This window comes from Arachis hypogaea, chromosome 18 (assembly GCF_003086295.3).
Source record: "Arachis hypogaea cultivar Tifrunner chromosome 18, arahy.Tifrunner.gnm2.J5K5, whole genome shotgun sequence".
Classification (NCBI taxonomy): domain Eukaryota; kingdom Viridiplantae; phylum Streptophyta; class Magnoliopsida; order Fabales; family Fabaceae; genus Arachis; species Arachis hypogaea.
This window is the reverse complement of record NC_092053.1, coordinates 119,150,819-119,222,907: the sequence shown is the minus strand read 5'-3', so window position 1 is coordinate 119,222,907 and position 72,089 is coordinate 119,150,819. Positions and strand designations below refer to the sequence as shown.

At 34.0% G+C, this 72,089-nt stretch overlaps 1 protein-coding gene, 6 long non-coding RNA genes and 1 other non-coding gene across 16 annotated transcripts; 4 read left to right on the top strand and 4 right to left on the bottom strand.

Annotated features, from left to right (window-relative positions):
- Positions 1–25,037: 25,037 nt before the first annotated feature.
- Positions 25,038–27,875, bottom strand: LOC112773166 (uncharacterized). Its single transcript, XR_003187828.3, has 5 exons — positions 27,517–27,875; positions 27,394–27,425; positions 26,580–26,757; positions 25,943–26,018; positions 25,038–25,285 (listed from the first exon to the last, which is right to left on the bottom strand). It is a non-coding gene; the product is annotated as an uncharacterized lncRNA (long non-coding RNA).
- Positions 27,876–31,706: 3,831 nt separating this feature from the next.
- LOC112771480 (uncharacterized) lies at positions 31,707–34,685 on the top strand. 3 transcript variants are annotated; one of them, XR_011875884.1, is made up of 4 exons: positions 31,739–32,104; positions 32,309–32,556; positions 33,614–33,690; positions 33,801–34,685. It is a non-coding gene; the product is annotated as an uncharacterized lncRNA (long non-coding RNA). The 3 variants fall into 3 exon arrangements; XR_011875885.1 differs by lacking the exon at positions 33,614–33,690 and having other exon boundaries at positions 31,744–32,104; XR_003815599.2 differs by lacking the exons at positions 33,614–33,690; positions 33,801–34,685 and having other exon boundaries at positions 31,707–32,104; positions 32,309–32,866.
- On the bottom strand, positions 33,399–34,530 carry LOC140181157 (uncharacterized). Its single transcript, XR_011875886.1, has 2 exons — positions 34,367–34,530; positions 33,399–34,075 (listed from the first exon to the last, which is right to left on the bottom strand). It is a non-coding gene; the product is annotated as an uncharacterized lncRNA (long non-coding RNA).
- Positions 34,686–35,265: 580 nt separating the features above from the next.
- LOC112769424 (uncharacterized) lies at positions 35,266–39,643 on the bottom strand. 5 transcript variants are annotated; one of them, XR_011875882.1, is made up of 9 exons: positions 39,114–39,643; positions 38,361–38,679; positions 38,082–38,274; positions 37,886–37,975; positions 37,634–37,809; positions 37,382–37,506; positions 36,925–37,048; positions 36,062–36,175; positions 35,375–35,905 (listed from the first exon to the last, which is right to left on the bottom strand). It is a non-coding gene; the product is annotated as an uncharacterized lncRNA (long non-coding RNA). The 5 variants fall into 5 exon arrangements; XR_011875880.1 differs by having other exon boundaries at positions 35,615–35,934; XR_011875879.1 differs by lacking the exon at positions 36,925–37,048 and having other exon boundaries at positions 35,266–35,934.
- On the top strand, positions 39,439–40,224 carry LOC112769426 (uncharacterized). Its single transcript, XR_003186538.3, has 3 exons — positions 39,439–39,608; positions 39,806–39,916; positions 40,051–40,224. It is a non-coding gene; the product is annotated as an uncharacterized lncRNA (long non-coding RNA).
- An 805-nt stretch (positions 40,225–41,029) lies between these two features.
- LOC140181158 (uncharacterized) lies at positions 41,030–41,820 on the top strand. The gene is made up of 3 exons (XR_011875887.1): positions 41,030–41,168; positions 41,457–41,528; positions 41,679–41,820. It is a non-coding gene; the product is annotated as an uncharacterized lncRNA (long non-coding RNA).
- A 6,289-nt stretch (positions 41,821–48,109) lies between these two features.
- On the top strand, positions 48,110–54,984 carry LOC112773196 (naringenin 8-dimethylallyltransferase 2, chloroplastic-like). Of its 3 annotated transcripts, none has more exons than XR_011875878.1 (13): positions 48,110–48,273; positions 48,631–48,681; positions 48,969–49,240; positions 49,361–49,444; positions 50,037–50,111; positions 50,245–50,328; positions 51,108–51,197; positions 52,194–52,295; positions 52,449–52,541; positions 52,656–52,727; positions 53,030–53,125; positions 54,127–54,453; positions 54,716–54,984. XR_011875878.1 is itself a non-coding variant. In XM_025818260.2 (13 exons), exons 1-13 carry the CDS (start codon positions 48,225–48,227, stop codon positions 54,755–54,757), a joined length of 1,215 nt encoding a protein of 404 aa, XP_025674045.1. In that variant the 5' UTR covers positions 48,110–48,224; the 3' UTR covers positions 54,758–54,984. The 3 variants fall into 3 exon arrangements, 2 of the variants coding, with proteins under 2 accessions (XP_025674045.1, XP_025674046.1); XM_025818260.2 differs by having other exon boundaries at positions 54,349–54,453; XM_025818261.2 differs by lacking the exon at positions 54,127–54,453.
- Positions 54,985–68,772: 13,788 nt separating this feature from the next.
- Positions 68,773–68,880, bottom strand: LOC112774122 (small nucleolar RNA R71). The gene has a single exon (XR_003188625.1). It is a non-coding gene; the product is annotated as a small nucleolar RNA R71 (small nucleolar RNA).
- Positions 68,881–72,089: the final 3,209 nt, after the last annotated feature.

Below are 72,089 nucleotides of genomic sequence, written 5' to 3'. Positions count from 1 at the left end.
CACTCTATCTCAACTCCCACAACCTAACACTGCACCTGACCTGGCTTCCATGCTTGTAGAAGTATTACAGGAGACCCGAGCTTCCCTCAAGAATATGAAAACGCAATTGAGCCAGACCAAACAGCAGATATTTGAACAGATAAGAGAAGAATGCTAGGGAATTTTCACTCTTCCCAGTAATATAATGCCTACCTCAAGAGAGGAGTGCAAGACCATCACTTTGATAAGTGATCAAGTGGCAGGTTCAGAAGCACAAATTACTGAGAAGCAGATTGACAGTAAAACACAGGATGAAAAAGAGACACCAGAGAGTGAAATTACAGCAACCCAGGACACCACCATGGAAGTAAAACGCCCAGGAGGGGCAGAGGGGAAGTTAAACACCCAAGAGGGGGCAGAGGGGAAATTGAATGCCCAAGAGGGATCAGAGGGGAAGTTGAACGCCCAAGAGGGAGTGGAGTGGACGTTGAACGCCTAGAGAAATGGGCAATAGACATCAATTCAAAAGGCGTTCCCCTCAGGAACCCTGACAACTCTTTTCTAGTCACTCTGGACACTCATCCTGCATTACCCAAAGCCCCAGAGTACAGAGCCAAATTGCCATACTCTCAGAAACTTCATAGGCCTCCTAACACTCTTCTCAGTGACACAGAGGTGAATCCAAGAGGAGAGTGTGAGGCCCTTATCATGACCAAGGAGGCTGAGCCTAAGGTGGTACACACTGTTGAGGAACTAAATGAAGAAAAGGCTCAAGAAGCGGCTGGAAGCACACTATTACATGCTCCTCTTGTGGGAGGAGAGCCTGAAGTGTCACATCCTCAAGAAGAGTGATAGAAGACCAAGGATGAGCAGCTGTCTCAGTTCTTGGAAATCTTTAAGAAGCTACATATCAATATTTCTTTTACTGAGGTGCTAGAAAAGATGCCTCCCTATATGGCCTTCATGAAAAGCCTATTCTATAAGAAGAAGGCCTTGAAGGGAAATAAAACTGTGATCTTGACCAAGGAGTCCAGTGCACTGGTCCAAAGAAATCTACCAAAGAAGATGCCTAATCCTGGAAGCTTTATGATTTTCTGTACTATAGAGACTATCACTTTTGAAAAGGCACTCTGTGACCTTGGTTCAAGCATCAATTTGATGCATCTGTCAGTAATGAGAAAGTTGGGGATCCAAGAAGTATAGCCAACAAGGATCACCCTATAATTGGCTGACAAGTCTTTGAGGCAAACACATGGGGTAGTGGAGAACGTACTGGTAAAGGTTGGAGAGCTCTTCCTCCTTGCAGACTTTGTGATACTTGACATGGGGGAGGATGCGAATGACTCCATCATTCTAGGAAGACCATTCCTAGCCACTGGAAGAGCCCTTATAGATGTTGAGAGAGGCGAATTGGTGCTAAGGTTACATGAGGACTACATGATTTTCAAAGTTTATAAACCTTCTCCACCCCCTGACATAGGAGGTACTTGCATGCAGAATACAATGCTGAAGCCTCCTCCCTTGGTTGGAACCAATTTGATTCTCCCTAACACCAAACCTAAGTTTGTTGGTTAGTGTGCACTATCCACCAAAGAGGAAAGTCCCAAGAAGAAGATGCATAGGGGATGGAAAAATAAAAAGATCCCTACTAAAGGCTTCTCACCAGGAATGAGGGTGGTATTCACTGCATGCCCAATCCTATCTCATACTGTGAACATGATTTTGTCTCCTGAGCATATTCAATTGAACCATGAGAGCACAGGAAAGAAGCTCCCAGGGTGGGGGTGAGGACCTAAGCCTCTGTGACTATCTTCTTCCTTGAAGGAGCTGACCGTCAAGCTAGTGACGGTAAAGAAGCGCTTGTTGGGAGGAAACCCAACCATAAGTGTCCTTAAGTTTATTTCTGTTTTATTTCAGTTTGATTTTCATTTTTATTTTCCATTGATCTCCTTAGTTTTCCTAGGTTAATATTGTTTGTGATCATGTACAACGCTTAGAATAGGGACAGAAGAACTCAGAATGGAAGAACAGAGCGCCCTGGAGTAAGAAGGCTCTGGCACTAAACTCTAGGTTGGGCATTTAGCGCTAGCAAGGAGGCAAGCAGTCCTGGCGTTTAATGCCAACAAGGGACCAAGTTTTCTTTGCTTGGGGACAAGCAAACTTTTTAAGTTTGGTGTTGCAGAGCAAGCTCTGGGTTCATATTATCATCAATGGCACCAAAGGAAGGTGAATCATCTTCATGGAGAGCAGCAGCCACCATAATTGAGGTGGTTAAGTTTTATTAAGCCTTCCTTTATCTTATTTCCTTTTTTCCATTCTAGCTTTTGCATGATCACTCTTAGGATTTCTTTGCTTTAGTAGTTTATTTTCGAAATTTTTATAGTTAGAAGATTTCTCATGTATTTCCCCACTAAGCTTAAAAGAAAAATATTTTGAAAAGGAAGTAGTAAAATGCATAAGGTCTAGAGTTATATTATGAGTTATTCTATTTACTTTGGTGTGGTGGCCTTATCTCTATTTTTTTAATGTATAAATTAACTGTGCATAATTGATGTTGAAGTTGAGAACGTTGGTTCTTGAGGAATAGGAATTTAGAGAAGTATTATTGATTCTCTGAAAAAATAAAAAGATTGATTCTTGAAGCAAAAGAAAAGCAAAAAAAAGATTGAAAAAAATAAAAAAGGATCCAAGGCTTTGAGCATCAATGGTTAGGAGGGTCAAAATTGGCCTAAAAAGCTCAAAAGAGTTGCTATCCCTAACTATATGCTTGTTGTGTAAAAGTGTCAAGAAAATTTTGAGACTGAGCATTTAAAGTCATGATCCAATGCTATAAAGAGTACACTTAAGACTCTGAGCACCACTGTCTAGGAAATTAAGCAAAGCTAAATTCAAATCCAAAGGTTTCCCCCAGTTAAGTGCTTGTGGTGTTTATGTATCAGGTGGTAATACTTGAAAACAAAACATTTAGAGTTACGACTAGGCTCAAAGGTGCAAAGCACCAAAAAGAAGCTGTGTTCAAGAATCAAGAAAAAGCTTAAAGAGGAGAATCAATAATATCATCTGGATTCTAGTTCCAAAGGATGCCAATATTTCTGAGCTTCAAAGGAAAGTGAGATGCCAAAGCAATTCAGAAAAATAAAGAACTAATAGCCCCATTCAGTAATTAGAACTGAGCTTCATTGACAACTCTAAAACCTGATATATTTTCTCTTCTATTTAGTCCTATCTTGTTTTTGGTTGCTTGAGGACAAGCAACAGTTTAAGTTTGGTGTTGTGATGCGTGAGCATCTTATACCCTTTTTCATAGTATTTTCTAGTTGTTTTTAGTTATATTTTATTAAGTTTTAGTATGTTTTAGTGCAAAATTCATCTTCGGATACTACTTTGAGTTTTTGTGTTATTTTGATGATTTTAGGTGAAATTCGGGCAAGTTTGGCAGAATCTTGTTCAGAGACGAAGAAAGGATAGTAGATGCTGTCAATCGTGACCTCCGTGCATTCCAACAAGCATATCTTAAGCTATAGAGGTCCAATTGATGCGGTCTCAATGGCGTTAGAAAGCTAACTTCCAACTCTTTCCAAAGATATATGATTGTCTATACTTCTTTTCTAGAATTACTGCCAAAACTGGCGTTAAAAATCTACACCTGGAGTTTAACGCCCAAAAAGGAGGAAGCCCAGCGTTGAACGCCCAAAACTGGCGTTCAACGCCAACCAGGGAGCAGGGACCATCGTTGAATGCCCAAAATCCATGTTGAATGCCAGACATCAGCCTAAACACTCACCAAGTGGACCCGAAAGTGGATTTTAGCACTTCTTAGGTTATCTTATCCCATCCTTGTAAGTTTTAAATTTAAATTAACATCTTTTAGATCTAGATTTGATTTTTGTTTTGATTTAGTTTTGAATTTGAATTCTAGGATTAGTCTTGGAGGTTTTTACTATAAATGGGAGACTTCCTTCCTCTTGAGGAACACGCCCCCAGGAGGGGAGACACATTACTTTACATCTTCTGCTCTGTTTTCTCTGTAAAGTATGAGTAACTAAACCTCCTTGTTAAAGTTAGGAGCTCTGTTTATTCCTATGGATTATATTATTACTCTTCTCTTTTAATTAATGTTTGATTCAATTCTAAGGTGTTGTTTTCGTTCTTAATCTCATGAATCTGGGTGGAACGAGAGTATGACCCTTATTCTACATGAGCTCTTGTGATTCTCGAGAGAGCTATCTCGCTTGAGCTACAGCTTGAAAACACTCCTCCTAAACTTCTAATTTCATGAACTAATCGGATATGTGACATGAAATCCTGTTAACTTTAGGTAATTGAGGTTTTTGTGGCGCTAAACTGGTTTTCTAAACTTTACCCTCTGATCTGAATTGAATGACCATGAGAGTGGCTTTTGATGAGGATTAGAGGAGATTAATTCACTACGAGAGTAGGCTTTAATCACTTATGGTTTGCCATGGAATAAATCACTCATTGTTAAATTAGTTCGTAAGAAGTATTAACCCGGAAAGATAAGCATCTCTGATACCTTAATTGCTTCTATATATTGTCTCTATATCAATCTTTAATTGCTTTTCTTTACTTTCTTGTTTTATGCGAATTCAACAACAACAACTCTCTTTTCTATTTGCCTGACTAAGTCCTGCAAGACAACTATTGCTTGCTCAATCCAACAATCCTCGTGGGATCGACCCTCACTCACTTGAGGTATTACTTGGACGATCTGGTGCACTAGCCGGTGAAGTTGTGCAAGTTCTAATTTTGCGCACCAAGCATCAATGGTGAGGAGGGTCAAAATTGGACTAAAAAGCTCAAAAGAGTTGCTATCCCTAACTATATATTTGTGCTGTGAAGGTGTCAAGAAAATCTTGAGGCTAAACATTTAAAGTTGTGATCCAATGCTATAAAGAGTACGCTTAAGACTCTGAACACCACTATCTAAAAATTTCAGCAAAGCTAAATTCGAATGCAAAGGATTCTCCCAATTAAGTGCTTGTGGTGTTTATGTATCAAGTAATAATACTTTAACACAAAACACTTAGAGCTACGACTTGAAAACACTCATCCCAAATCGATGACTGACTCGGTTTAAAATTTTAATAGTTGAAATAAGTGAATCAGTTAAACTTTATAAAATTGGTGTAAATGGTAGCTCGAACCTCGAACCAAACCAATCAACACGGGTAAACGATCGCGCTGTCCACCACATACCTGCATAGCGACTACCGCACGAAAAGAGCATCCCAGTGCTAAAATAGACTTCAAAGTTCAAACTTCAAAGACTCAGTCCCTGCCACTAAGTCCCGTTAAAAGTAATGTCTTCGTATCCTATTTCATTTGTATATTACATGTTCGATTAATAGTTATTTAATGTTATTTTTTTTGTACTCTCTCTTTCTCAAATTAATAACTTTTTAATTTTGAACAATTACTAAATACATATTAAATTTTATTAAATATTTACAAAAAAATAAAAAATAAAAATATCCGTATTCATACTATATTTTTTTTCTTTTTACGATTATATATATAATATTTTTTAACAAATACTTAAAATATATAATAGATATAAATTAAATAATAAATTATTAAAATCCAAAATAATAGTAAAATTTAATAAAAATAAAATAAAATACCTCTTATAAAAAGAATAAAATATAAATTAATTTTATTAAATCTAAATCAATTAGTTTAGCTAATAACTTAACAATTAAATCAATAACTCAATAATTTAATATCAGATCAATTACCAGTTGGATTATAATAAGCTATGATACACGGACACTGACACGGACACGGGACACGATACGATACGGGGTCGACACACAAATTTTAAAATTTTATAAGACACGGAGACACGCATACATATAAAATATCAAGTATTTTTTAGATAAATTGTAATGATATTTTAAAATTTTATTGATATTAAAATATAAATTAATTTTTTAATTATTTTTAATATCATATTTTAATTATATCAAGTATTTAAAATATTTTTTGTTTTTATAAATAATAATATATACTATATCTAAATTTATTTAAAGAATATATGTTAAGAATAAGACTAGACATGCTGACACATGATGGTATTTAGGTGTGTCCAAGCATGTCTGATAAAGAATTTTTTATGTTATATTAAGACACAGTTTGGACACAGCAGACACACGTATCAGACGAGTGTAGGTGAGTGTCGTGTTCGAAATGCGTCCGACACACGAATACGACAACTCAGCGAAGTGTCCGTGCTTCATAGATAATAAGGATGGTCAAAATCCATATCAAAATACTATCCTATAACCCCCTAATACCAGACTTGGTCAGTTCATACACTACAACATTGTGGGTCTATGGCCACGGTTTTTTTGGTCACGGTAAAAAACCGTTTTAGGGTGACCCAAAAAAAAAAAACGTTATAGTCACGGTTTTTTAAAAAATGGTGGCCTAAAAGGGTTTATGGTCACGGTTTTGAGGGGTGACCTAAAGGGGTCTATGGTCACGATTTTTTATAGTGACCAAAAAGGGTCTATGGTCACAGTTTTGGGCGGTGGCCTAAAAGGGTCTATGATCACGGTTTTGGGCGTGACCTAAAGGGTCTATGGTCACGGTTTTTTACAGTGACCAAAAAGGGGCTATGGTCTCGATTGTTCAAAAAAGAGTGACCTAAAAGGGTCTATAGTCACGGTTTTGGGGGTGACCTAAAAGGGTCTATGGTCACGGTTTTTCAGAAGGATGACCTAAAAGGGTCTATGGTCACGGTTTTAGGGGTTGACCTAAAGGAGTCTATGGTCACGGTTTTGGGGGGGTGACCTAAAGGAGTCTATGGTCACGGTTTTAGGGGGTGACTTAAAGGCGTCTATGGTCACAGTTTTTTATAGTGACAAAAAAGAGTCTATGGTCACGGTTTTTCAAAAGGGTGACTTAAAAGGGTCTATAGTCACGGTTTTGGAGTGACCTAAAAGAATCTATAGTCACAGTTTTGGGGGGTGACCTAAAAGGGTCTATGGTCACAGTTTTAATTATTTGAGTTTTAATTAATTAATATTTTTATGTTTTTTTTATAATTTAAATATTTTATCTTTTTAAAATTTAAAAATTTTAATAATTAAAAACTAATAATAATTGTATATAATTTACTTTAAATATTAAAATTTTAAATCTAATTTTATAAATAAAAAATTAAATTGAATACTATTAATTTTAAATTAAAAAATAATTTAGAACTTAATAATATAAAAAATAATTTAATAACTTAATAACGGATGAAAAACTAACCCATCATCAGTGACCACTTATAATGCCAAATTCGTTTTAATTATAGTTTAAGTTTTAGCCATGGTACAGTATAAGATAATTGGAACAATATAAAAATTAATTTTGTACACTAAACGGCGCCGTTTCATTCACTAAGGTAACCCAGTAACCCTAATCCCATAGTTATCAAACCCGGCTCGACCCGGCCGGTTCGACCGGAAACCAAGTCACTCGGTCACCTGACCGGGTCGAGCCACCAGTTGAACCGTTCATGCAACAGACCCAGTCGAATCCGGTTCGACTCGACGGGTTTTGTGCAAATCTGGTAACTTGGCTGGTTAATCCAACCCGGTCCGAGTCATGTTTATTATAATTTTTTTCCCCTGAAACGGCGTCGTTTCAGCCCCCACCCCCACTCCCTCTTTGAACCCTAAGCCTCGCATTTGAGACTGAATGAAAACCACCCCCAAGCCAGCTTCGTGCCCTCGTCTCTCTGTCTCTGCTCTCTCGAGCTCGGCGTCGACAGTGGGCAGCCCCTCACCCTCACCTCATCACTCTCTCAAGTTCGGTACTGGCAGTTCGTCACTCTCTCGGCGTCAGTTCGTCACTCTTAGTTCGTCAATTTGTCACTCCCTTGACGTCGTCGGTTCGTCATTCCCTCGGCGTCATCGGTTCGTCACTCCCTCGGCGTCACTATGGGTCTCTCACCTCGTCGCTCTCTCGGTCTGTCACCGTGAGTCGGTGACCCTGCGTTTGCTTCGTCAGAACCAGTGAAGCAGCATTTGCTCCCTCGGGTGGTGGTGGTGGTCGTCTTCTCAACTAGGTGAGCTCCAGTTTTCAACCCTGTTTTTTCTCTAGTTCAATGTTAATTTCGGTGAATTTGGTGGTTGTTGAATGTGGTTGTTATTGTTTCATTTAGTTTTTGGAGTTGTTGTTGGCTTGTTGCTGTTATTTTTCTGCTTTGATGCTAATTTTGGTGAACCTAAGCAAATTTTAGAGTTGTTGCTATTCTTTCTGTTTGTTTGTTGAATGTTGATTTTTTAGAGTTGTTGTTGCTGTTGATTTCTCTGGATCGATGTTAATTTCAGTGAATCTGAGCAAATTTTAGAGTTGTTGCTGTTCTTTCTGTTTGTTGAATGTTGATTTCTTAGAGTTGTTGTTGCTGTTCTTTCTGTTCTTTCTTTGGTTTAATGCAAATTTTAATTATCCAACACTAACTTGTTTGGAAAATACTGAACAAACTAAGTGATTACACTGAAAGAATATTTATCAGTTTAGAAGGGGATTTTTTTTGTGATGTTTAGAAGGAGATTGTACACATTATTTTCATTACTTGATTGTTTCATCATTTGCAATTTTCATTACCTTAATGATTATAACCATAACCATCAATGCTTCACACTTTTCTTTAATAGGAAGGCTTGTATGTTGCTGATGTGAATTTCTTTTGGCAGGAAGGACTGCTTTAGTTGCACTGGTTGCATTCATGCCAACCAACCCAAATGGTGCATTGGGCTCATTAGACTACAAGAAAGAAGAGAGGCGCACATTGGCAATTAAATTCCGTTATGCAGCTCCAAGGTTTGGGACTCCTGAGCAGCAAAAACTGATAGATGAGGTAGAACAATTCTTATTGTTTTCTCCCTAGTGCAGTGTTCTGTAATATTAGGCATATTTTGGAGATTAAGGAGAGACTTTACAACTATCACAAAGAGGTTAGTGATTATAAATTATTGCACTGAGATTAATAAAAATTGTTATTGGATTGTTATTGCATTGTTATTATAAGGTGATGATCTTAATGAAGCAAATCTGCAGTAAGTTTTGGTGGATTTTGATGATTATTGGTATTTTATGGCAAGATGTCTTATACTCTTATTAACCCTCTACCACAACTAATTTTATTTTTGAACGTATAGGTGCAATGTCTTATACTCTTATTAACCCTCTACCACATGTACATTGGTTGTTAGTGGTTACATATTGTGTGTAGTTAACTTATCTCATTCATAAGTCGTAAGCATGATTGAAATAATTTTTTTGGTGCTGTAATTTCAATTGTTTTGAATAGAAATAATTTTTTTCAAGTACACATGATTGAAAAAGTAACTAAATCAGCAGCAAATTCTTTTTTGTTGATTTTCGGTCTTATATCATTTTTGGTAATATAAATTTCAGTTTTTGTAGAATTGATTTTATATTAAATAAAGAGAATAAGCGCAAAAAAGGTACATTAAACTAATAAGAGTTAACTTAATATGAGGAATTTAGTATAATAAGAGTTAACTTAATAAAAGTCAACTTCATCTATACGTTGACTTGTTCTGTTTATGTATTCCAATTACAGTAAAACAGGACATTTTTGTAGCAAATGGAGCTGGCTTTCTTTCACAATTGCTTCAGTGCCATATGTTCCTAATTTGCAATAAACAAGCTTTTCCTTCACAGGTTAGCTTAACTTCTCTGTTTCCTTTTAATTTTCCTTTTTATTTTTATGTTGTTATGAAACTAAGGTTGGGTTTGGAACCGTTTGTATGTTATTATGAGTGGCTTTTGGCTTTCTTCTGGACTTTTTGTGTTAAATGGAAAAAAGGAACCTTGTGCTTTGAATACTAATATGTGAATTAGTTATTTTAGTATGGGTTTTATATTTGTTTTACCATTTTCGTCACTCCCACCATCCTTCAACTGTTGATATGGTAATTCATTTCAAACTCTCTTTGTTTTTCTTTTATATTAGGTCTTATTCTTGTGATACTTCATCTAGAGTTTAAAATGTGTGTGAATCTGCATCAGCATACAAGACAAAAAAGAATACATAAGAATTATTACTTTATATATTATGACCATGAAAGAAAAGAAAACTGTACTTGAATTTATGGTTTAATAACGAATTTTGTGTTTTGAGTTTTTATTTTTTCAAATACTAATTTAGAGTAATTCTTAGCTTAAAGGATATCTAAACTTTCAAAAGAATTATAAAATTTTACAAGAATTTTTTTTTTAATTTTTAAATACTTGTCTAAACTTTCAAAAGATTTTAATTTTTAGTATATGTGTAATGTATATATGTTTTGATGATATGTTTTTTTTCCCTAAAGTTGAAGAAAAATAAATGTAAATGTTTATGTCTAATGTGACTTTGCTTTGCATGTTAATGAAGTAGGTGCTGAGCTTTCATGTGGTAAAGTGGTTGAAACAAAAGTTACCGAGTGTTGAGAAGGAAGAATAGTAATACCAGAAACAATCTATCCTGGCAGAGTCTAAATTGTATTGCTGTCACGTTTGTAGAACAATTCTGTTAATAGTTTCTACTTATTGTTAGTGTGTATATCACTGTATAAAATTGAGATTGAGACAAATGTATTCACTCAACTATATTGATATGTTAGTTGGTTACTTTAATCACAACTTATCTTAATTGTTGATTATCATTTTTCATTTTTAGATTTATTTTGTAATTATCATCATTTTGGGATGTGATTATGGTTTAAAAAAATTAAATCTCATAAGACAAAATAGGCTATGGTCATGGTGAAGATAAAGCTATGGTCACGGTTTTAAGGTGGGGTGACCATAGAGGCTATGGTCATGGTTTTTTACCGTGATCATATAGGCTATGGTCACGGTTTTAAAGAGGGGTGACCATAGAGGCTATGGTCATGGTAAAAACCGTGACCATAGATAAGGCTATGGTCACGATTTTAAGGAGGGGTGACCATAGAGGTTATAGTCACGGTGAAAACCGTGACCTTAGATAAAGTTGTGGTCACGGTTTAAGGAGGGGTGACCATAGAGCTATGGCCACAGTGAAAACCGTAACCATAGATAAGGCTATGGTCACGGTTTTAAAGAGGAGTGACCATAGAGGCTATGGTCACAGTTTTAAAGAGGGGTGACCATAGAGACTATGGTCACGGTGAAAACAGTGACCATAGATAAAGCTATGGTCACGGTTTAAGGAGGGGTGACCATAGAGCTATGGCCACAGTGAAAATCGTGACCATAGATAAGGCTATGGTCACAGTTTTGAGGAGGGGTGACCATAGATAAGGCTATGGTCACGGTTTTTATGCGTGACCATAGATTAACCTATGGTCACGGTGAAAAAACGTGGCCTAAAGTGTCAGAATTTGAAAATTGTAACCGTGGCCATAGAAACCGTGACCATAGACCTATGACCACGAGAGAATAGGCCACGGTAAAAAATCATGACCATAGATCTATGGTCACCCTTTTTACTAGTTATGGTCACGGTTTTTTTTGTAGTGATTATATAGCTACAAATACTGTAGTACGTACACCACCGCCCAATCACCACACAATTTTTAGTCAAAATATGAGTTAATAGTCAAAATCGTCCTTAAAATATATCCCGATATCCATTTTGGTCCTCGAAAGACAAAATTAATCGAAATCGTCTCCGAAAGATACATGACTCACGTTAGTCCTTCCATCAGTTGGATGATGACGCGTCACGTTAAGTGCCACGTGGCATGATGACGTGGTGGGTTAATGCCACGTGTCATAAGATGATTGGTTGACCTGTCAGATCAGTGACACCTGGCATGCCACGTGTCAGATCAGTGACACACGGCACGCCACGTGTCACTTGACATGTAAAAAAGTTATTTATAATCAAAATAGTCCTTAAAAGTTCAGACGTAAGTCATTTTCATCCCTAAAATTTTAAAAATTAATCAAATTAGTCCTTATATAATTTTTTTATTTTTCTTGATAATATTAAATTTGAAATATTTTTTGATACTACTAATTTTAATAGTGTAATTGACAAACAAGATAATTAGTAATTGTATCTTTTCTTCTTAAAAAGTTTTTCAATAAAATTATAATTTTTCTCAAAATCTTTCTTATTTTTTTCTATTCTAAAACTTTTTTTTTACATTATTACTTTTAGTATATATATATATTCTAAAAAGTTTTTCTTACATTATTATAGTGGTATAACTTTGTTTAGGTTAACAAATACATACATTTCAATTTTTAGTATATATATATATTCCAGAAAAATGTAATAATGTAAGAAAAAGGTTTTAGAATAGAAATGAATAAGAGAGATTTTGAGAAGAATTATAATTTTATTAAAAAAAGTTTTAAGAAGAAAAGATACAATTACTAATCGGCGTATGCGTCGATTTTAAAATAAAACCAAAAGGTTTTAGAATAGAAATGAATAAGAGAGATTTTGAGAAGAATTATAATTTTATTAAAAAAAGTTTTAAGAAGAAAAGATACAATTACTAATCGGCGTATGCGTCGATTTTAAAATAAAATCATTTTCGCCTTCTGGTACGCTGATAATGTGACGATAATAGGAAAAAAATTAATGCATCATATAAATATCGACGACCTGGCTGTTGATTTTAATATTTTATTTTTAATTATTTTTTTAGTAATATCGACAGCAAGCCGTCGAAAATTATCGACGGCAGAAATAACCATCGATTTTTTGCGTCGAAAAAAACGTTTTTTCTTGTGAAAATTAGTAGTATCAAAAAATATTTCAAATTTAATATTATCAAGAAAAAATAAAAAAAAAATCATATAAGGACTAATTTGATTAATTTTTAAAATTTTAGGGATGAAAATTATTTATGTCTGAATTTTCAAGGACTATTTTGAATATAAATAACTTTTTTATATGTCAAATAACACGTGGCGTGCCACGTGTCACTGATCTGACACGTCAACCAATCATCTTGTAACACGTGGCATTAATCCACCACGTCATCATTCAACTGACGGAAGGACTAACGTGACCAAATCGTGTATCTTTTGAGGACGATTTCGATTAATTTTATCTTTCGAAAATCAAAATAAAGATCGGAGTGTTTTTCGACGATTTTGACTATTAACTCATATATTATCACCGTCCCTGTCTCACTTAACACTCTTGCCTTCCAATTTCCAAATTTGTACTTTTCAGAGTGAAATTGTGGTAGTTGGACAATAAGCCACTGAATAGATACTAGTCGTCGAATTCATTGAGGAAAACTCGATCTCGAATCTCATCTTCAAACTCAGATACAAGACTATTATGCGACGCTTTTATGGACTAATACGTAAAATGAAAAATTCGTCAATAACTAGTTAGATCCACCTGTATAATTTATTTGCTTAAAGCATTAAAGTTACATTAAAGACACTATAAGTATGTTCATTCAATTCTTAAACTACAATATCATGATCATCATTTGTACCAAATGTCGTACATAATTAAACATTAATAACTTTTGTTCCGATTAAAAACCATTAATAACCTACTATAAACGATAGCTCTTAGTCATATACGTTTAATTTGAAAATTTTACATCACGTTATCGTTTGTTTTTAACTACAACTAAAATTTTATACCCATAATTTCAATGTAATCCCTCCTTTTTTTTTTATTAATAGTTCATTTTTTAATAAATATTGTATTTTTTCCACAAATAATTGTTTAAGTTAATAACTTCATGTATTATTAATCACCATTTTTAAATTTATGCATCTTATTAACATACTCTAAGTGAAAGAGAGAATAAGTGGATAACTAATTATTTTTTTTTAAAAAATAACAAATGTACACATAAAAAATTATGTAGAGGACAAAATTAGCCACCAATGATTTAGTGAGTCAAATACATACTTAAAATATATCTTCTACTTTTATTAAGAGAAATTAACACGTGTTACATTTTCTTTCATCTTAACACCGTACAATCAATGATGTGGCTATTTAGAAAATTAGGTGAAAATTAAATCAATATATTTAGGGTCAATTTAAATTGATTTTTACAAAAAAATATTTATTTTTTATTTTTTTTAAAAAAATCTTTTTTTAACAGACAACAATTATTTTATATTTAAATATGTTTTTTAAGGAGTTTTCAAGTATTAAAATCGTCTTTTATTTATATTTTTTTAAATGTAATGTATTATTAGTTTTAAAAAAAAAGTATATAATTTATTTTTTTAATAAATTTTTTTAAAAGACGTATCTAAATAAATTTTAAAATAAATAAAAATATTTTTTTTACTCAAAAAAATCAATTCAAACTAACACTTAATTTAAAATTAAAATGAAAAAAAGTATTTGTCTCTCGTCTTCTTTGCAAAACCTGAAATTGCAAACTTATCAAACTCTAATAGAAAAAATAGCTACAACTCAACCAAAAAAGAGCCTAATATTCCAAAGTTGTGTCAGTACTTGATGTAGCTCTTCTTTTTTATTGACGAATAAAAATAAGAAGCAATTTGATTACAATAATTACAAGTAACTTTATGCAGTAGTGATCGAATCTGAGATGGATCGAAATAGAATCTAATTTTTGAAGATTGATTCTTCAATGTCCTTTATAAAAAGTACACTATTGTTCTGCTTTGCTTTGTCATTCTAATGTGAGTTTTGTATTTTTATCTGTGACTTTTTTTTTTTTTTGCTATTTCTCTAAATTGCTCAGAAGATTTACTTTAGGTGTGAATATTTTTCCTTTTTTTTTTTCTTCCTTCTCTTCCATCATCTTCATCATCATGATCATCATCATTATAGCATCATCGTCTTCTTATACGTATCGTCGTTATTGTTATTGTTATCATTTATTGTAGAAATTTTGTCATATTAATGACGTTGCTTGATCTAAAATTTGTCATAGAATTTTTGTCATAGAATTTTCTCAATTTTTGTACTTGCAGCAAATTTTGGAATAAAACTAAGACATTTATGTGTATTGTTTAAGAATTTTCAGTGGATTTGTAAATTTTGCATAGTTCAATTCTCTTCCTCTTCCTCCTCCTCGTCTTCTGCTGCTTCTTCTTTTTTTTTTATCATCATCACCATCTTCTTCTTCTTTATCCTTATTCATTTTTTCTTTCTTGTTTTATCTTCTCAAGTTTCTTCTTGTTTATTCTTTCTTAACAATTAAAAACAAAAAAATCAAACAAAGAAGAAGAAGAAACACATAATACTGCAAAATTACTTGGAAGAGGATGAACTTACATTCATTCAACTAAAAGAAAGAAAGAAATAAAAAAAAAAGAAGAAGAAAAAAAATGCAGCATTAGAGAAAATATTTTTGTGTAGTTGTAGAAAATTTTGGAGTAAAACTAAGATATTTAGGTGTATTGTTTAAGAATATTTGGTGGATTTGTACTGATAAATTCTGCGTAATTCAAAGCTCTTCCTCTTCCTCCTCCTCATCTTCTGCTACTTCTTCTTCTTCTTCTTTCTTTGTATCATCATCACCATATTCTTCTTCTTTTTTCTTATTCATCTTTCATTTCTTGTTTTACCTTCTCAAGTTTCTTCTTATTTTACTCTTTCTTAATAAGAATAAAAATAAAAAAATCAAACAAAGGATAAGAAGAAACACATAATGCTGCAAAGTTACTTAGAAGAGGATGAACTTACATTCATTCAACTAAAAGAGAAAAGAAAGAAATAAGAAAAAACAAAAGAAGAAAAAAATGCAGCATTAGAGAAAATATTTTTGTGTACTTGCAACAAATTTCGGGAAAAACTAAGACATTTAGGTGTATTGTTTAAGAATTTTCGGTAGATTTGTACCAATAAATTCTGCATAATTCAAAACTCTTCCTCTTCCTCCTCCTCATCTTCTGCTGCTTCTTCTTCTTCTTCTTTTTTTTATCATCATCACCATCTTCATCTTCTTCTTTCTAATTCATCTTTCATTTTCTGTTTTACCTTCTCAAGTTTCTTCTTGTTTTATACTTTCTTAATAAGAATAAAAACAAAAAAAATCAAACAAAGAAGAAGAAGAAACACATAATGCTGCAAAATTACTTGGAAGAGGATAAACCTACATTCATTCAACTAAAAGAAAGAAAGAAATAAGGAAAAAAAAAGAAGAAAAAAATGCAGCATTAGAGAAAATATTTTTGTGTAGTTGCAGTGAATTTTGGGATAAAACTAAGACATTTAGGTGTATTGTTTAAGAATTTTCGGTTAAATTGTACTGATAAATTCTACACAATTCAAAACTCTTCCTCTTTTTCCTCCTCATCTTCTGCTGCTTCTTATTCATCTGTTCCTTCTTGTTTCACCTTCTCAAAAAAATACATAGTATTGCGAAATCAATAAAAAGAGGGGGAGGAAAAAAGTGCAGCAACAATAGCAGTAATAAAAAGAACGATGAAGAAGATGAAACACGCGAAGAAGAAGAAGGAACGCGAAGAAAAATGTGAAAGAACGCAAACAAGAAGGAGAATAAAGAGGAGGAGGATGAACGCACGATACAAACGTTGGAGGAGAAACGTCATGATTTTCATGCGCGCGTTATGAAAGTGGATTTTGTTGGGTTAGGGTTAACTTGTATAAACTTATATGCCAAAAAGACTTGTATGTGTAGCGGGTCTGTATTTATAAATATAAATGTTGAGTTCAGAGGATGTAAGACCCAGAACTTTTGAAGAATCTTATTATGAGTTGATTTCAAATTTATTTATTATTAGAGATTTTACTTTCAGGAATTATTTCATTGAGAATAATTAAATCAAGTTTTGATAATTAAAATGAAGATTTTACTTAATTTCATAATTATTGAGTTATTTTCTATATTTAAATTATAACGTTAGTAGTTATGAAATAATAAGAATTTTATATGATTTGGACTAAATAATTAATATTTTAAAATATTAATACTGCTGTTTTGGAAAATAAAGAAATTAATTATTTTGTCTCTAATTATTGGATTTGAACATTTTATTGAAAATAATTTGTGAAATTGATGAACAAATAGTATTTTTATACATTATTATTGTTGGATTAAAATTTATTTCTAATTACTATATTATCTCTATTTTTATTTGAAATTACAAAACTACCCTTAAACCTAATTTTACCTAAACCCTAATTTCCAAATTGGAAAAACCCTAACCCTGAAACCCTAACCCGGTGACCCTTTCCCCAAACCCAGCAGCCACCACCCCAACCCCATTAGCAACACAAACACACGCACACAATTAAACAAAAGGAGAGAAAGAAACAAAGAAAGAAAGGGATAAAGGGAAGGGGGTACCGCGGAAGGAGAGTGAGGGAAGAGGAAAGAAGGCGGCGTGGTGGGCGTCATTGCCACCGTTGCCGCCACTGCTGACAAGGAGATAGGAGATCTATGAGGGCCGAGGAAGGAGAAGGAGGAGAAGGTCGCGTTGCCGCCACCGTCGCACTGTGCCGCGTGTTCCGCGCCATTGTCGCCGCCGTTACCGTCGCGGAGGAGGAAGCCTAGAGGAGAGACAGAGACCGCGTGACTCTGAGGGAGGAAGGCGCGGCCAGTGATGCGAGGAGCGCGACCCACTGCACGAAGCTGCGCCGCCGTGTGCTGTCACTGCCGCCGAGCTCCTATGGCGGTGCCAAGTTCCTATGGCCACCGCCGGCAAGATCCGAACAGAGAGAAGCTTGAGGAGAGAGAGAGATCGAAGGGAGGGGTTTCTGTCTGTGCGGCCATGCCTCCACCACCGCAGACCCTCCACTGCCTCTCACTGCCACTCATGTCCTCCGCCGCCGTTGCTTGCTATTCGAAGCTGCTGCATCGCCACTGCTAGAGGTCTGCCACCGATCCAATCTGAGGGAGAGGAAATGCGAACGGAAGAAAAGATAGGGAGCCATCGCCGCTGCTGCTGAACCACGGGCACTACTACCGAGACTCTGCCGCCGGAGAATGCTACTGCTGTCGTCAATGGCTGCTGCCGGTTAGGATTTTAAGTTTGGTTTCTGTTCTTTTGGATTTTGAAAAGATTATTGAAGCTGTGTGATTGTTACAGTCGCCATCACCAGAGATTTTGGTTGCCGCTATCGCTCGAGGTAGTGGTCGTATTTGCTGCCAGGTCAACTCAGAGTTTCGGCTGTTTCGTTTTGTCATTATAATAAGTACCTCTGTCTTGGAACCCTCGCGTTAGTTTTCAGTTATGTATTATTAAGGTTTTGCGATGTTAATGTTTAGGATTTAGTTATCGAGGCCGCATGTTGCGATTTAAGGTTTCATATGCTGTTGCAAAAGTAACTGGAGCTATGGATTGAAGTTGTTGTTGATTTCCAGTTGAGTGAAAAGGTTCTGTTGACGCATTTGGATTATGGTTTCAACTTGTCGAGGTAGGGGCCTTTTCAGAAAAGCATCTTTTATAAATTGGAATTATTATAAATGGATATTATGTGGTAAAAATGTATACTTGAATGATTGTATAAGTCTTATGTAATGTTGGTTATTTTGGATGATTATGAATGCTTGGTTGATTCGATTATTATTTGGTTCTGTGAAACGGACGGTTTTGAAGTGTTTCTTTAAAGTCACTTCTTTAAAGCTTTGAAATCAAGTTTAATCCATTGAAAATTGACTTGAGTTTGATTTGTTTTTCTTGAAATATGAAAATGGAATATATCTTTGGATTCGGTTGGATTTTGAGCTGATTTGGTTTTGAACCCTTTAAGGAGGGTTTTGGATTGGTTTGGATGGGACCCGAAAAGGGTGGCAGAGTCCATGTTTTAGGGGAGGTGCTGCCGAAATTTCTGCGAAAATCCAATATTCTACTTGAAATTTTATTTGGAGAGTTATGAGTCTAAAACTTGTACTATTTTACTTGAACAATTTATAAAGGTGGAGAATTGTGTTTCAAAACGAATTATTGGAAAGAGAACTATGATTCAGCCTTGTTGCTTAAGAAAAGTATTTTACCTTTGGGTGCAAGACATTTAGAAGGAGCTTGTGTCTTAAGCTGTTTTAAAGATGAAAAGGTTTATGTCTTTGAAATTAACTTGAGGAGTTCAATTTGAGGAATTTCAGTGGTTTTGAAAGAACTTGAATCTTGACTGATAAACCTTATTTTTACGACGTTTTGGGAAAAGTTTAAAGTATCCTTTAAAGTTCTGGTTTTGAAAAACTAAAGTGAGTTTCGAGCCGTTGGAAACGTTTCAGATTTTTAGCATGAGATTGAAATTAGTTTTAGTTAAAGCAAAAGAAAGGATTTTGAAAATGTGGTTGGAGTAACTGATTACACGACTTGGTTTGACTTAAATTCTATTCTTATTTCTATTTATTCAAATCAAGAAAATTAGGATTTTACAGATTTTAAACGAATTTGAGGGAATGAAATGTTATTCTCCCCTGAAGACTTGAGACTCTGTCGAGGAACTTTTGTTACAAAATCCTGTTTTTGGATGGATGATTTTAAATATTTTAGAAGAGATATTTAATTTGCCATGGTTTTTGGAAGTTTTGGAAAGAGGATGTCGAGGGTGGCTTTGTTTTAAAAAGGGAACCTGCTTTGAGTAAAAGTGGTTTTCGAGCCTGAAATGAATTGAGGAATGGGAATTGTAAAGCCAAGGCTGAAAAGAATTGATTTTTGATTTCAAAGAAAAGTGAATTGAGAAAAAGTTATTTATGACTTGAATGATGATTCTATGAGTTTGATAATGTCGGATGGTGGAAGTGCCATTATGTTATGAGCCAAAATGGCTGTATATGATAATGAATTATGGCTGATTGTGGAATATGTTATGAGTCAGATGGCTGAATATGAATATGAATGGTTATTGAATTGATAAAGTAATTGTTGCACTTCCAATTATCTGAGATACGAGTATCCCTGGGTAGAAGCAGTGGCTAGCCACCACGTGCTCCAGGTTGAGACTCGATACTCTGCTGACCCTATGTCGTAAGTGTGGCCGGACATTGTGAAAGTTTCGGATGAGCTCACCCCCATGAATATATACTAGTGAGGGTGTTGGATGTGAATTATGATTATGATTGTGAATAACTCAAGTTGGGGATACACGACCGAGGGACAGTCCAATGGTTAGCTACCAGGACTTGTCGGGTTGGCTTTATAACCGACAGATGAGACTCATCAGCCACTAAGACAGGTATTCATCATATGCATCTATCTGACATTGTTTGAGTGTCTATATTGTACTTGGTTTGTCTTTGTGATTAATTGTGGTTAACTACTAATTGTTCTACTTGAAGTAATTGTTTGTTTGTGCTTGAACTTTTCTACTTGTGTTTGCGACTGGAATTTTTTTGGACCGTGGTGATTGGTTGTTGTTTGGACTGTTTGGGCCTAGGGCCGTGGTTGATCATGAGATGGGCCGAAGGCCATGTTTGGTTGATGTTTCTGGTTTAAAAAAAAAGTATGAAAAACTAGTCTGGTTCAGCATAGATAAACATTTTGAAAGGCTTTTGAATTTTTAAGAAATGAACAGTTTCCTCTTTCAAAAAAGATTTCAGATATTTTTTTATAGTAAACCTTTGCTTTGAAAGAATGCATAAGGCAGTTATTAATCACTGTAACGATTTTTATCTCGCGTATCCTATTATAGTAATTCTGCAACCCTATAGTGAGAACCCTTTCGAGGATGATGTTCTCACTCCCCTACAGGTCTTTTCTTTTTCAGGTTATGGACGACGAAATTTGGAAGAGCTTGTTTCTTTTCTGTTAGACGATATTTCTGTATTGTTTTAGTATTTATGTTTTCCTCGCCTTTAACTTTACAAGTTTTGTAAGAGGGATAGGATTTTGATATGAGATGCTTGTAAATTAATATGTATGTATATGTATATATATGTATTTCCTGTGAGTATGGTAATTTATATTGTGAGTATGAATGTATGTTTTTGAAAAAATTCGGTCTAAGTTTTAAACAGGCTCATATTTTAGTATTAAATATTATAAGAGTCGTTGTAATACCCGAGCTATCAGAGTGGCGCAGCTGGAAGTGTGACATTTTGATAGTTAGGTGTTACAGAGAATATTTGATTGAGATATAATTGATTGAGTACATTAATTTTATATTCCAAGTGTTGTAGGAAAGATTTGATAGGTTTTGCTTTTCAGTAAGCATATAAGCATTCATTGTGATATATTATTACCAAAATAAGAAAGTAACAAAAAGGAAAAATTCCATGAGATAATATTTGGAAGATTCACTCTGGAAGATTGTCTTTCATTATATAGTTGGCAATCCTCCAAGGATGAATTCAAGGAAAAGGAAGCAATCAATTAGCAATCCATAATATATGTAAAACAACAATTGATTAAGAGAATTTTTCTTAGAATCATGTCACAGCTATTGAATTTGAAATCGCTATAAGAAAAACATTGAGTAACGTCAGATTTACTATTGAATTTAGCATGGCAGAGTAGCAGCAAATTTACCGTCGGTAACGGCGTCGAATTCGTAAAGTTATATAATTATCGATGGATTTAAGTTTCTAATGGTAACTTCGCCAATAATATTTGGAGGGAAACAAAAATATATTGACGTGTCTTTTAGCGTTGGATTTACTGCCCAAAAAATCTGACGGTAAATTAACTTAGTGAAACGATGCATTTTGGTGATCCGCAATGGTTTACCGTCAGATTTTTCCAACAATAAATCCGACAGTAACTAGGACGTGAATTAAAAGCGCCAACCCTCTTTTCCTCATTTAAATTTCACTCTCTCTCTCTCTCACTTCTTCCACTCTCTCCATCACCACCATCTATGCCACCGCCAATACCAACACCATCACAACCCCCTCTCCGACGACGTCAACTGATGAGTCCATATTTGATGATAATTTGTGGCTTGAATTAGATGGATTTCATCACATAAACTCACACTTATTCACCAAAATAGCATACGTTTGTGTTTTATCCCTGAATTGAACCTAAATGTGAAAATATACATTTTTGTGCTTAAATTGAGCAATTTTAATTCCACTTCTATCCCATTCGATGCCGTGATATGTTTGTTGAGTGATTTCAGGTTCTAGAGGCAAGAATGTCTAGGCAAAAGTAGAAGGAAGCATACAAAAAGGGAGAACACATGAAGAAAACAAAGGAGAAGCACACATTGAAGTGTGCGTACGCACAACCTTCTGTGCGTACGCACAACCTTCTGTGCATACGCACAAGTGGTGAAATCAGCAAGTGTGCATACACACACACATCTGTGCGTACGCACAAGTTCTTGCGCGTGACTTCATTAATGAAGCACGTGGCTCACAATTTTGGGGCTCTCTTGGCCCAATTTTTGGAGTTGCTGAAGCCTTTTGGAATGCTATATCAATGGAAAATGAACATACATCAAAGGAGGACTTTGGAGAGCTCACTTTTAGATAGAAAAAATACATTAGGAGTAGGAGTAGTGTAGTGTAGAAAATTCTCTCTTAGGGTTTACTTAATTTTCATTGTAGCATTTTATAGTTTCAATTTTGGTCTTGGATTTTGCTCATCTTTATTGTAAGTACTCCTTAATCTTCTCTTTAATTACACTACTCTTGTTACATTTTCTTATAGTTGAAGTTACTTTGTTAATATTTTCAATTTTGATTTCTTGAAATTTCGGTTGGTGAATTTAATGTTTTATGTTTTCTATTTGCTTGATTGAATGTTTATTGTTGAGTTTGTGAATAGTTTGGTTATAGTTTTTTTTTTTCCTTTGAAATTTCTTATGTTTTGCTTTTATGCCCACAAGGTGTTTGTGAAAATGTCACTTGGTAATTTTGAGTAGATTTTCACACCTTGACTTGGGAAATGAGTTCCTAGGATACTAGAGTCATAATGTCCGACATTTAGTGGTAATTCTTAAGTAGTTAGTTGGCTCTTGTTTCCATTAACGCTAACTTTTTACTAAGTAATTAGTAAGTTAGCTAGGACTTATGGATTAAGGTCAATTATGCTTGCTTGACTTACTCCTCGATGTTAGGAGTTGACGAAGTGAGATCGACTCATAATAGTTGCCATAGTTGTGGTTATGATGATGATAGGATTCCCTAATTCTCATTCCCAAATCAAGGCTCTTTTATACATAGCTAGCATTTTCACTAAGTTTTGATCTTATTTCCCTTTTATTTGTGTTAATTTCCCTTTTTGATCAATTGTTAGTTCTTTTAATCTTTCGTCGATTTAAGAAACTCTTTTTCTTCACAACCAAGAATGTGCACCTAAATTGTATTGTCCGAGGAAAAACGAACCGGGAATTCAAACTCCCAGTTTTTATTGGTTTGTATTGTGATAAATGAAATTAAACTTTGATTGAGAACTAAGTGTTGGCTCGGACTATACTTGCAATGCACTTTTTTCTAAAAAAATTCCGAGTCGATGCTTGGTTCTTCGTCAAGTTTTTTGTGCCGTTTCCGGGGACAATGCAATTGGTGTCATATTTAAGGTTGTTGTGAATATGTTAATATTGTAAATAGCACTTTTTGGTTGTTTGTTTGCTTTTGTTAGTAGGTTTTGTTTATATTTTCTTTATGACTTTTCCATACCATTATCACAATTCGCCCCATGGAATCCAAACACTTATCTTTCTAGTCACCAATTCTATACACCACCATCTCACTATATACAAAACCATAATCCTTACCATCATGAGTTTAATTGTCAACCTTCATCACCTCAAGTATATTGAACTTAAATGGTTGGATATGATAATGATGATGTATATTGTTGTATATTGTGTTGAATTGAATGTGGAATGGTTGAGAATGGATTGATAGTGTTGAAAACTTGTGAATTGTTAAGAATGATGAACCATGATGATAATAGTGAATGTATGATTGTGAATCTTGTATGAACTATGAAGTTGAGTTGGTTAATTGTGTGTTGGAGATGGTAAGTTTATTGGAGTTGTGTATTGGGGTATTATAAAATGAATTGAGCATTGATATGTGAATTGGTGTGTTTAGATATTGGCAAAAAGCTTAGAGTTTTGGTATTGAGATATGAGATTGGTGAAAATAGAGGTTTGATAAACTTTATGGAAATCAGATTTTTGGCTGAACTTCGGCGAACCATAACTCAGCTTCCGTACCCCCAATCTTTTTCAAACTTATTTCATATCAAAATTGGGTCTGTGAAGTTTACACCATTCGGAGAACGGATGAAAAATATTTTAAAACGAAAAAGTTATGTGCATCGGAAGTTCGGTGTGTAAAACTGAAATTTTGCAACACTTAGCATTTTTACCCACTATGCAGAACTCGCGTACGCGACCACCTGCACGCGACGTAACCAACCCTTTCGGGTTTGGTATCTCGAGTACGCGAGCAAGGTGCATGCGTATGTGAGCAAGAAAATTGCACCCACGTGTACACGTGGCCCACGTGTACGCATGACCCCTAAAATCAGCATAGTGAGTTTTGTGTTTTAAAATGTAATTTTGAACCTCTAAACCTCTATTTTCACTCTTTTAGCCCTTAAACCTCAATTGTATGTTAAATGGTGAGTAGAAGTTAGGGAGGAGTAGTAACTTGGAGATGAAGAAAGTTTGAAAAGTGTATAAATGTGCTATGTATATGATGAACCTGGCATTAGTGAATGATTTTGAATGATTATGAATGGATATGAATGAATGAGGTATAACGAATTTGATAATGCCACTGCAAAAAAAAAGGCCTGTGGTCATGGTAAAAAACTGTGACCATAGCTAGTAAAAAGGGTGACCATAGATCTATGGTCACGGTTTTTTACCGTGGCCATAGGTCTATGATCACGGTTTTTTTATCTATGGTCACGGTTTCTATGGTCACGGTTACAATTTTCAAATTCTGACACTTTAGGCCACGTTTTTTCACCATGACTATAGGTTAATATATGGTCATGCGTAAAAACCGTGACCATAGCCTTTATGGTCACCCCTCCTGAAAACCGTGACCATAGCTTTATCTATGGTAGCCTCTATGGTTACCCCACCTTAAAACCATGACCATAGCCTTATCCCGTGACCATAGCCTCTATGGTTACCCCTTTTTCAAATCGTGACTATAGCCTCTATGGTTACGCCACCTTAAAACCGTCACCATAGCTTATGATTAAAGTAACCAACTAACATATCAATATAGTTGAGTGAATACACTTATCTCAATCTCAGTTTTATACAGTGATATACACACTAACACTAAGTAGAAACTATTAACAGAATTGTTCCACAGGCGTGAGACCAATACAATTCAGACTCTGCCAGGATAGATTATTTCTAGTATTGCTATTCTTCCTTCTCAACGCTCGAAAACTTTTGTTTCAACCACTTTACCATATGAAAGCTCAGTACATGCTTCATTAACATGCAAAGCAAAGTCACATTAGACATAAACACTTACATTTATTTTTCTTCAACTTAGGAAAAAAAATATATCATCAAAAAATATATACATCACACATATACTAAAAATTTAAAACTTTAGAAAGTTTAGACAAGTATTTAAAAATTAAAAAAATTTTCTTGTAAAATTTTATAATTCTTTTGAAACTCAAAACACAAAATTCGTTATTAAACCGTAAACTCAACTACAGTTTTTTTTTTCTTTCATGGTCATAATATATAAAGTAATAATACTTATGTATTCTTTTTTGTCTTGTATGCTGATACAGATTCACAACACATTTTAAACTCTAGAGGAAGTATCACAAGAATGAGACCTAATATAAAAGAAAAACAAAGAGAGTTTGAAATGAATTACCATATCAATAGTTGAAGGATGGTGGGAGTGACAAAAATGGTAAAGCAAATATAAAACCCAAACTAGAATAACTAATTCACATGTTAGTATTCAAAGCACAAGGTTTCTTCTTTTCTTTTAACACAAAAAATGTAGAAGAAAGCCAAAAGCCACTCATAATAACACACAAACGGTTCCAAACCTAATCTTAGTTTCATGACAACATAAAAATAAAAAGGAAAATCAAAAGGAAGCAGAGAAGTTAAGCTAACCTGTGCTGCAAAGAAGAGGCTTTAGTCTTTTAGGAATGTTGCGGAAGCCAAGGAGAAGAAAGAAAATTATATTTTACTGTAATTGGAATACATAAACAAAACAAGTCAACATATAGACAAAGAAGATTTTAATTAATGCATAGGTATAGATACTGCTTTGGAGGTTCCTTAGATCCAAATAAGGTGAAGGAAAGCTTGTTTATTGTAAATTAGGAACATATGGCACTGAAGCGATTGTGAAAAGAATCCTTTATAATTCAAAGCAACTAATAATTAATAAAGTCATATCTTTAGGCTTTAATTTGGGTGAGACTATCCATAATTCTTTGGTCCTCACTAAGTATTTTATATTACTTCTTTCTTGTTTGGGCCATTATATACCGCTTTCATTTCATATAGATAAATAGCATATATATGTGATTAAAATAGGTTTTGCAGACTATATTAAATATAGTAATCTGAGCGCGTTCCCACCTAAAGATATAGAAATTATTAATTAAGCCAAAGACCTGACATGTCATTAGAAATAAAGTTCCTTAATTATTATTTGCTTTGACAGTGATAGCCTGATAGAGTGATAAACATAAAAATTATATCAAGAATAAATTGCTTTTAAGATGACATGATAAAAATGTACCTTATGATCAGCGATAGTAGTGTGAAACAATGATGAAAATGCACACTGGAATATGGCTCTGAAAGGCTTCAACTGGTGACTTAGTTTTGGTAAAAATCTCAGTAACGCATCCCCTCATTCATGATGAATAAAATGTGAGGGACAAGACAGACGTATTGTTTGTTGTGGCAACAGACCCCTGATCAAGAAAATGAAAAATTAGAAAGGAAACAAACAAACAAACAAACAGGATTGGAATGAATTGCTGGAAAAGAAATCATCTAAATCTAATTATACCCGAAAAGAATACTATTGTAGTTTTTTTTTTTTTGGTGTCCACTATAGTAATTATTTACAATTATTTATTCAGTATTCAAAAATTATATATATACCGCGATATTGAAACCCGTTAAGAAATGAAAGCAAATTCACATATTAGAGACAGTCCTTGTTAGCTAGTCTTATAATACCTTCTACTGTCAAACCTGAATTACTCAAATAATCCATTTTTGGAGGATTATAATAATCTAATCAAAACTAACATGAAATTGACCATCCAATGTGAAACAAAAAGCAACATTAATTTTTGTTTTTCTTTAACTTCAGTTCGTGTACATCTGCGCTAACTGGCTTTCCTCAATTCATGGGGGCATGCATATAGATTAACCAAATGGTGTAAAGCAGAATATTCAAATAATATCATATCATATATCATACAATAGAGAAGGAAACACGCATATTCTCTCTAAACAGAGTGCTCTGCAAACATAATAGCCAATGTACTAGTTAAGAACTTCCTGAAGCCCAGGGCAAGGTTGGTGGTGGCCAAGCTCACCTGCGTGAATGAAGTGTTGGGTACGAGTTCACCTGCGCCGCAACAATAGCCAAACCTCCAAAATGAAAACCCTAAAATCGGAACCCTCTCAAATTTTAGAACCAAATGAAGGTGAATACATACCTTCTCAACAATGGTGAGCTAAGGGACGACGATGCTGACCACAAAGTCTTTCCGATGTGAGCACGTAGCGAAGAGGAGCAATGGTTCTTGAGTGGTGAGTGGTGAGTGGTGCGTGGTGAGTGTTGAGTGAGGAAGAGGAACGGTGAGCACGCAGCGAAGAGGGAGCTACAGTTCTGGTAGAGTGGCGGGTAGTGCATGGTGAGTGGTGACGGCGAAACCTTCCTCCGATTTGGGATTGAATGGCGCGAAGTGTTAGTGGTGAGAGCGAGTTAATATGTTCTTCTCTGATTTGGTGGTGAGAGCGAAGTGTTATACGTCGGTGACTTGGTGGGTATTGGTGAAAATGAAAAAAAATGACTAAGTCTTGGGGCATTTGATCTTAATTAATTTATATTCAAATGATCAAAATTTTATTTAGTTACAAAAATATTCTTGAATAGTAATTAGAGTTAGGGTTTGGGTTAGGATTAGAGTAGTGTAGAAATTTTAATAAAATTAGAAGGTAGAATAGTAATTAAAAATCAACCATAATTTATTTAAATTATTTTAAAAATATAATATTTATTTATCAACGTACTAATTAGTTTTAAATTTTAAATAATTTTTTAATTTAAAATTAATAGTATTCAACTTAATTTTTTATTTATAAAATTAGATTTAAAATTTTAATATTTAAAGTAAATTATATAAAATTTTTATTATTTTTAATTATTAAAATTTTAAATGATTTACTTTAAATATTTAAAATTATAAAAAATATAGACCCCTTTAAGTCACCCCTAAAACCGTGACCATAGATCCTTTTAGGTCACCCTCCAAAACCGTGACCATAGACCCCTTTAAGTCACCCTTTCAAAAAACCGTGACCATAAAACCTTTTAGGTCATCTCCCAAAACCGTGACCAAAGACCGCTTTAGGTCACCTCCCAAAATCGTGACCATAGACCCTTTTAGGTCACCCTTTCAAAAAACCGTGACCATAGACCCCTTTAGGTTACTCTCCAAAACCGTGACCATAAATCCTTTTAGGTCACCTCCCAAAACCGTGACCATAGACCTCTTTAGGTCAGCCCCCAAAACCATGACCATAAACCCTTTTAAGTCACTCTTTTTTGAAAAACCGTGACCATATACTCTTTTTGGTCACTGTAAAAGACCGTGACCATAGACCCCTTTAGGTCACCCCCAAAACCGTGACCATAGACCTTTTTAGGTCACCCCCAAAACCGTGACTATAGACCCCTTTAGACCACCCCTAAAATCGTGACCATAGACCCTTTTAGGTCACCCTTTTTTGAAAAACCATGACCGTAGACCCTTTTTGGTCACCCCCAAAAATCATGACCATAGACCCCCTTTAGGTCACCCTCCAAAACCGTGACCATAGACCTTTTAGGCCACCCTTTTTTAAAAACCGTGACCATAGGTACTCTATGGTCACCCTTTTTTTAAAAACCATGACCGTAGCTTTTTTTTTGTCACGGTAAAAAATCATGACCATAGACCTAAAATGTTGTAGTGATGAATTTGTTTTAACCTTGACCTGGCAAGGTTCGTGGTGGTTTACCGCTTGCCCAGTGTCGAGATGTTATATGGGGTTCGTGGTGGTGTACCGCCCACATGTTTTTAAAAGAGAATGTTGTGTGGGGTTCATGGTGGTGTACCACCCACATGTTTTTAAATGAGAATGCTTTGTGGGGTTCGTGGTGGTTTACCGCCCACATGTTTTTAAAAGTGAATGTTATGTGGGGTTCGTGGTGGTGTACTACCCACACGTGTGTATTGTTTTTCCAATTAAAGATCTTGCGAGGTTCATCGTGGTGTACCGCTCGCAATGGTGGGGTTCGTGGTGGTATACCGCCCACTGATTTTCAAGAGGATGATATCCGGGTTAGCTGTCGGATGTGTCGGATTCTGGCAAAGTAACTGACACGTGAGCTCACGGCCAATAGGAAAGGCATGCATCATATGCATTTATGTGACTTGTTTGGTTTTGCATTACTTGGGTTTGCTTACTTGAATATCTATGCTTATTTGCTATATTTTCTATATTTGCTATATTTGAATATCTACTTGTGTTTGCCTTGTCTGTTTTGTTTGTCTGTGCATTGGTGTTTTAGAGGATTGGAGAAAAGGTGATGAGCTTAGGGGTTAGGTTAGGATTTGAGATGGAACCAAGAAGCCTTAGATACCTCACCCTGTTTATGGTTTAAAATGTTAGTTTTAAGTTTGAATCTATTTTCGGAAGTTCTAGGATCGCCTTCGACTTTCCCGGGACCTACCTTATATGTTAGTTATGTGGGCACCTTTACCATGCTAAGAACCTCTGGTTCTCATCCCATACATATTTTGTGGTTTTCAGATGCAGAACGTGAGGCACCTCGCTGAGGCATGTTGCATGGTACGCGGAATCATGATTACACTTTAATTATGTAAAGTTCATTGCTCTTTCTTTCCCTGGAAATGGCGCCAAAAACATGATGCCAAAACCACGGTTCACAACTCCGTGTAACTGACCAGCAAGTGCACTGGGTCGTCCAAGTAATACCTTACGTGAGTAAGGGTCGAATCCCACGGAGATTGTTGGTATGAAGCAAGCTATGGTCACCTTGCAAATCTCAGTTAGGCAGATATAAATTGATAATGGTGTTTTCGAATTTAATATAATAAAATAGGGATAGAAATACTTATGTAATTCATTGGTAGGAATTTCAGATAAGCGAATGGAGATGCTTTCGTTCCTCTGAACCTCTGCTTTCCTGCTATCTTCATCCAATCAGTCTTACTCCTTTCCATGGCTGGCTTTATGTGATACATCACCACTGTCAATGGCTACTTTCGGTCATCTCTCGGAAAAATGATCCAATGCCCTGTCACGGCACGGCTAATCGTCTGGAGGCATCACCCTTGTCAATGGCTTCATCTTATCCTCTCAGTGAAAATGGTCAACGCACCCTGTCACGGCACGGCTATTCATCTGTCGGTTCTCGATCATGCTGGAATAGGATTTACTATCCTTTTGCGTCTGTCACTAACGCCCTGCAATCGCGAGTTTGGAGCTCGTCACAGGCATTCATTCATTGAATCCTACTCGGAATACCACAGACAAGGTTTAGACTTTCTGGATTCTCTTGAATGCCACCATCATTCTAGCTTACGCCACGAAGATTCTGATTAAGAGATCTAAGAGATACTCATTCAGTCGAAGGTAGAACGGAAGTGGTTGTCAGGCACGCGTTCATAGGGAATGATGATGATTGTCACGTTCATCACATTCAGATTGAAGTACGAATGAATATCTTAGAAGCGAAATAAGATGAATTGAATAGAAAACAGTAGTACTTAGCATTAATCTTTGAGGAACAGCAGAGCTCCACACCTTAATCTATGGAGTGTAGAAACTCTACCGTTAAAAATACATAAGTGAAAGGTCCAGGCATGCCCGAGATGGCCAGCCCCCTAAAACATGATCACAGGATCAAAAATACAATCCAAAGATCCTAAGATGATTCAAAAGACGTCTAATACAATAGTGAAAGGTCCTATTTATAATAAACTAGCTACTAGGGTTTACATGAGTAAGTAATTGATGCATAAATCCACTTCCGGGGCCCACTTGGTGTGTGCTTGGGCTGAGCTTGAGTGTTGCACGTGTAGAGGTCCTTCTTGGAGTTGAACGCCAGCTTTTGTGCCAGTTTAGGCGTTCAACTCTGGTTTTGGCTCCTTTTCTGGCACTGGACGCCTGATTTGGGCAGAAATCTGGCGTTGAACGCCAGTTTATGTCGTCTATTCTTAGCCAAAGTATGAACTATTATATATTGCTGGAAAGCCCTGGATGTCTACTTTCCAACGCAATTGGAAGCGCGCCATTTCGAGTTCTGTAGCTCCAGAAAATCCATTTTGAGTGCAGGGAGGTCAGAATCCAACAGCATCAGCAGTCCTTCTTCAACCTCTGAATCTGATTTCTGCTCAAGTCCCTCAATTTCAGCCAGAAAATACCTGAAATCACAGAAAAACACACAAACTCATAGTAAAGTCCAGAAATGTGAATTTAACATAAAAACTAATGAAAACATCCCTAAAAGTAACTAGATCCTACTAAAAACATACTAAAAATAATGCCAAAAAGCGTATAAATTATCCGCTCATCATTGCACTATAAAAAATGGATATAAAATGGCATCAATATAATGGTGGTTTATAAAACCGCCCTTATTTTCATAAAGTGAGGCGGTTTATGCGGCAGCCATAATTTGTTTGTAGAAAGTGGTAGTTTTTGGTATTTTGGTGGTTTTAAACGCCATTACTTGCTCCTGCTTCACTGATAAAAAAAATACTTCTATTTCACTAATAAAGGCTATGCTATTCAATCAAACCTCCATCACAATGTGAGAACCAAGAAGAAACTCCATCGCAACATGAGATCTGCGATCTCATCCACGACGCTCTCCTCTGGCGGAAATGCCGTTGTTGCTGCCTTCGAAGGAGCGCTCTTCTTTGATTAGGTTTTTTGGCTTCGATTTGAGGGTTCGTTGCGCCGCCGCTCATCTCCTCGTCACCACAAGCAACGCCATCATTGCTGTCCTCGGTGGAGCTTCTGCTATTTGATTTTGTGCATCTTAGTTGATCTTGAATTTTCTTAATTCTAATTTGAATAAGCTTTTACAGAGCCTTTATTTTCTTTTTCCCCTTCAATGGTGGTCCTGATTGGTTGAATCTGAGTTTTGTAAAGCTTTCGTCTCAATAGCTCTCTAAGTATAATTCTCTTGGTTAATTTTCTTTTTCCTTCTAGGTATAATCTGAGATCGCACATCGGAAGGAGAGGGAAAGGAGAACGAGAGTGAGTTCATCTCAAACCATAGAGCTTGTCGCCGCCATCATCACCACCATTCATCTCATTTCAGCCGCTTCCATCAACCTTCTGCGTTCGAGTAAAGGCGCCTCTATCGACGCGTTTCTAAATCTGGTCACTACACCATAGCTTTTGAGATTGAGTGAAGCACCTATTCCATTAATGTGTCTCCTCCGCCAGCGGCTCCGGTACGTTCTCACTTCTGCATTCTCTTCTTCTTCAATCCACTCAACATTGCTCGTAGTGTGTTTCTGTTCATTCTAAATCTCTATTTGTATTCTCTTTTTCTTCTTGTTCATTCTCAGTTACTTATTTTCTAACTATATTTCAGTTCAGTATTGTTATGCTTTCTATGTAGTTGATGAATTTCCTGAGAGAGATGGAAAAGATTGGAACTTGTTTTCTGTTATAGATGATGATTCTTTGGTGCTTATTATTATAACTACTGCATGTTCATCATTGTGAAATTTTGAAATTCAAAACTAGCTTAGTTCCCAATGTGAATCCAGCAAGGACATGCTTTCTTTGTTTTCTTTATATAGAGTAATCGTGAAAAAAAATTGTTCATTGTGCGGAGAACATATATTGAACTTATAAGAGGTTCCTCTGCTAATTGATAAGCTAATTGATTCAAGTGTTTGTGCCTTCAAAAATTGACTTATAAAAAAGGCTATTTTGGTATTTGTTAGTTCAAGCTAAGGACCAGCCTGTGTAATATTTTCATGTTCTTAAATAAAAAGAGGTACTTGATAAGATTAATTAAAATAAAAAAATTAAAACATTCATTCCCTACAACATTTAGAAAATATTAATCAAATATCACAAAAGAAAATTGGAAAAAGTTAATCCATGTACCACTGTGTGTGTTAATTGACCAATGTGCTAAAATGGTCATTCATTCTTTATTAGGAAAAAAAAGACAGGACTAACGACGTATATATATTTGTACTTTGTACATAACAGCACCTTAGATTTGATTTTTTTTTCATAGAGCTAACTGTTTCTTTCTTTTAAAATAAAAGAAGATATCTTAAATGTAAAATACAATTCATTAATTAGTAATTACTTTAGAATATATAGTCATCAATGATGATCAGTTTATCAAAATCTATCTAATGAATAATATTAGAGATATAGCTATTATACGAGTTTTTATACAGGTAACCATTACTCCTTTTGACATTTCTGCCTCCCTTCTAGCAACCATTATTCTTATATTTTTACGATTTGAAGCTTTCTTTACAGAAGCAAGAAGGCAATGCAATCTATATTCCTTATCATTAGCTTTTGAAGTCAACGGCTACAGCCGAACTTCCATAGCAGTAAATGCTTTCCGAGTTCTTCTTTTATTCTATTTTTTCCTAGTAGACTGAACAAAAACTTTATCTATCTTCTCATCTATTTTCTTGTTTTCCTTCTGGTGCTCTCCAAGTTCAAGAGACGTCGACAGACAGAAGAAATTGAACAATTCAGAGCTCCAAGCTTTCCAAGTTGCAATACAATGCCACTTTTCAATTTAATCGCTTCAGAATCAGCTAAAGTTTGTTCCAAAGTGCCTAGATTTTCCATTAACAAATGATAATGTATCACTCTAAAAGACTGAAATTTGAGGGAGGCTGTTGATATCTCCTTTTCAAAATGCCTTTGTCTTTGTGTATTATTAAGCATTTCTTGCACACTACTAATAGACCTCTTACCCTTCTTCACCTAGGAAATATAAACCTTGTGAGATTTTACAATAACACACACACTATGCATAGAAACCAAAATATAATTATTAAAGGGAAAAAAGGCAGCTTAGTGCACAAACATCATGCGTCGCAGGGTCCGGGAAAGGGCCGCACCCAAAGGGGTAATGTACGCAGCTCAAGCTGACAGTTACATCTGTGACTGTTTTCATGGCTTAAACTCACATGGAGACAACTCAATCATTGCTCTAAGTCTTTCCTTCATACTAGAATATAATTATATGGCTTGATTAAAAGGCCTATGGTGTACCTTGATTTCTTCTATGTATAAAGAATCATTGTCCAAGGTTTCCAATTCTGATGACAAACAACTGAATGCTGTTGAAAAGCTTCTCTGGGATGCTTCTCCTTCTTCATTTACGGTCAAAAGCGAAGATAGCCTTGCTGAGTTGAAAGTTGCTTCCCTGCCTCCAGCTGGATCAAATTGTAACCAAAATTCAGAGCACAGCAATTGAGAGAAAGGCTTCAATATTTTTGTTTTTATTTTTTTTTTTTGTATTTTTTATTTTGTGCTAGAAACTTGAAATTATATATATATATATATGTATATAATTGCAGAGTTGTTTCCACCTTCATTTTTTTCATATTTTACTGTCAAACTTTGCATGAGAGAGCATGAGAAAATTTTATAAGTTGCGGCCCCATTGCGGCGAGGTTATTTTCTGTGTGCTATAGTAACTGTATGATTTGATTATCACTACTACATAATTAATTTTTACTAACATTTAAAAAATGTTACCAAATCATATTAAAATGTTAGCTATGTATATTAGTAACATTTTAACAAATGTTAAATATACCCTATGTTACTAAAGTGTTTTACTAATATTTTTTTAAAGATTTAATAACATTTAATAAAAATGTTACAATAGATTTTCTATAGTAGTATTATGAGAAATGTTACAATAGATCTTTCCAAGTAACACTTAAAGAAATATTACAAATGATATATTTTGTAACACTTAGAAAAATATTACCATAGATATTTTTTGTAACACTTAAAAAATGTTACCTTAGATATTTTTTGTAACACTTAAAAAATGTTACAAAAGATCTTTAGTAACATATTTGTATTTATATTATACTATTTTTTATTTTATATTATACATAATATAAATATACTAAAATTAATTACTACAACATGAAATATTTCATTAAATTCACAAAATAAAATTTTTATAGCCTCTTTCATTAATCAATAATCATTGTACAAGTTTGCTTCGTGATGCAAATAAAATGAAAAAAGAAAAAAAAATACTTATAGCACTTAAATTCTATGAACATTCCATATAAAAAAGAAAAGGAAAAGTGATACAAAGTACATAAAAAACTTAGTCCTTATACTAATCCTAGAAAAATATATTTATCTACTTGACTAGCTCATCGTTGCACGACTTGTTACCATTCCCTTAAACCAGTCAACCAAGTTCATCTGATGCTCATCAAACAAAAAGGCAACAAGAACTCATAGTGGGCAGAAATAAAACCTGAAGAAAAATAATCATGGAATCACCTCTGCAGTCTGGAATTTCAAATAAAGTTTTCACCTTCAATTTCTACAGCATTGTTGTCACCAACTGAACTTTGCTTAACACTCCTTACAATTTTATTATTGCCTAACTCTTCAGCAAGCAAAAAGGTATTGAGCCGATCGAAAGATGCCACAACTTGGATAAGAATAGAGAAAGCCTCAGGGGTCATGCTAACTGGTTCTGACATGATCTTCAATGTTGCAAGAACTGTGAAAATTGTCCCTGCTCCAATGGAGCACTATGGAACAGAACACATCCTAGGAAGACAACAGCATAAACAATTGTCCTATATACAAATTCATGTAGCCTATTTACAATTTTAAAACTGAAAATTGTTTGAAATCCTATTAAAGCTTACTTTTTGGATAACGATAACACCAAAACCCACAAGATGCTAATATATATACTCATACCTAAAATTCTCCAATATCAAAAGCGGTGTGATTTCCTTGAACAATTCTTCATTAAAAGTAGCAAACACTTTCAAATTCTTTACTAAGATTTCTACAGTCTTGGACCGGTCATGCCTACCAAAAAACAATCAACAACAATCTTATGAATTTGGGAAACAAATTTTGGAAAAACAAACTCCTATGTTCTACATGCTTTTTGATGTAAAAGTTTCTGAATTTCAAACTTCAAATTTGCAAGTTATTTTTGTGATCCCAATTTTCCTATTCCCTTTCTAAGAACATTATTGATAAGAAAATTTATTAATTTTCCATTTCTAAGATATAGATTAGTGCAAATTTATTAATTTTCTCCTACTAAAATATAAAATAGATCTATTTTCCTTTTAGTTTTGACATTTTGTTCTGCAAGTTTGTTAAGAATATTAAATATTCTATATATGTTTCTTATTTTAAGTATTTACTTACTATTAAATATTTGGGTCTATCTATTTCAATGGAAAAATAATTGAACTTACATCAACATAGATACAGTTCATTATGTTTTTGCATTTGAAAAGATTCACCTAAGAAAATAAAGTTGTATGGGTCAATCTTGTGATTTTATTTTGTCTGGCTCCCTCAGATGACCCCTTCCATTTTCTTTAAAGTAAAAAACAAAAGTTAAAACCAGAAAAGTGAACCATACATTCCAGAAACGTTCCTTTATTTATTTCCTCGGTCCCTTTAGCCTTCTGAAGAAGTTTTTAGTATCAAATTAACTTCTATTAAGTTTGCTAACGAAGTAACCATACAAGTTCAGTATAGCATCTTGTACTAGTAACTAAGCCAATAAATCAGAAGGAAGGGATTTAACAAGAGCATACCGACATTTCATTCCAGTTGGTAACTGAATCTGTCAGAAACATACTTTCAAGTTTCAAATCAACACAACTGGCCAACTCACCAATGACGTGTCACTGGGACTCTTACGAATTAAACACTGTCAGTCTTCCATAAAACCAAATTGCAGTATTTTATCAATCATTCAGAAAATCATGTTCAGGTCATGGAGCAAGAAGAACAAAATAAAAGCTGTATTCAAACTGCAATTTCAGGCAACTCAGGTAACACTCACTAAGGCATAACAAAGTTTTTATGCCATCTTATCTTATATTAAATCCAAAAATGGGGTTTGTCCCAGCTTTTACTCAAAACATATTTACCAGGAAGTTTGAAAGATACAGTGGATCCCATAGATGGTTAAGAAGTATGAAAGCTAACATACACTGGGCTGTCTGGGCATGTCATGCCTATGAACAGATTCTGTCTACAGTATCTTACCTTGTTCTCTTCTCCTTTGTATCAGGTGCCAAAGATGAAAAAGCGGTACTGATGATAGCTTTGGTTCCAGATGGTGCTGGGAAGCCAACAGTTAAACTAGAGAAAGTTGCTATCCGTGGTGGATCCTGTTTATGGGATAAACCAATTTTTGAAACAGTTAAATTCGTTAGAGACACAAAATCAGGAAAACTACAGGAAAAAATCTATCATTTCATCGTTTCAACTATAAGCTATAGATTTGTAATTGCATACTATATAGTCTACCGCACTAGGACGTCGAATAGAGGGTCTAACTTTTAACCTCCCCTGCAGGGATCTTCAAAATCTGGATTTCTTGGAGAAGCCTCAGTTGACTTCGCTGATTTTGCTGCAGAAACTGAGCCACTGACTATATCTCTACCCTTGAATCATTAACTTGTTGCCAGTGACTTTCAAAGTACACTTGTAAATTTTTAGATAAAAAAATATATAATGCTTAAAGGAAATTAATATTTAATATCATACCTGTCAAAATTGGATAATTACAACTATTCTGCACCAGCTTGCACAACATGTTCGATCATTTGATCCTAATGAAGTACCTTGCTCAATGCACTGGAAGACATCAAATTATAAGACCTTACTGATGAAAAGGAAAACAAGAGTAATTTATGATGTCAAGCAAACGCTTTCAGAAACTTTTGAAATATCAGCGACTCACTTGTGCAATGTGGAAGAGAGACAGAATTTACTAAGCAAAGATGAAATGCAGCATATGATTCCAAGCTTAGACAAAAATTCTGCAGTCATTTCTTCTTGGTTCCCTCTTGTCAGCTTCTTTATGGCAACAAAGGTTCCATCTTCAAATTTTCCTAAGTATACCTCTGCATACCCTCCCTCCCCAATTACATTATCTGCCAATAACAACAATTATTTTTTATTTAACGAGTAAACTACCATTTCTGACCATGAAAAATGTAATAAACTAACACAATCATACCATGGCTGAAGTCATCAGTTGCAGCCTGGAGTTCAGAGAGAGTGAAATTCTTCCATGAAAATTTGAAGTTAGCAAACTCAGAGTCAAAAAAAGAAGGAATGAGATCCTATCTAACCCTCTTACTCTTCTTTCTAGTTAACTTAGGAACATTCTTTTTAAGAAGGTGAAATGGTTGAAATGGCATCTGTGAGCCTTTCTTGAGAAGCTTGAAGAAACCACGCCATTAGTTGTTAGCATTAGAACCACCACTTCCTGGTAGAGCCTCAGAATCAGAAGTTTAACTGGTTCTGACATGATCCTCAATGTTGCAAGAACTTTCCTGAAATTCTTTGAGGTATTTCATCAAACAATTTAAATGCACTCCCAAAAGCACAAACACAAGAATGTGGTATAAGAATGTTGATTGATTAAGTGATTAATTAAAAAGAAAAAAGTGGTATAAGAATGTTGATATAATAATAGAAACCTTGACTTTTTGGCTTTTTCTGAAGTAAACGAGATTTTTAAAGAACACAAACACAAGAAACATTAAACACAATTTTTTATTGTATCACTTAATCCAAATTGACAGTTATTTTGAAATGGAGATAGTGTTGAAATAAGAAATTTACCAATATGTATCTTCTGGAACAGATTAAAACGTCAATTAATAGGACAAGAGAACAATTAATCAATCAAGCAATTACAATTCACAATCGAAAAGAGAGATAGAGAATCATGATCTTAGAAAGGAAGGGAAGTTTGAAGTATTACCGTGATGGAATGGCAAGGGGAATTCAGTCCAACAATTAGGTCACGTGGAAATTTCCTTGACGAAACGAACAACCTCCTCCGTCGTACCAGGCACCGCGTCGCCATCGCCGTTGACGTCACCTTGCCGTTTGTGGTCGGGCTCCAGCTGCAACAGCTGAGAGGTGAGTTTGGAGATCCCCGTGACGGCTCTGTTGGATGAGAGAAGCGATAGAGAGTTCTTGAAGTTACCGCTGATCTCCTCCAGGTCGTTCCAAATTCCGATGAGAGCCTGCGATGGTGGCAAAGACGAGGAATCACGCGATTGTGGTTTCGATTTACGAATTGTGAGATCGATGAGGCAGAGTGAGGGATCGGAGAGGCAGAACAAGAGATGACTGAGGAAGAGCAAGAGGTGGTTTCACAACATGAGAGTGAGAGTGAGAACGATTGTGAGTGGTTTTTGCAAAGAAATTTCATGGCATAAGGGTTTCGATTTTGAGAGCTATCTGATAATAGGTAACGATTTTTGTAAGCTTTTTAAAAATTTAATGGTATTTACTAACGTTTGAATATGAATGTTACCTAAAATTTAATTTTATGATCATTACTAACATTTATTAAAATGTTAACAGATAAATGTTACTTAATGTTTATAATGTAGTAGTGTATTTATTTTGTTTAAGATGGTTAATATATTTTACTTACTTATGCAGGCAGGGGATAGTGATCATTTGGCTGCTGCTTTCCTCCTATGCCATAATAGTTTCCATGGGATTAATCTACGGAAAACTCCTGTGTTGCAATATTTATATTACCTCGCACAAGTTAGCCCCTCATGAATAGTCAGTCATTTGGTCAACATAACAATATCTATCATGCTACAATCGTAGTTTGCATTTGTTGTAAATCTTGAAAAATTTGTGATAAAAATTTAATAGTAGTCATGTTATCTTTTTAGGTTGGATTGGCAATGTCACCACTTAGCAATAATTCACTTTTCTTGGACTATTCTTGCAATCCATTGCCCATGTTTTTCCAGTGAGGTCTGAATGTCTCTCTTTCTACTGATGATCCTTTGCAAATTCATTTGACAAAAGAGCCCTTGCTTGAGGAATATAGCTTCGCAGCAAAGGTTTGCTCTCTGTTAAAACACCTAGGCTCCTTTTTTCTTGGATGACAACAGTTAAATATTTTGTTGCATCATTTCTCTTTAATAAATTGTAAAGTACATTCTTTAAATTCTTGAAAATTTGTTTATGAAGTTGGTAGAAAATTTATAGGAGAAAGCCCTGGTGAGTGAAACATCAATTTTCATCTTAATTTGTTATTTCTTGGTTCATTTATGGCAACACTAACTGTGAGTATTCTTATCTATCCATATCAAATTTGCTTTAATTCTTCCAAAAAAAGAAAAAAAAAGTGAATCCATGATTATTGATTTGTTTCCATTCTTACATTATAAATGTTTTGTTTTGCTATTCAACAGTTCACTTCTGATAATGATTATGTCCTTCTTCTTTTGCCAGTGGTTGATGTTGAAGTGATTGCGTTGTGAATTTTGGTGCAGAAAAGTGGAACAGATAGTGATCAATATGGGAGCCAGCCACATAAAACATCACTTACTCTAATATTTAATGTTCTTAATCTAACTTATTTATTTTTTCCCTATTAGATTATGAAAATGGTGATGTTGAAAGAAACCTTGTAATGACAGCATCTCTTACTCTAATATTGAATGTTCACCTGAGTAGGATGCAAATTTGGAACTTCAACAGGCGTATCGGCCGCAGACAGAACGAAAATAGTTCTTGCTCTATCATCTCCAGAGTCTAACTCAGAAAATTTTAGAAAGCCAGGTCATGTGTTTCCCTTGAAGTATGGAAATGGTGGGGTTCTAAGGAGAGCAGGTCATACTGAGGCTTCAGTTGATCTGGTTTCACCTGCTGGATTGCCACCAGTTTCTGTTCTTTCAGCTCTTGTTAATGATGAGGATGGATCCATGTCTTCTTTGTCCACTTTAACAAACTTAGAATTGGAATACAACTTTCCTATTATATCAATTACTGATTTGATAAGGTAATATATAGAGGCATCATTTAGCTTGATGGATATAAAATCACTCTATCTCCTTTGCTTGATAGATTTATCTCCTAAAATCTTGATATCTTAGTCTGGATTTGAGATGATTTATGTTCTAAGTTACGTTGCCCTCTCACACACTTCATATGGTATAGGCTTAGTGGTAAATAATGTATAAACTTCTGCCACTTTTTCAGCTCTGACATGGTGCTCATACATGGTGTTATAAGCTTGTGATGTCATCTATTTTACCATTTTTAACAACCTTTTTCTTTTTCCTTGCAGATTATTTGATGGAAATGATTTATCTGGTTCTATACCAGAAACATTAGGACTAGCTCAGACACTTGAGGTTCTGTAAGTAATTGCCTTATATTTCAGTTTTTTAATAAATTCTCTCGACTCTTTCTACCAATCTAATTTTATTTTTACTCTTTATATTATTTGACTAGTTATATATTATTTCTAATGACATCTTTTCATTGTTATAATTTCAATTTATAACAGCTGGCTTGATAGAAATTCTCTGACAGGAGAGGTTCCTACAAATCTTTGTAAGAGATGAGTTTGGATAATGAAGTTGGAGTGTTGCAACAAGAAACAAAGATGTTGGAATAAATTCTCGGGATGAAACTCACACAAGAGACCAAGAAACTAAGGTAGACTTGTTTTAAAGTTAATTGCAAAAGAAAGAAACTTTTGGCCTCCAAATCTTATTCATCACCACTTAGCTATGCTACTTGTCTTGTATATTCATATTCTAAGTAGTAAAAATAGCACTTATTAGATGGTTTAAATACATTATTAGATATTAACATAGTTTAGGGAACTGGATGGTAGATTTGACTGATTAGTGTTTATTCCAATGCTTGTATTTTGGTAAGTTTAGTAAGACAAGGTTTTGTATAGGAGTTATTACTTTTGATTTTTAATAACAAAAAATTATATATTATATTAATATTTTGTTTATGAGTTATATAATATTTCATTTATGGATTATGATTTTTTGCTATTGTGAAATTTTAAATACAAAATTATTTATTTAATGCGATAAAAATGACGGTAAAAATTATTTTTTAAAACGATAAAAAATGTCACTGTCAGGGTAAAAATGGTGGTTCAAAAATGCCGTTTTAACCAACCAAAATGCCACTCTGTCAGGGTAATAATGGCGGTTCAAACCGCCATTTTAACCTATCCAAAAACTGCCATTTTAACCCTGAAAATAACGGCGGTTTGAACCACCGTTTTAACCAACCAAAACGCCACTCTGTCAGAGTAATAATGGCGGTTCAAACCGCCGTTTTAACATATTCAAAAACTACCATTTTAACCCTGGAAATAATGACAGTTTGAACTGCCATTTTAACCTATTCAAAAACCGCTGTTTTAACCCAGGGAATTGTGGCGGTTTTCAGAAAACTGCCGTAATAACCAGAATGGCGCCTAGAATTACATCGCTTTACGAAACCGCCATTATTGGTAATAATAGCGGTTCAAACCGCCGTAAATACCAAAAAAACCGCCGTTTTTACCAAAATTTTTTGTAGTGTTAGGAGCTATTGATAGTGGAGATCTTTGTCTTTAGGGCTTTAATTTATTTTGGATATATGTATATATGTAGATACTTTTATCTCCACTGCTTATGTATTTGATATATTAACTTCCTCTTATGGGTTATTTTGGAGAAATAGGTTCTGTAACTCTGTATTTTGGGCTTATTTTGGGTTCTCTTATATATATGTATATATACTTATGTGCTCAGTCCGGTTTATCTTCGCGAGCCGAGTCTTGAGATTTGATGTTTGTGCCTTGAAACTCTCTTTCGGTTATATCCATGTTAGTTTCTCTTATCTCTTTCCGTTTATCGTTTACGTCTCGTGAGTGTTGCACTTTTCATTCTACCGTTTTCGATTTTAACTTTTTTTCAAAGGCTCCTAGAATAAATCTTCTTCAACTCTATATATATATATATATATATATATATATATATATATATATATATATATATATATATATATATATAAGTTTATATCCTAGGTGTAAAGTTTTGTGTGATACGGTGTTACAACAAACGAAAAAGGAAGAAAGGAGATTTGGAGGAGAAAAAAATTGAAAGCGACAAACTGAATAGCCCCGCCGTTTATATAGTCGGCCGAATTCAACGTGAAGTTTGCTGGAAGTGAGGCGAACTTGACTTCATATACATAATGAAATTCGCCGGGAATGCGATAAACTTGCCCTAAACTCCAAAACAAAATATATCTCTGAATTCAAAATTTAAATAATTTAACTTTGGAAATACATTTACTTATTCCAGGAAAAAATCCAAAAGTCTTATCAAATGACTTTTGGTGTGTTCATAGCTACGCATACTGCACGTCGTACACCACCCAATCACAACACGTTTTTTTAGCCAAAATATTATATCACCATCCCTATCCTATCCTTAATTATAGCTAAATCCACACATCTATTCCTTGCCTTTATAATTCGCATTCGCTAATGAGAAAGTATAAAAAAATAATGATGATAGTAAAAAATATGAATAATAAATTAAAAAAAATAAATTAAATTAAAAATTATTTTTTTATTATTTAATTTTAAATTTTAAAATTTTAAAAATTAAGATTAACAATTAAACAGATTCTTAATCAATACATCTATTTGTGATGTTTAATTCTTCTGTCATAGGCATTAAACACTTGCAGGATTTTAAGGTTGTAATGGAGTCTTTGATGCTATTGAGAACAAAATTAGAGAGAAAGCTTTTTGTTTTGGGGATGAGGTTGTTTTCGGAATATTTTTCCATCATCTCTAATAAGGGTGGTAAAATGGGTCGAACTCATTGGGTCGATCCGCTAAACCCATTGGGTCGATCCGCTAAACCCGCTAAAAAGGGCGGGTCGGACTAGGATTTGAAGCCTGCCGAATTAAAAAAATTCGACAAATTCGTACCGTCAAATTGACGGGTTTTGGTGGGACGGAGCGAGTTAGTCCGTTGGGTCGAAATTTTTTTTATTTTTTATTAAATAAAAGAGTGATTACTATTATAAAATTAATAATTATAGAATTTTCAAACACTTTTTTTTTATTTTTTGTTTTTATTCTTCTTTTAGTTATTATCTTTATTTATTTTATTTTACAATTTTGTATATATGTTCAAATTATGTGACTTATTTTTTAAAATAAAGATGGTTCTATTGACAAATATTATTTTGAACAATTTTATTGAAGTTAAAAATTAAAAAAAATATAGTAAAAAAAATTATATTATAATTTGACTATTTTTTATTTGTATTTGATTTTTTAATTTTTTTTTGTTAATTTTAATGAATTTTATTTAAAAAAAAAGAATCAAGCGGGCTAGCCCGTCAATCCGCCATAAAACGGGATGGGCTAGCATTTTGAACCCATCTTAGTTGGCGGGGCGGGTCGGACCGCTTTGCCACCCTTATCTCTAAAATCTCTCCGGTGCAGCAAAGAGAAGCCACGTTGGAAAGGGACAAGTCGATTTTGACACTGTAGCAGAACTTCGTAGCCAATTCAAAAGCCTCAGAATCGCCGGGAAACTTTGTAACCGCTGCCTCACCCTGCGCCGCTATTCGCTGCAGCCCTTGTCGACGGTCTTGCACCCCATGCCGATATCGTTGCAGCCTGCTGACCGCACACCGTTGTCCCTCCACAGCCCATGCAGACACAGCCGTAAAGAGCAACTTCACTCATCGCCGTCGTTGTTTCACTGGACACCCACATTAATGTGTTTGGGTTTGTATACGTTAGTTTTTGTTCCATTAATGGATTCCTCAATTGTTGAAGAAGGTTCTACAGCCCCATCCTCCTACATCAGTGATCATTATGCTCACTCAGATAGTAATATTGTGGATGCGCAAATTTCTAACAAAGTATTTATTGGAAGTTTTATTTGCATTCGGATGTTCTTTTTACAAATAAAAAGGATGGTTGTTCTTTTGCAAATCCATTATTATATTTAATTTTACATACAAAAGAGATGGATGTTCATTTTACATATAAAAAAGAAGGATGGTTGTTCTTGTTGTAAATCTATTATTATATTTATTTTACATACAAGAGGGATGGAGGTTCATTTTACATACAAAAGGATGGTTGTTCTTGTTGCAAATCCAGTAAGGAGTTGATTGGGCAACAATGGCGTTGATAGAGTTTCTAGGAGAGGCAGCAACGGATGGTTAAAAAATTGAAAATGTAAGGTAAAAAGGTTATTTGCATAGTTGTAAGAACCGAACCGGTGATTAAACCGGTCAAACTACTGATTTATTGGTTTGTTGATTCAACCAATAAATTATTAGTTGAACAGATAGAACCGGTCCTACGTAAATAAAAAATACAAGGATAAAGTATAATTTTCGTCCCTGAAGTTTGATAAAAGTTTGAAAAATAACCCTAAATTTTATTTGTTTTAATTTTGTCCCAAAATTTTTCGATTTGCATCAAATATACCCCTTACGGCTAATTTTTCAAAAATTTAAGACCAATTTAACAACAATTTCATAAGAACAACCTTCAACACAAGCAAATCAAGCATAATTTTCATACATTATTATTAGATTGGTCTTAAATTTTTTGAAAATTTAGCTATCAAGGGTATATTTGATACAAATTGAAAACTTTTGAGATAAAATTAAAACAAAATAAAACTTAGGTGTTTTTTTTAACTTTTACCAAATTTTAGGGACAAAAAGTATACTTTACCCAAAATATAAAATAGTCAAAAGTCTAAAATTTAAAATAGATATCTTTATTAATATTTTAAAAACAATCAAATTTCAACAAATTATAATCAACAAGATATAATTCAGTTATCATTAAATAAATATATAAAATTTTAGTATTTTTTCACATAAAAATTTTCTAGTTTTGCTTTTATACTAAAATAACTATTTTTTATTTCAATAACTAACTAATTAATTTATATTTATTATATTATTTTTATTAAAAATAATATTTAACAAAAATCATATAATCATAAAAAGAATAATAATATTGTAATTAATAAAAATATTTGATATTTTTATTTATACCTGTGTAACAATATTTATATTAATAATTATGAATAATAAAAAATATAATTAATTTTAATATAAGTGAGCATAAAATTAAAATAATATTAATAAAATTATTGTATGTTTTTTTTATATAATTAATAATTAACATATAAAATAATAAAAAACAACATAATTTAATGGTAAGGAGAACATGCAATAATAAAAAAGACCAAAATTTAAATCACATCTTCAACAGGATCGATTTTTTATCAATTTTTATTAATTTTAACCGATTTTTATCGTTTTTGAGCAATTCTTATTGATTCTAATCTTTAAACGCTTATATTACTAAATTGAAGAAGATCAAATTTATCAGTTTTTTTTATCGAACCAACCAATCTGATCTAATTTTTACCATATTAGTTATTTGTCACTTGATGAAGGTGGATTTTTTTATTTTTGGTGGGCCAAAAAATCGACCAATTATTTAGGTTGTTTAAATTTTTCGTTTTATACTTAGGGAGCCGTTTTCTAAGTCAAGTTGTTTGACGATATATAACGTGTTTCTGTTTTATACTAGGTGTGGAATTTATCGACGAAAACTCAATCTCTAATCTCATCTTCAAAGTCAAACACAATACTTTTATGCCACGCTCTTATGAAACTAATTAACACATTAGAAAGGAAAGATGAATCAATACCGTTGAAACTTGCATCCACCAGATCTTGTACAATAGTAGTCAATGCCGCTATAAGCATGTTGATTCAATTATATTAAATTACACTGTCACAATCATCATTTATACCAAATCTTTGTACAAAATTGACCATGTACATTTAATTTGAAATATTTATATCAGAAGAATATTAGATGATTAATAAAATTTATTATTTTTTGTTGATACTTAATTATTAGTGTTTGAAAATATGAACTAAGCTATGTTATTAAATTAAAAACAATAAATTATTATATGTTTTGTAAAGAGAAGAACTATTAGGTGTTTATAAAACAGTGAAAATATTAAAATAATTCTAATGATATGTTTTGTGTTGTACATTTCATTTAAATAATATAGATAGATATAAATATTTTATAACGCTTTAGTTATCAATAGAAAGTTTTTTTTTATCTCTTTCGATGTATGTACTTGTACTGCTGGTGTCTTTCTGACAGAATAATTTTATTATAAAATTAAAGTGTAAACTAATTTTCTAAACTTCGAATAATCATACCTTCATATATTATTGTCACTTTTACATGTCAGCAAGACTTGTGCGCAGTAGCCGTAATCATTGTTATGACTATAGTATTAAATATCTTGGCTCCATTAGGATCATATAAATTTTTTCTTTATATAAATTTTTGAAGCCATATAAAAGTGACCTTCATCAATTTGTTTTAGCATGAGATATACGCAGAAATATATGACTTGTTCTATAAGGGAAAAATAAAAGATTCTACTTCTTTTTATTTACAGATGTTTGAAACTTTGAGTTGTCAGTAAAATTAAATAATTAAATTTTATAATTAATATTATCAATGTCCAAATCGTCGATATAATTATTCTAATTTCAAATTTTACAGTTTAACAATTATTAGGTATTTAGAATCAAAGCATAATAAACACTTGTTTCATTAAAATGCTAATCACAAGTAAAATTTTTTTTTTCTAATATTATGTTCATGTAAGAATAATCTATTAACAAATATACAATAATAATAACTATTAGAAATTCTCTGACTCAAATTCAACATATATTTTTATATGTATCATTTATACATTAATTTAATAAAAGATCATTTTATATAATTCATACATTAATTTCAGATGTTTGACTATCTCAATTTTCTTTTTTATTTATAATTTTCTTTTTAATTTATAAGTGCCGTTGTGCTCTTTAAATAGTGTAAGCATGTCTGGCTTAGGCTCAGATTACACAAAGAGATTTATTCTTCTTTTGCCCTTTTATTTTGCCTTGCTTTCTTAGAATTTCCCTTTTGTCTTCTTTTTCCATTTTAGGCTCAATGGCTTTTAGGCTTCTAGGATCATCGTTTCCTTCTCTCAACACCACCGGTATCTTTTCTTTCATCATCATCATTAGATTTACTTATTCTGTTGTTCTCTATATAATTTCACTCAATTTATAATTAATTAGGTTTTTATATTTTTATTTAATTAAATTTTTATATTACTTTTAATTTTATAATTAAATTATTTTCATGTCAAAAATATTAAAATTAATAGGTGAATAACTTTTTTCTTTTGGTTAAGTCTAATTAAGTTTATCTAATAATTTATTGGTATGAAAAAACCATCCGCATAAAATAATACAACACACTGTTATATTTTAAAATTTTCTTTTCTTCTAGTTTTATTTTATTATTCTTTTAGTTGTCTTTGTTTCCTGATAACAATTTGTGGCAATACTAGGTAGAAGCTGCTGGGAGAGTAAAAAATACAACCACAATTACTATAGCTCTGGTAAATTTATATTGATATATTCTATGGTAGCTATGATATATTGATATATTAGAATTTATAAGTTTATAAGTGTATTTGAATTTGATATTCAAAAGACTAAAATACACGTTTTAGTTCATTTCAAGAGACTAAAATAATACTCTCTTGGAATTAATGTTACAAAGATTAAATATACGATTATACATATAACATAAGATGGTTGAATAAACAAGTTTTAATAAATAAATAATGATGATATTTGAATTTTTAATGTCGGCCCCTACTAAGATATTAATTTGATTATTCAGGTTCTTTTGTAACAAAAGCTTCGTTGGATAAGAGTGAGAAATTGTCAAAAGAATATAATTTGAAGACACCACTGAAGCATAAATCCAGAGGCATATTTGAAAGAGGATCTACAATTAAAACATGTGAAAAACATGATGAAAAGAAGTACCTCATGAATGTGACACAATCATCACATGAAGCTGAACCACATTCAAAAACCATCTTCAACTCCATCATTCATGCTTTAGATGCTTTCCGCAAGTTTAGCAGATTCTACTCATTCATTGCCCTGGTTAATTTCATTCTTTTCTTCACTAAAGAAATTAAGCCTTTGAACAAAATAATAATTACTATATGCTGTTGCATCTTTTAAAAATATTGTTTATCTTTTTTCTTTTCTTTTTTTTTTCAGATAGTGGGTTCATTTTCATCATCGCTTCTTGCTGTGAACAATTTATCAGAATTATCTCCAACATTTTTCAATGGCTATTTGCAGGTGATTAAACACTGATAATTTGTATACAAATACAAAAGCAATTTAGTAATTTATTAATTACTCCATAATGTTTTTTGGTTAAATCATTCTTAAGATCTTCCTAATATCATTATTGACTAGCTAGAAGCCACTTTTGAGATTTTTTTTTCTTATCTTTTGAATTTATACGTAGCGTATACATTTTTATTTTCTCTTAAATAGTCTATATCCATATAGAACAGATGTCCTGGCCTATTTGTAATTTTGAAGGTTTCTAAATATTTATCACATCTATATATTTTTTATTTGGTATATATATATATAATATTCAAATTTTTATTTTCATAAATACTATTTATTTTATATTAAAATGTTTATAATAATATCAATTAATAAAAGCATCTGTTCAATTAAAGAAATTAATGAATCATTGCTATTAGCTTATTTATTTATTTTCAATTTTTTCAGTTTTGTCTAATGGTATTCAGTTTGTAACAACAGTTCCTAATACTTTATTTGTTTCCTTGCCCATGTTTCTTTAAAATGTGTAGTTATATCTTTCAAAGTGTTTTACTAATATTGTGATTTTTTATTCTTCTCTTTTTTTTTTAAGTATATAGCAGCTCACTTCTTCATGCATATGTACATTGTTGGAGTAAATCAATTAGCGGATCTTGAAATAGACAAGGTATGAGCTTCTAATTACCAGTATTAAATATCTTGGCCCCATTTTTCTTTATAAAAAGTATATAAAATTGAAGTATATATTGGCTTTGTGATATTTTTTAATTACTTATACTACGTTTCTTTTTTTATTGTAGATTAACAAGCCATATCTTCCTTTAGCATCAGGGAATTATTCCTTCAGAAATGGAGTTATAATTGTGACATCATTTTTACTTACAGTACGGTATCATTTGCGCATATATATATTCAGGCTTTATTTTCAAAAAATAGTATCTGTTTTATATTAAAAAGTTTATGCTATTAATTAATTTTTAAAACTATCTGTCATGAAATCAAATTTTTTTAATTTAAATTAATAAAAAAATATATAAATAATTATTTCACTAATAGTATCTGTTTTAGGTTTTTTTTTCAAAGAAAAAATTATGTAAATATTATGTGATCACTACTATTATCGACTTGGATGCCAAAATTGATCTTCAATCCGTATTAGGGAGCGGAAATTTCCATCAGTTTTTAATCTATTATAATTTATTTATTGGTTATATTTCAAGGTTAATTTGAAGAAATATATTTATAAGAAATGTTAATTAAAAAAGAAAACTGAAATAATTATATCAGACATGAATTTATTATAATAAAATATAGTTGGAGTACATAAGCTTTTTGAATATTAAATATAATCGAATCTATGTGATAGATGCTTTCTTATGATATAATATTTTTTAATTTTATTTTAATAAAAAATAAATCACTTAAAACTTGAGAAGAAATTTTCAGTTGATCACTTTTTAACAAGTCGGACCTATATAAACAAGTGAAACTTTGAATTCAAAGGAATAGTTTTTTATATCTTAATTAAAATATATATAATTTTATCACATAATAAATAAAAGAAGAAAAGAAAAGAGAAAGAAAACAATAGTTGTCAAAAAGAGGAGTTGATGGTTGATTTCTTAGGTATACTTTCTTCAACGTTAATATATTTTTTGTGCAGAGCTTTGGAGTTGGATGGATCATAGGGTCAAAGCCATTGCTTTGGGCTCTTTTCGGCAGTTTCTTTCTTATGTCGGCTTATTCAATTAATGTGAGTTCTATTGAATTAACTTTTAGATTTATTTATATATTTTTTTTAAGAAATAATGCAACTTATAGTATCTTTTTCGCAGTCCCCCCCCCCCCCAATTACTGCTTATTCTGTCGATGTGAGCTACTTTACATGTTCCTTTTAAATTTATTTTTTTAGAAATACATGCATTTTGATTAAAAAAAAACAATTTAGATAAAAAAAAATCGATTGGTAAAGAATCGATCAAAGTACGTAAAAATTTAGTCAAAGACTCAGTTAACTCGTCAAATCGATTCTTTTTAGTGGTTAATTAATTTAAAATAATAAAATATAAAAAAATTATTTTTTTAAAAATTATATTTTATGTATGAATATATTATTTTGTTATATTTGATTTAATTTCAGTTGAATCTTTAAAGTTTTAATTTTACCGCTTCAATGATGAATTTGATTTTTAGAACATTGCTTAAAATATTATGGTGCCTGATATATATATATATATATATATATATATATATATATATATATATATATATATATTGAAAGATTTTTTAATTTAAATAAAAAAGTTTTTTAAAGTATTGACGTTATATTAATTCTTCTACAAATTATTCAACTTTTTTTGAAAGGAACAAAGTATTCAAGTTGAAATAGCTAGGTATTTTTTTTTTTTTTTGGTTATAAGTAGGTGTCTAACAATTCATGATTAGTGTCAATTAGGACCAGCTTAATTTCCCTCCCCAACTGCCTATTGTATCAAGATCCGTTACAAGTTAAAAATGTCACATTATTTTCTCCCAACTTCTTGTTTCATAGGATGGTAAGATATAGTTGAGAGGTTGTATAAATCCTTCTAACTTGACTGTCTTATAAATTATCTGGTGGAAAATTTTGAGTCTATTTGGTTTAATAATTTTTTTTTTTTTTTACTTTAACTCTTTTTATATTCTTGTTATATAGTATAGATATATATTAACTCTTTTTCTATAATTAATTTTTTTTTTAACTTCGCAGTTGCCTTTATTGAGATGGAAGAAATCTACAATACTTACAGTGATGGGTAACACACTTTCTATGGTGATATCATTTAATCTTGGTCCCTTTTTTCACATGAAGGTATTATCATACTAAAACATATTACTATTTAGAAATATATAATAGCAACTTTGGATTGTACTACTCGAATACATACATGATAAACTATTTTGATTCTTACTAAGCTTTCATGGAAGTCTAATTAATGTATACCATGCTCCATGCGTGATTTAGAGTGTGCTCAAGAAGGCAGCTATCTTTCCAAGATCACTAGTTTTTGCCACTGCAGTCATGGGCCTTTTCTATGGAATTATAACGTTGGCAAAGGTAAAATTTTTTAGGTCCTCAAAATAAACATTTAATTTATACACAAGCATTTGATATTGCAAGGTATTTAGTAACCTTATCTAATAATACTATTTTGTGAAATTAATTAAATAGGATATACCTGACATCGAAGGAGACAAAATGGCAGGCCTCCGAACTTTGTCAGTACGCTTGGGTCCTAAGAAGGTATGTTATATTCTTATGTCATATGTTATTATTAGATGTCAATCACCTATAACTCAAACGGCACATCTCTTCCTTTCTGAATGAGAAATTGAATTTAAGTCTCTCTTAAGGTAAAAAAAAAAAAAAAAATTATATCATTATTAAATATTAATAAATTGTAGTTTAAATGACATTGTCTTTCTATCTAGATGAAAAGTTTAGAGTTCAAGCCTCTACTAACGTAATTTGACTAAAAAAATATCATTACTAGATTTTATTATCTTATGAATGCTTACATTATTTATTCTTTATTCCATTGTTAGGTATTCTGGTTTTGTGTTTTCCTTCTAGAAATGGCTTATGGAGTTGCTATTATGATTGGAGCATCCTCTCCTTTTCTTTGGAGCAAAATTTTTGTGGTAATATTATGGTTAATTTTGTTCTCTTGAATTTAAAGATTATTTTAATTTTTGGTTGAATTAGTAGATCAATAAATCTATTTGAAATAATAGAAGGATTGCAGTGATGAATACTAGAGCAAAGATGATATATATATATATATAGCTGAAAACGATGATGTGTGTTATTGATTATTGAATACTTCAATATATATAGAGTAGCTTAGTCTAGATTCCATTAACAGAATCAGTTGGACAGTTATAACAGAAAATAACTAAAAGCTTTCATTAATGAGGTAAAGTACCTAGCAAATTCTTATTTATTAACAACTTAATCTATTTTTTCTACATTAGGGTTCTTACTCTCTTTAAGACTAACAAAATTTGAAGTGAAAATGTGAAGTGACTCACAAAATTAGCTAGCATATTTTTTCAATAATTGAATAAAAGATATATGATCTACCATAATTTATTGAAATTCTTAGTGAAGTGTTGAAGAAAATTACCTTATCTTTTAGTAATTTCTACTAATTGCATATTAAACCTTGTAATTTTTTTAAGTAAGGGCCTTTTAATGCCTCAATTACTACATACTACATACTAGGAAAATTATAGTAGTTGTTGTACATTAAATATCATGAAACTATTCTTTCAAAAAATTTAAGCTAAAGCAATAATTTTTTTTTGGGTTTACTTTATTTTTTGTATAAGTTTTCTTTTATCTTTTTATTTATCTTATGCTATTTTTTTATTTTTGAGTTCACCAAAGATTGAATTTTAGACTTTTTAGATATAAATTTTTGATATCATTTTATAAAATCACTCTTTTAAAAAGTTTAAGTTAATAATAGGAGACAACATGAATAATTATATCTTTAATATTAAACACATATTTTATAATATTTATCTTCGATTATTAACCTTCATAAGCAAAGTCTACGTACTATTGATCATAATAATACTTCTAATTTATGCTCCATGATATTAACATAGTTTATTATATATCAATAACAAACTTACAGTCCGCTTAAGCAAGTGTCGGGGGTTCGAATCTCGCCTTGTGCATGCAGCAACCCATTGGCCAGCGGCAAACCCTTAAATGGAGCTCAGTACCGCGACGGATTAGTCCTTGACCTGCCGGGTTGGGGGATACCGTGGGAAACAAAAAAAAAAAAAAAAAAAAAAAAAAAAAAAAAAAAAAAAAATCAATAACAAACTTACTCAAGTAATTGAATTCGTTATAGGTTCTTTCTCATGCTATCATGGCTTTGTTCGTCTGGTATCGCGCTACTCTTGTAGATTTATCAAGCAAAGATTCATTGCAAGCCTTTTATATGTTTTTGTTTAAGGTAATGAACCACTCTACACAAATGAAATTATATCAGGAATTGGTTTTCAAGGTGAATAAATTTGTTTTGCCATGAATTTTATACATATAGTTCATATTTAAATAAAATAGAAAATTCGTGTGACTTTAATAATTTCTTCTAAGCATACTTATAGTTTTTGTTAATTGAGTTATAATTGGAAAATATTAGTGAATGTATATGGATACAAGTTATTAATTAGTGGTTTATCTTGTTGCTAATTTGATATTTTTTGTTTATGCAGCTTCTTTATGCGGAAAATATTCTTATGCTTTTTGTTAGATGAAGATGTAATGAGGAATTGTTGCTTAATAGATGGTGCAACCTTTGTCTTGAGAGATCTATATTTAAAGTACACCAATAAACTTTTTTTTTTTTGTGGGAATTTTCGATGGTTGATGATATTGTTGCACTATATTTTGGTGGTGTATAATTTGTCATAAGTTGACGGGTTGTTTTAAAATTTACTTGTAATTTATTTTGTGTTATTTTTCACATCTTTATTTGCGGTAAGATTTTGTATTTAGACTTTCTCCCACTTTTGTGATCGAGAGTGTTAAACTATTTATCGAAAAAAAATCTACTAAAAAATTCAACTGGATGTAATAAGAAAATTACCCTTTTTCTGAAATATTTGCAGCAATATAATTTACAATTTTAAATGTTCTAACATAATATGAGTATTTTATTCACTTTCTATCACTCTCATTTAGACTTTTAAATTTGCCGTTTCTATCATTTTTGTTTGAAATGATATCCTCAAGAATAACAATAAACTCAAACTTGTTTCGAATAAAAAAGACAATAGTTAACAAAGCATCGTCATAGGCAAAGTCCTTCCCATTCAACTCATAGACCAATCTCCATCCAGATCTTAACAATGTTGTTCACGCCAATCTTAATCTATTTTGCCATAAGCTTAAACTATATATTCTCTTAATGACAAACTTAAATCACTACAAGAAAAATATCAACTCAGCCATACATACTTTACTTTTTTAAGTTACATTTGAAAAACGTAGCCTATTCATAAAATATGCTACACTTTTCTCTGTGTTACCATTTTATAGGAGAATAGAAAACACAATTGTGACATCACTTGAAAAGTGTCTCCTTAAATATTATAAAGATCACTTATAAAGCGTAACATTATCTTAATATCTATGAGTACATTTTTTTCACCCAAAAAAGTGTTTTTCAAGAGTAACTTATTTATTATGTTTGGAGTGCGCTTTAAAAGTGTTGCCTAAAGTATCTAGGGTCAATACACCAACACTTTGTAAATTTTTTTCCCTTTTCACGAAATACACCAACGTAACCTTTCACCAAATCACCCTCACGCCGTAACCTTCACCAAATCCCTTATCTAGCTTGTTCGCGCCACTCACCCTCACCAATTCATGCCGTCACCTTTATCAAAACACCTTCACGCTGTCACCATTACATCGCCGTTACCATTTCTTCCTCTCTCCGTCGTACGAGCTTCTTCCACCACTGCCGTCGCCGCTCGCGTCGCGTCTCCCCACTGCTAAATGCTGATGAAAAATTGCACACTCTCTTTTTTTCTTTAGTTTCTTTCTTCCCACCGTTTCATTAAAAATTGGAAGAAAAAAGAAAAGAAAAACCTAATTTACTAACACTCGACACTCTACCTAACATTCCTAGTTCCTACACAATAAACCAAGAGAGATCAGACAAGAGAGAACCGGATCGTCGCTAGTGGTTTACCTCCTGCGTCCGCGTCTCTTCTGTTTCTACCGCAGCTGGCTGTTCTTCTAGCGCATTTGAGTCCCGCTGTCAGTGTCAGTGGTTCGCCGCATCTATTCGTGCTTTGGCCTCTTCTCGCCTCTGGTCGCAGCTTTTCTCATTTGCTCGCCGCTTTTGTTTCTCTTGCTTCACTTTAGCGCCTCTGCTAAGATCTGGTGTGTTCTTTTTCTATTTTGTCTACTTAAGTTAGTTAATTAGTCAACTTAGGTATTTAGCTAAAGTAGTGGTTCATTTAGTTCTTCATTTAGCTAATTAGGTTGATTTAGTTCTTGTTTTAGCTAATTAGTTCATTGGTTGATTGAGCTGCTAGTTCATTAATTTGTTCATTTAGTTGTATTTCACTTTTAAAGTTTTTTAATCACAAACACCAGCGCAAGAACAAACATCAACTCCTAATATAAGGCTTTTAAATTTTTATTTAAGTTTTTTTTATAGATTTATATGTTTATTTAATTGTGACTTGGTAAAAAATGTAAAATTCGGTTAATTAATGACTAATTAATCCATAAATTAAAATTTATTCTAGAAAATTAGAAATATGATTTTTTTATGGCTTAATATGATAGAGGAAATTAAAACAAGAATTTTGACACCAATTTTAAAGAAATCGGCCCAAGATTTGACCGAACGGGTTAAACCGGGCCAATCGGACCCATATTGGGCCCTTGGCCCAACCAAACTCAACCTAAAACCCTTATTCAGCACTCTCTCTCCTCTCTTAAACCCCAAAAAGCTGAAATTGCAAGGAAAGGGGGAAGAACATTCTTCCAAAGTTCTCACCCTTACTTGATCTTTAAATCACCATAACTTTTGATCTGGAGCTCCGAGTGCCGCACTGTTTGCGGCCATGCATTCACCGCGTCAAGCTCTACAAAACCCACAACTTTGTTCTTGAGGTAAGCCATAATTTTCTCTCTGAAATCCCAGCCTTAATTTCGAAATTTTGGGTGAAAATGTTGAGATTTGTGAGCTTTTGATGTTATAGGATCCAACTAGCTTGAAGGAGAGGATTAATCTTGTCTCCTTGATCTTTGGACGTGGTAAGATTCTCAACCCTAGTGGAATTTATTGGTTTATGATGTTTGGATATTGAGTGGGTATGTTTGAATATAGTATTGTGATTTAGGAAGTGTATATATGTGTGTTGGAGCTTGATTGAAGTCTTGGAAAGCTTGGAAAAGGACTTTTGTGTGTTAAAATCTGTTCTTGGATGTGTTGGAGCCTTGAGAGCTTGTGAAAAAATGATTTGGAGGTGTTCTGGATTGAGTGGGGAATCGGCCAAGGTATGGTTTCGGTTTCCTGTATCTAAAACGTAATGTGGTGTGAAAAATTAGACTAGAGGTCCTAAGATAGGGTTTGAACTATTGATGTTGTTAATTGGTTGAGATGAAATGTGCGGTTATGTATGGGATTAATGAATTTTGATATTTTGAAGGTATGATGCATGAAAGGTATGCATGTTGTGATATATGCTTAATGATTGGTTGAGATTGAATTGTGGGTGAAACCATGTTGATGGTAAGGATGATATTGATTGTATGTGTTGATGGTTGATGAAAATGGTATTGTTAGAAATTGGGATGAGGAAGGATATATGACATGATATTGTGTTTGAAATTGAGTTATTTGATTGAGATTGGTTAAAATGGTGGGATGGTGGATTGTGAATTTGATAAAAATGTTAACAAATGAATTGAGGAGGCTTAAGGTTTATTTTTTGTAAGTTTTGGTTGGTTTCGAAAAAGATTGGAATTGGTTTGCTTTGAAAATGGAATTTTGTGGGTTTGTATGAAAATGTGGTTTTTGGGTCTACTTTGACGGAGCATAACTTGGTCTCCAGATCCTCGATTTGTGTCAAACTTATTTAGAAATAAAATTGGATCCGAGATGTTTATGTCGTTTGAAGAACGGATGAAAAATGATTTGAAACGAAAGAGCTATGCCCGTCGGAAGTTTGGGGTTTGAAACTGGAATTCTGCAGCTTTTTAAACTTAGTAAAATTTTTGGCAGATCGTGTTCCCACGTGCACGCGTGGCCGACGTGCATGCGTCAATCTCAGATTTTTATTCCCCTACGCGTGCGCCTGGCTGACGCGTACGCGTCGATGTATGGATCCAAGTGCCCAGTAGAAAATCCAGAGAGTTGCGCTGGTATTGTGCTGGTTTTGTGCGAGGAGCACAAAACGCACCCACGCGTACGCGTGGCTGACACGCACGTGTCACTTGATCTCTCTGCTTCCCATGTGTACGCATGGGTAACGCTCACGCGTCATTCTACTTTTTCAGCCTTCCACGCGTGCGCATGGACGACGCGCATGCGTGGCCCCATTTTCATCAAAATCTGATTTTTGAGTTTTCAAAGTCGAATTTCAGACTTCTAAGCCTCCATTCATACCCCCTTATGTCCTAAATCCTTATGGTATGCCTAGCGACGGGAAGAAGCTAGGAAATGTGGTAACTTGTGGATGAAGTAAGGGAAGAATTAATGATGGATGATGATCAAAGATAACTGTGTGAGATACGGAGGATGATGGTGGAAGTGCTTTATATGCCATGAGCCGAAGGGCTGTAATTGTTAATAAATTGGCTAGTTATGGATTGTATTATGAGTTGAATGGCTGAGTTATTGCCGAATTATGGCTGAGCTATTATTGAGTTATGGCTGAGTATGATTGCATATAGGCTTATTGAATGAAATGTGAATATTGTACTTTCACTATCTGAGATACGAGTTTCCCTGGGTGAAAGTAGTGGCTAGCCACCATGTGCCCTAGGTGGAGACTCGATACTCTGCTGACCCTATGTCGTAAGTATGACCGGACACTGTGAAAGTTTCAGATGAGCTCGCCTCCGTGGATAAACACCAGTGTAGGTGTTGTGTATATGTATTGATAATTATGATTGAGAATAACTCGAGTTGGGGATGCATGATGAATCCATATTTTATGGTATTTATTTGCTTTAATTAGGTGGATTTCATTGACTTTTCTTGCATTTATCCATTGAAATAGCATAGTTTCATGATGTCTTCCTAATTTGTGTTTGAACGTGAAAACATGCTCTTTAGGCCTTTTTATTGCTAAATTTTATTTACTTTGATCCCATTTAGTGCCTTGATATATTTGTCAAGTGATTTCAGGTTTTCAAAGCAAGTTTAGGGTGAAGGAATGAAGAAAGAGCATCCAAAAGGGGAGAAATCATGAAGAAAATGGAATTTGGAAGTTGCTGCAAAGATGCGTACGCACCAAATGTCGTGCGTACGCACGACGGAAATTTTGCGCAACTGTGCGTACGCACGACTGCATGCACGTGAGGTCATTAATTGCAAATCACTGGAGGCGATTTTTTGGGCTTCCAAAGCCCAATCCAACTCATTTCTGAAGCTATTTCAAGCCAAAGTGAAGAAGGATGAAGGGGAAGCACTTATGTTTAGGTTTTTACATGTTTTTGTTAGTTTTCTAGAGAGAGAAGCTCCCCCTTCTCTCTAGAATTAGGGTTTTTATCTTTATTCTCTCTTTAATTTCTCTCTTCAATTCTTGTTTTATTGTAGTTTCATTTATATTTTCATGTTTTATTGCCTTTAATCTTTTAGTTTCCTTTGTTAACTTCACTTTCATGCCACTTTAGTCTTATGAACATTCTTGTTACTTTTAATTTCATTTAATGCAATTTTGATGTTTTATGTTTCTTTAATGCTTATTTGAGTTGTTATTATCATTTTATTGCAATTGATAGTTATAGAATTTATTTTTATTGCAATTTATGATATTTTTTCTTTTATACATGTTAGGTGTTTGATAAAATGTCTCCTCTAATTTTTGTATAATTTTTCATACTCTTGGTTTGGAATTGGGTAATTAGGTGAACTTGAGTCATAGATGTCCATTCAATATTGTGATTAGGATTCTTAGTTGGTTTGGTTTCCACTAACGCTAGTCTTTCACTAAGTTAATTAGTGAGTTAATTAGGACTTGTGGATTGAGATCAATTATGCCCTTTTGACTTATTCTCGATGTTAGGATAGACTAATTGGGATTAATTCTTAGCAATTACCATGTTTGTGGTCTATGATTATGATAGGAATCCTTAATTCCCAATCCTTGCCAAGAGTCCTTTTTGCCACTTGAATTCCATTTTTGATTTACTTGCTTTGAGCTTTAATTCCCTTGCATGCTTATTTACTTTCTTGCCTTCTAATTTTCTTGTCACTTGCAATTAAAACCCCATTGTCTCATAGTCAATAATATGACACTTAATTGCGATTCCTAGGAAGAACGACCCGGGAGTTAAATACTCTTGGTTATTTGATTTGAATTGTGATTTATTCTTTGATTTAAAATTTGATTGTGAGAGTTAATTGTTGGTTTGGACTATGCTATTAACGAAGTGATTCTTATTTTGATTGATTCTAAACCGACAATAATTCTTTCATCAATGCACGACAGAGGGACAGTCCAATGGTTAGCTACCAAGACTTGTCGGGTTGGCTTTATAACCGACAGATGAGACTCATCAGCCACTAGGACAGGCATACATCATATGCATTATATTTGAATTGTTTGGAATGCCTAATTAACTGCATAATACTTGCTAATTGTCTAATTTTCGTATCTGCTTCCTATTTGTGCATTTTCTTGTTGATATAATTGTGTTTGTAACATCAATTTACTGATGGCGGTTGGGAGGTTTGAAGGATTTGGAAAGGGGAGTGTTAGTTAGACTGAAGATCTTTATCTAGTTGCCTGTTTCATTTATGGTTAGTCTATTTATAAGCTTTGATTTGGAAGTTCTAGGATTGCCTTTGGCGTTTTCAGGACATTACATGTTAGATATGTAGGCACTGTTACCATACTGAGAACCTCCGGTTCTCACCCATGCAGATTTTGTGGTTTTCAGATGCAGGTCGTGAGGCTCCTCGCTGAAACATGCTAGAGACTTCTGGATTAGCGAAGATCCTTACTCTCGGGACTTTATTTTGGTTTTATGTACTTACTTAGATACTTATTATCTCCACTATATACATATATATTGTTTTGACTCCTCTTAGAGGTTATTTTTGGAGAACAGGTTCTGTAACTTGTCTTTTGGGTTTCTTTTGGGTTCCTTACTTTATATATATATATATATATATATATATATATATATATATATATATATATATATATATATATATATATATATATATATATATGTATGTATGTATACTTCTATGCTCGGACCGATTATCTTCGCAAACCGGGTTTTGAGTTTTGATATTCGTATCTTTGGCACTCTCTTGTTTATATATTCGCGTTAGTTTATCCTTTATTTGTTTCGTTACGTTATCGATCGGAGTGTTGCATTTTTCAATTTAACGATTTTGTTTTTTTCCTTTTTCTACAAAGGCTCCTAGTTATAACCATTTTTCACACTACTATATATACTAAATTTTATTTTTAGAGGTCGTAATACCTTGTCGCCTCTGTTTTATGACTTAAGCATAAGGCTCTGTGTGGTAGGGTGTTACATCTTGTGCTTTTCTTGTGCTAAGGCAGGGCATAAAGCCTCAAACTGTCCGGAGAAGTAGAAGCAAAGTGCCGGGAGAGCACAGCAACCTGGTCGGGTGTTCACCACCTCAACTGTAGGTGCCGAGGGATCCGATACACTTATCCGAGGTAAATATGAAATGACTGGTAAAATTTAAAATGCTTTATTTGATTCGGGAGCAACACATTCATTCATTGCATTCGAAAAAACTAGTGAGTTAGGATTGAAGATTGTGGTTTTGGGCTACAATCTTAAGATGTATAATGCCACCCATGAAGTCATGATGACTAGGTTAGGATGTCTGCAAGTTTCATTTAGGGTTAAACAACGTGATTTTGTTCATGATTTGATTTGCTTGCTGATGACCAGTCTTGATCTTATCTTGGGGTTGGACTGGTTGTCTAAGAATCATGTCTTGTTGAACTGTTTTGAAAAATCGTTGTATTTCATGCCTGAGGGGTCGGAAGGACCAATTGTAGTGAATGGTTGTTATTTAAACTACGTGGTAGTAAACTGTTCTGGACAGGAGTGTCAGGGCATTATGCTGTTAGCTGCGAGTGTGTCAGGCGAGGAACAAAGTTTAGAGAAAATTCCAGTTGTTTGCGAATTTCCTGAGGTGTTTCCGGATGACATTGAGGAATTCCCTCCTAGCCGAGAGTTTGAATTTGCAATTGAGTTAGTACTGGGAACGGTGCCAATTTTGATTGCCCCTTACAGAATGTCGCCTTTAGAAATAGCTGAACTCAAGGCTCAGTTGGAAGACTTAATGAGTAAACGCTTTATCTGCCCTAGTGTTTCTCTGTGGGGAGCACTGGTGTTACTGGTGAAGAAGAAAGACGGGAGTATGCGGCTCTGTGTAGATTACAGGCAACTGAATAAGGTCACAATAAAGAATAAGTATCCGCTGCCGCGGATTGATGATCTCATGGATCAGTTACAAGGAGTCAGAGTTTTCTCTAAGATTGATTTGCAATCCGGCTATCACCAGATAAGGGTGAGAGATGAAGATATCCCTAAGACCCCTTTCAGGACTCGTTACGGTCATTATGAGTACACTATAACATCTTTTGGGCTGACGAATGCCCCTGCGGTGTTCATGCATTACATGAACAGAATTTTTCGTCCGTTTCTAGATAAATTTGTTGTTGTCTTCATTGATGACATACTGATTTACTCCAAGACTGAAGAAGAGCATGTAGAACACTTGAGGACCGTGTTGCAGATACTAAAGGAAAGGAAACTTTATGCGAAACTGTCCAAATGTGAATTCTGGAAAGACGAGGTGCAGTTTTTGGGACATGTAGTGAGTAAACAGGGGATAGCAATAGACCCATCTAAGGTGGAGGCGGTAATGGATTAGGGGCGACCAACCTTAGTATCTGAGATAAGGAGTTTTCTGGGTTTAGCCGGCTACTACCGGAGATTTATCAAAGGTTTTTTGCAAATAGCTTTGCCATTGACAAAGTTAACCCGTAAGGACGCGCCATTTGTTTGGACTTCTAAGTGTGAGGAGAGCTTTCACGTTGAAGCAAAAGTTGACCACCGCGCCTGTGTTGGTGTTACCTGAACCAAATGAATCATTGAGGTGTACTGTGATGCCTCACTAAAGGGTCTAGGGGACAACATCACATATCAAAGGGGGGGGAGCTCACTTAGACATATATAGTAGAAGATATAATTAGGAGTAAGAGTAGTGTAGTATAGAAAATGCTCTCTTAGGGTTTTACTTAATTTTCATTGTAGCATTGTATAGTTTCAAGTTTGATCTTGGATTTTCGTTATCTCATTGTAAGTACTCTTTAATTTCCTCTTTAATTTCACTACTCTTGTTACATTTTCCTATGGTTCAAGTTACTTTGTTAATATATGCAATTTTGGTTTCTTGATGTTTTGATTGATGAATTTAATGTTTTATGATTTCCACTTGCTTGGTTGAATGTTTATTGTTGATTTTGTGAATAGTTTAGCTATAGTTTTCCTTTTCCTTTGCAATTCCTATGATTTGGTTTTATGCCCACCAAGTGTTTGTGAAAATGCCACTTGGTAATTTTGAGTAGATTTTCACACCTTGGCATGGGAAATGAGTTCCTAGAATAATAGAGCCATAATGTCCGACATTTAGTGGTAATTCTTGGGTAGTTAGTTGGCTCTTGTTTCCATTGACGCTAGCTTTTTACTAAGAAATTAGTAAGTTAGCTAGGACTTATGGATTAAGGTCAATTATACTTGCTTGACTTACTCCTCGGTGTTAGGGGTTGACGAAGCGAGATTAACTCATCATAGTTGCCATAGTTGTGGTTATGACGATGATAGGATTCCTTAATTCTCATTCCCAAGTCAAGGCTCTTTTATGCATTTATAGCATTTTCACTAAGTTTTGATCTTGTTACCTTTTTACTTGCATTAATTTCAATTTTGATCATTTCTTAGTTCTTTTATTTCTTATTTCCTTTAATTTTTTGTTCCTTGATTCAAAACCCCCTTTTTCCTCACAACCAAGAGTGTGCATCTTAATTGCGTTGTCCGAGGGAGACGACCTGAGGTTTAATTACTCTCGGTTATTTTTATTTGAAATTTAAACTTTGATTGGGAGGATCGATTGTCGGTTTGGACTATGCTATCAACGAAATTGTTTTGTCTCAATTCTGAATTGGCATAATCCTCTCTATCACCCAGCAATGGCGCCAAAAACTTGGTGCTGAATTTACAATCCATAAACTAACTGACAAGTGTATTGAGTCGTACTAAGTAATACCTCAGGTAAGTGAGGGTCGATCCCACGAGGATTGATGGATCAAGCAACAATGATTGAGTAATTTACTTAGTTAGACAAGCAGAAAATGGTGTTTGAGAGTTCAATTACATTAAATAGTAAATTAAGAGAATTAGAAAGCAAGCAGTAAATTGATGTAAAAAATATGGGAGAAAATAGTTAAGGTTTCAAAGTTGTTTATCTTTCGGATTTCTATTTTTTACCAACTATTTTAATCATGCAATATTCAATTCATGGCAAACTATATATGACTAGACCCTAATTCCTTAGCAATTTAGTCTCCTCTAATCTAGTTAACCGCAAATTCCTTGGTCACTTAATTTCAATTAGAGGTTTAAGTCCAATTCTAGTTTATTAGCCACAAAAACCCTAATTATCCAAATATAAGAGGATTATATGTTACGTGTCCCGTTAAGTCCAGATAATTAGTAATTTAGGAGAAATTATTTTCAAGATGTTGTTCAAGTAAATTGCTTTTCCAAGGTTTACAAGAACTCAATTAGAATAAGGATTATTCTTCCGATCTACCCAAATCCGTTAGATGAAGAACGAAAACAAATTCTTAAAATTGAAATCAATACATGAATTAAAATAGAAGAGTAATAGTATCAATCTATACAATAAACAGAGCTCCTAACCTTAACAGTGGAGGTTTAGTTGCTCATAGCTCAGAAAGAAAACTAGGACTCAGAAAAATTGTAAACTGTAGAATGAGGTGCGTAAAAGAGAAGAGTGCCCGAAGGGCTAAATCTTTTTCCTTTTATATCTAATCTTAATTAATGTAAAATATATTTTCTAAAACTAAATAATATCTTTTCCTATTTGTAAATAAAATAAAAGTTTTAATCAAAATCAAAAGGCAATCTTCGAGTACTCCTTTTTGGCATGGTATCCATTCAAAACTTTAGGATTGGTGCCTAACTTGGGCTGAGCCAAGTTAGGCGCCACTATTCCCGAATGATTTGGAGTGCAATTTATTCAATGTGTATACTACTATATATCGTTGGAAAGTTATGAAAATTAGCTTTCCAATGCTACTAGAACCACGTCAATTAGACCTCTATAGCTCAAGTTATGCTCGTTGGAGTGCAATGAGGTCAGGGTTGACATCATCAACCACTTTCTTCCTTTTCTTCTACACAAACCCTGTCAAATCTATTCGAATGCTACCTGAAATAAACCAAATTGCACACGACTCAAAGTACCATTCATAGTAGCTCAAAAATACTTAAATCTTGATTAAGCTTACAAATTTGAATGCAAATTCACTAGGAAAAGATAGGAAAGATGCTCACATCAATAACTTGGCTTCTGGACCCTCAAATTTGGTGAAACTTGTTTAAAATGAAACTTGGGTCCGTGAAGTTTGGTGCGAAAAAATGATTTTTCTAAACTTAGTAGCTTTTTGGGAAGTTTTACATGCATGCGTATGCGAGAAGGTCATGTGTACGCGGGAATACGGCTCTGTCCAAAACTCTCGCATTTGGAACATTTTCACTGAGAGGACGGGAAGTAGCCATTGACAACGGTGATGCCCAACATAAAGCTTGCCATGGAAAGGAGTATGAATGATTGGAAGAAGGCAATAGGAAAGCAGAGGTTCAGGAGGAACGAAGCATCTTCATACGCTTATCTGAAATTCCAACCAAAGAATTACATAAGTATCTCTATATTTATTTTATGTTTTATTTATCTTTTAATTATCAATTCTCCATCACCATCTGAATCCACCTGACTGAGATTTACAAGGTGACCATAGCTTGCTTCAAGCAAACAATCTCCGTGGGATCGACCCTTACTCACGTAAGGTATTACTTGGACGACCCAGTGCACTTGCTGGTTAGTTATGCGGAATTGTGACAAAGTGTGATTCACGTTTAAGAGCTCCAAGTCCTTTGGTGCCATTGTTGATGATCACAATTTTGTACACCAAGTTTTTGGCGCCGTTGCCGGGGATTGTTTGAGTTTGGACAACTGACGATTCATCCTGTTGCTTAGATTAGGTAATTTTATTTTATTTTTTTTCAAAAAATTCAAAAAAATATATATTTTTCTATTTTGTTCTTCAGAGTTTTTAAGAATAAATTCTAGAGTTTCATGATGATCTGTTGAAGTCTGGCTGGTTGTGAAACCATGTCTAAATTTTTGGACCGAGGTTTCAACTTATCATCACAAGAGCTTGTTGATTTCTATCAATTTTGCTGTTGTTAGCAATGATCTGCTAAAGCTTGGCTGGCCATTGGCCATGTCTAGTATTTTGGACCGGAGCTTTCATTGAAAGCTTGGCTGGCTAGTAAGTCATGTCTAATTCCTGGACCGGAGCCTTAGACTAGCATTGCAATGATTCCTGGAACTCTTACTAAAAATTTGAACCCCTTTATTTTCTTTTCCACTCAATTTTCGAAAAATCACAAAAAAAATTATAAAATCATAAAAATAAAAAATATTTTATGTTTCTTGTTTGAGTCTAGTGTCTAATTTTAAGTTTGGTGTCAATTGCATACCTATAATTTTCGAAAATTACATGCATTATGTTCTTCATTAATCTTCAAGTTGTTCTTGATGATTTCATTGCTCTGATCTTTAAATTCTCTTGTTTTGTGTGTTTTGTTGTTTTTCATATATATTCTCAATTTGTTAGTGTCTCTTATATGAAAATTTATAAGTTTGGTGTCATGCATGCATTGTTTGTTTGATTTGAGTTCCCTAAGATTAGTTGTATTTTGATTGTTTCTCATCATTGAAAAATTCAAAAAAATTCTCAAAACTATGTCTTTTCAAGTCAATAATACAAAGAATTGAAGATTCAGAACATTCAGCAGAGGAATCAAACAGAAAAAGCTGGGCGTTCAAAACGCCCAGTGAAGAAGGAAAACTGGCGTTTAAACGCCAGCCAGGGTACCTGGCTGGGCGTTTAACGCCCAAAAAGGTAGGATTTTGGGCATTAAATGCCAGAATGGATGCCATTTTGGGCGTTTAACGCTAGGATGACACTAGAGGGAAGATTTTGTTTTTAATTCAAATCTTTTTCAAATCTTCATAATTTTTCAAAATCAAATCTTTTTCAAATCATATCTTTTCAATCATATCTCTTCAAAATCAATTTCTTTCCATTTTTTATTTTTTTCGAAAATCCTTGCTACTATTAATGATTTACTTCAAAATTTTCAAGTTGTTACTTGCCTATTAAGAAAGGATCAAATTTTAAATTTTAAGAATCATATCTTTTAATTTCTTGTTAGTCAAGTAATCAACTTTAATTTTAAAACTTTCCTTTTTTTTAAAATTGATTTTCAATCATATCTTCTCAATCATATCTTTTCAATCACATCTTTTTCAAAATTAACTCTCAATCATATCTTTTTTACTTCTAATTTCAAAATCTTTTTCAAAAATCACTTAATTTCTTTCCCAATCTTAATTTTTGAAAATCTCAATCAAATTTTCAAATTTCTTTTTATTATTTCAAAATTTTTTTAATTTATTTTCAAAAATTCTTCCCCTCTTCTCACATCCTTCTATTTAAGGGACTAACACTCCTCCTTAAGGTGCAATTCGAACTCTATCCCTCTTGATAAGTTCGAATTCTCTTCTATCTACCTCCTCCTTCTATTCTTCTTTTCCTCTGACACTTCAAGGAATCTCTATACTGTGACATAGAGGATTCCCTACTTTCTTGTTCTCTTCTATTTCATATGAGCAGGAGCAAAGACAAAGGCATACTTGTTCAAGCTGATCCTGAACCTGAAAGGACCTTGAAGAGAAAGCTAAGAGAAGCTAAAGCACAACTCTCTCTAGAGGGCCTAACAGAGCTTTTCAAAGAAGAAGAAACAATGGCAGCCGAAAACAATAATGCCAACAATGCAAGGAAGGTGCTGGGTGACTTTACTACACCTACTCCAGACTTCTATGGGAGAAGCATCTCAATCCCTGCCATTGGAGCAAACAACTTTGAGCTTAAGCCTCAATTAGTTTCTCTAATGCAACAGAATTGCAAGTTTCATGGACTTCCATTGGAAGATCCTCATCAGTTCTTAGCTGAATTCTTGCAAGTCTGTGACACTGTCAAGACCAATGGGGTTGATCCCGAGGTCTATAGACTTATGCTTTTTCCCTTTTGCTGTAAGAGACAGAGCTAGGACATGGTTGGACTCACAACCTAAAAAAAGCCTGAACTCTTGGGAAAAGCTAGTCAATGCCTTCTTGGCAAAGTTCTTTCCACCTTAAAAATTGAGCAAGCTTAGAGTGGAAGTCCAAACCTTCAGACAAAAGGAAGGTGAATCCCTCTATGAAGCTTGGGAAAGATACAAGCAATTGATCAGAAGGTGCCCTTCTGACATGCTTTCAGAATGGAATATCATAGGAATCTTCTATGATGGTCTGTCTAAACTGTCCAAGATGTCATTGGACAGCTCTGCTGGAGGATCTCTTCATCTGAAGAAGATGACTGCAGAAGCTCAGGAACTCATTGAGATGGTTGCAAATAACCAATTCATGTACACTTCTGAAAGGAATCCTGTGCATAATGGGACAACTCAGAAGAAAGGAGTTCTTGAGATTGATACTCTGAATGCCATATTGGCTCAGAATAAAATATTGACCCAACAAGTCAATATGATTTCTCAGAGTCTGTCTGGAATGCAAGCAGCAACAGGCAGTACTAAGGAAGCTTCCTCTGAAGAAGAAGCTTATGATCCTGAGAACCCAGTAATGGAAGAGGTGAATTACATGGGAGAACCCTATGGAAACACCTATAATCCTTCATGGAGAAATCATCCAAATCTCTCATGAAAGGATCAACAGAGACCTCAACAAGGTTTCAACAACAATAATGGTAGAAGAAACAGGTTTAGCAATAGCAAGCCTTTTCCATCATCTTCTCAGCAACAGACAGAGAATTCTAAGCAAAGCCACTCTGACTTAGCAACCATTGTCTCTGATCTAATCAAAACCACTCAAAGTTTCATGACTGAAACAAGGTCCTCTATTAGAAATTTGGAGGCACAAGTGGGTCAGCTGAGTAAGAAAATTACTGAACTCCCTCCTAGTACTCTCCCAAGCAATACAGAAGAGAATCCAAAAAGAGAGTGTAAGGCCATAACCACAACCCACACGGCCGAACCTGGAGAGGAGGAAAAGGCAGTGATCTCCACTGAGGAAGACATCAATGGACGTCCACTCGCCTCCATGGAGTTCCCTGATGAGGAACCATGGGAATCTGAGGCTCACACAGAGACCATAGAGATTCCATTGAATTTACTTCTGCCATTCATGAGCTCTGATGAGTATTCTCCCTCTGAAGAGGATGAAGATGTTATTGAAGAGCAAGTTGCTAAGTATCTTAGAGCAATCATGAAGCTAAATGCCAAGTTATTTGGTAATGAGACTTGGAAGGATGAACCTCCATTGCTCATCAAAGAACTGGATGACTTGACTAGGCAGAAATTACCTCTGAAGAGACAAGACCCTGGAAAATTCTTAATCCCTTGTACCATAGGCACCATGACCTTTGAGAAGGCTCTGTGTGACCTGGGGTCAAGTATAAACCTTATGTCTCTCTCTGTAATGGAGAAGCTAGGGATCATTGAGGTACAAGCTGCTAGAATCTCACTAGAGATGGCAGACAATTCAAAGAAACAGGCTTATGGACTTGTAGAAGATGTCTTGGTAAAGGTTGAAGACCATTACATCCCTGCTGATTTCATAATCCTAGAGACTGGAAGTGTATGGATGAATACATCATCCTTAGCAGACCCTTCCTAGCCACAGCAAAAGCTGTGATTGATGTTGACAGAGGAGAATTGATCATTCAAGTGAATGAAGACTCCCTTGTGTTTAAAGCTCAAGGATATCCCTCTGTAACCATGGAGAGGAAGCATGAAGAGCTTCTCTCAATACAGAGTCAAATAGAGCCCCCACAGTCAAACTCTAAGTTTGGTGTTGGGAGGCCATAACCAAACTTTAAGTTTGGTGTTGAACCCTCACATTTAAACTCTAAGTTTGGTGTTGGGAGGTTCCAACATTGCTCTGAGTATCTGTGAGGCTCCATGAGAGCCCACTATCAAGCTATTGACATTAAAGAAGCGCTTGTTGGGAGGCAACCCAATCTTTACTGTTCTATGTTAAATTTCTATTTTTTTTTTTGTTATTTTATGTTTTCTATAGGTTGATGATCATATAAAGTCACAAAAACAATTGAAAAAGCAAAAATAGAATTAAAAACAGAACACCCTGGAGGAGAAACTTACTGGCGTTTAAACGCCAATAAGGGTAGCAGAATGGGCGTTAAACGCCCAGCCTGGCACCATTCGGGGCGTTTAATGCCAGAAATGGCCACCAGACTGGCGTTTAACGCCAGGAATGGGCAAGAAGCTGGCGTTAAACGCCAGAAATGGGCAGCAGCCTGGCGTTTAACGCCAGCATTGGCAGAAAGGGGCATTTTTGCACGCCACTTGGTGCAGGGATGAGATATCCTTGACACCTCAGCATCTGTGGACTCCACAGGATCCCCACCTACCCCACCTCTCTCTCTCTTCTTCAACCATTCACCAATCACCTCAATACCTCTTCCCCAAAAATCTCCCACCTATCAAATCCCACCATTCTCTTCACCACTCACATCCATCCTTCATAAAATCCCACCTACCTCACCATTTAAATTCAAACCACTTTCCCACCCAAACCCACCCATAATGGCCGAACCATACCCCCTCTCCACTTCTATATAAACCTATCTTCACTCCTTCATTTTCACACAACATACACACTACTTCTCCCCCTTGGCCGAAACACTAAGCCCCCTCCATCTCCTCTATTTCTTCTTCTTCTACTCTCTTCTTTCTTCTTTTGCTCGAGGACGAGCAAATCTTCTAAGTTTGGTGTGGTAAAAGCATTGCTTTTTGTTTTTCCATAACCATTTATGGCACCTAAGGCCAGAGAAACCTCTAGAAAGAGGAAAGGGAAGGCAAAAGCTTCCACCTTCGAGTCATGGGAGATGGAAAGATTCATCTCAAGGGTGTACCAAGACCACTTCTATGAAGTTGTGGCCAAGAAGAAGGTGATCCCCGAGGTCCCTTTTAAGCTCAAAAAGGGCGAATATTCGGAGATCCGACATGAGATCCGAAGAAGAGGTTGGGAAGTTCTCACCAACCCCATTCAACAAGTCGGAATCTTAATGGTTCAAGAGTTCTATGCCAATGCATGGATCACCAAGAACCATGATCAAAGTGTGAACCCGGACCCTAAGAATTGGCTTATAATGGTTCGGGGGAAATGCTTAGATTTTAGTCCGGAGAATGTAAGGTTGGCATTCAACTTGCCCATGATGCAAGGAGATGCACACCCCTACACTAGAAGGGTCAACTTTGATCAAAGGTTGGACCAAGTCCTCATAGACATCTGTGAAGAGGGCACTCAATGGAAGAGAGATTCAAGAGGGAAGCCGGTTCAACTAAGAAGGCATGACCTCAAGCCCGTGGCTAGGGGATGGTTGGAGTTCATCCAACGCTCAATCATTCCCACTAGCAACCGGTCTGAAGTTACTATAGACCGGG

Coding starts and splice junctions, on each gene's coding strand:
- LOC112773196 (XM_025818260.2), top strand. CDS start 48,225: ATGGCTTTTAGGCTTCTAGGATCATCGTTTCCTTCTCTCAACACCACC. Junction 48,274..48,630: donor TCCTTCTCTCAACACCACCG/GTATCTTTTCTT, acceptor TGGCAATACTAG/GTAGAAGCTGCTGGGAGAGT. Junction 49,241..49,360: donor TCTACTCATTCATTGCCCTG/GTTAATTTCATT, acceptor TTTTTTTTTCAG/ATAGTGGGTTCATTTTCATC.